Below are 72089 nucleotides of genomic sequence, written 5' to 3'. Positions count from 1 at the left end.
CTCTGGACCTGGGGATGGTTGCCTTGGGAACCAAGTGATTTCCTTGCTGTCTGCTCTGAAGACAGGCACTCTAAGAAAGTTGCCAGAGACGGGCTTCTCGTGGATTATCTGGTGCCTGGGCTGTTGGATTTGGTGGTCTAAGATACCTGCTGCTTGGGAAGAAACCAGGAGGTATGGAGTGGAAGAAAGAACTCATAGAAATTTGAATAGAGACCAAAACTGAAGTCAGGAAGACCATCCAACTGAACCCTGAATCTGAAGGGTTCCTAGACAGAAAAGAAGAGGAGGGAATACACAGAGACCAGAAAGAAGAAGTGCCAAAGTATGGGGTAGAACCCAGAGAAACTCCTATTACTCCGAAAATGGCAGTGCCAAGGCTCTTCGAGGAAGGTGGGGATGCTGGGTACGGGCAGAAGGAGCCACCATGATACTGAACCTACCCAAATGGGCAGGTTCAATCCACCCTTGCCTTTTGTCTCATGACCCCGAGGGAAGGAACTTCAGGATGGGTCAGTTTTGTTTGTTTTTTATAGACATTATTTTTTTATGGCAGTTTTATGTTCATGGTACAATCAAGTGAGAAATACAGGGTTCCCATACATGTACAGCCTCTCCCCCATCAACATCCCCCACCGATTTATTACAACCAATGAACCTTCACTGACACATCATTATCACTCAGAGTCCATGGTTTACCTTAGGGTTCATTCTTGGTGTTGCGCATTCTATGCATTTGGACAAATATAGTGATGTGTCTCCATTACTACACTATCATACATAATCATTGCTCTCTGTGCCCACTTAGTCATCCAATAGAACCACTGCTCTTTTTACTGTCTCCATGTTTTTGCCTTTTCTTAAGTATCATATGGCTGGGATTATACAGCATGTAGCCTTTTCAGCCTTTCCTCTCACTTAGTAACATGTTTTTAAGATTCCTCCACGTCTTTTCATGGCTTAATAGCTCACTTCTTTTTAGCACCAAAAAATATTCCATTATCTGGATGAGTCATAATTTACTTCTCTCTTCACCAAGGACATCTTGGTTGCTCCCAAGCTTCAGCAATTACAAATAAAGCTGCTATAAACATCTCTGTGTAGGTTTTTGTGTGGACAGTAGTAAATACCAAGTAATGCAGTCACTGAGTCACATGGTAAGGGTATGTTTAGTTTTGTTTAAAAAAAAACTGCCAGAAATAAGTCAATTTTGATGGTAAGAGTTGTTCAGACATGAGAGAGCTCCTCAAAAGACGGTTCCTGGTGTCTAGACAAAGAGTAGGGTAGGGGGACAATGGCGGAACCGGAGATGCAAAGGAAGGGCAACTAGAAGGCAAAGATGGCGAAGACTGATGCACCTGCTTCATGATTGCCAAGGCTAAGGCTAGTCAGAGACCTCATCTTTGCCTGACCTTCATTCAGCCTTCACTGAGCCAGAGCTGCCAACTGGAGTCACACTTGCCCTTAGGAAATTCAGGGCGCCTGGGTGGCTCAGTCTGTTAAGCGTCCGACTTCAGCTCAGGTCATGGTCTCGCGGTCCGTGGGTTCAAGCCCCACATTGGGCTCTGTGCTGACAGCTCAGAGCCTGAAGCCTGTTTCAGATCCTGTCTCTCTCTCTCTCTCTCTGCCCCTCCCCAGCTCGTGCTCTGTCTCTCTCTCTGTCTTAAAAAGAAATAAAACGTTTAAAAAAAAAAAAAGGAAATTCACCAGCTGTTTGTAAGAATCACAAGTCATTAATCCAATTCACTGATTACCCAATTGGCTTCCTCTACAAAGAAAAATATTTCTCATGTTTCCCATTTCACAGTGAACAAAGAGCCCCATTCATGCTCAGGAATATTGGCTGTGGGTAATACTACAATGAGCCAAATTATGCTAAAGCCCTCCTATCATCCACACCAAAACCCCTGGACTTTTCATTACTTTAAAGGGGTCCTCCTGTCAAGGTACGTGTGAACTGGAGACTGGAACTATAAATTACTCATTTGCTTCCTTCCAGGCTATAACCAGCTGACAGTAGACACAAGAGCCAAATGGGAACCAGAGACTCAGTTTTATCAACAGCAGCAATGCCTTCTACCACACAACCCCCTGCCCCTCCCCTGCCTGGAAGGTAATGGGCCAGCAGAGCAAGATGAACTTATTAACCAATCCACCACTTTGCTTTTTGGTTTTAGGTTCTGCTAAGGAAGATGGAGAATGATGAAATCATGAGGCTCACCATGCCTGGGCACAGATCCAACAAGAAACAAGAGCCCTGCCATGAATGAGCAGTGACTGGAACACATTCACCTTGCCCAGCAGAGCAGTGGGCTGCTGAGTCAGCCTCTCACTGGCTCTGCAGTGGATGAGTCAGTGCTCTTCCTTTCTGCTACTGGGTTGGGAGAGAGAAACCCATCATCCCTGCTTGCCTGGGACTGAAGCGTTGCTGGGATGTGGGATTTTTAATGCTAAAACCAGGAAGTCTCTGGCAAATTGGGACAAGTGGGTCACCTTATGTCCTCCTCAAGCCTTAGCAAATGTGTTCTTTCTAGTGATGGACAACAATGTGGAGAGAGGAAGAGAAGGGTTTTTCCCTACAGTGGCTCCAGCGGCACCCGGAGGCTGATGAGAACTGGGGTCACTAGGAGATTGGTATGGGTGTGGGGATAACATTTGGGATGTAATACCAATTACATCTGGTATTACTCTCTCTGTGGTGAGACTATGGGTGATTTCTTCTTTATACTTTTCTATTTTTTCCCCAAACTTTCTGTAATAAACATTGGTAGCATGGTAATCAGAAAAAGGAACTAAATTATAACTAAGCAATAGGAATAAAAAAAAGAAAGCCAGTAATTTAAATAATAAACCCATTTTAAAAATGTGATCTTTTAATCATTTTCTCCTGTACCCAGATGGGGTATGTTCTGAGAGGCAAAGTTACATTGATCAACTGGTACAGAAAAATGAGTAAGGAAAATGAGAAATGTGTTCCAAATTTTTCCTGGATGACCTTAGATTATCCAGTGGTCGTACTGCAATTTTTAAGAAGTATCTGTTCTCTTACTCTTCCCTCCCCAGTCATAATCGACTATAAGTACTTATCTGGATTCTCTCAAAATACAAACTATATTATTCTATTCTTCCCTAAATACTTTCTCTGAATTGAAGCTGTGATTTAATATTATGCCTTCCATTTAAGTAGCATTTCCCATCTTTTGAGCAAGGATGGCTGAAGATAATAAATTTGTTCTATTACCTGTCTAACTGAGAGGAAAATCTGAAGAGATGGATTTTTGGTCTCAATTCAGCTTCTTAAATCTATGGCCTTCCATGTTACCAAGACTCAGCCTCTTCATCCAAAGACTGGAGCTGGGAGGCACTTTTCTCCCAAGTTTGAGTGGCTCTGAGGGACTCCATCAAAATCAGTGAGCGTAGAGCTCACTATACGCTGCAGAGTTCATAACTCCATTGATATGGGACTGGCCTTTTTGCCTTAGGGACAAGGAAACATAGAAACAAATTCAGATGGAAAATAAAACCATTCATCCATTCATTCATCCATTTATTTATCCAAAAACCTTTACTAATCACCTCTGTGCTTAAAGCTGGAGACCCAAAGATGAATAAGGTCATCTCTAACCCAGGACCACATCTGTGAGGTATATTATACAGTGGAATTGCAGGCTCCCAGACCACTTTCCGCCCATGCCTCTTAGTTCTGGGCTCTGGGACCATAATGAGACCATAATGGGACCATAAAGAGACAAATCCTATTGAAAAGCAAAGCTTTCAAACACTTCTCCCCTGGTGACTACTAGAAACTCGCATTCTCTTTCCTTTTATCCAAAGAGAAAAACAAGCACTTTAAAAATGATGAAAGCCCTTCAGTCAGGAAACTAGACTCAGACCTAGAAAAACCAGACAGTAAACACTTGAATTAGTAGAGAGAAAAGATCTTCTCTAAAGAGCTTCCGTGGGGCATCCAGTGGAGAGGCTGAAAATAAACCCTTCAAAAAACAGAACAGGTGGGTCTCAGCCCCTTCCTAACAGTTTATTGCATACTTTATTTTAAGCTCTATCTTGGAGCAACGAAGTAATTAAACACACAAAGGCAGACACACTCAGACAGAGGAACACCCACTCACAGAGTTGGCTTGTTTTCTCCTGGACCAGATCTGCTTCACAGGTAGGCAACACTCCATGTAACATGGCAGCTGCTGGAAGCCACCCAGCTCTGCAAATACCCTGTCCCACTCCAACCTGCCTTATGGGTGTCTGAAACTCAACCCCGCTGTAACTGCATTCCTTTAGGTTAAGAGAGGCTCCCTGTTACATAAACCACACCAGGTGTCGGTAAGAGTGGGCAAAATCAGACAAATCAAGTTCCATGTATTTGCAGGAAGGAAGGTGGCAGTGGACAAGCTTTCTGCAGGATGTCTATCTGGAAAATGCTCAAGCCTGGGGCTTCTCAAACTTCAGTGTGCCTCAGAACCACCTGGAAAGCTTGTTAAAACAGATTGCTTCCCCTCCCCCCCATGTATCCTTAGCTAGATAAAGAATTCCAAGTTCAAAAGCACATATCCTTAACACTTTGAGGCTGACCCTCTCTTGTCTGTTGGCATCTGATGTGGCTAAGATCTCTCTATCTTATTGGAGTATGTGGTTACATAATTTAACTTTTTTATTTTTATTAATTTATTTTTTATTTTATTTTATGTGACTGTGACTATTTTTCAAGTAGTTTTTTATTATTATCTCTATGTCTTTTGAAATGAGGGCATTTTTCCCCCCATGCTCAATCTATCATCTCGAGTGAGAAGTCTGAGCACGTATTCTCAATGCTTTTCAATTCCAGGAATCCAGCCTTGGGATATCTCCAAAAGCCCAGAGATCAATTTATAAAACTCACATTGCTCATGTTGAGAGAAATCCCACAGTAACCATTGCTTTCATGTCTCTGTATTCAAGAAGCATAGTGTATATATGGTTTGTCTAGATGTTCCTTATTCCCTTGGTTCAATTTAATATTTAAAGAAGAAAAGAAAGGGAAACACAGCCATGTGTTCAGGTTCTGATCTGAGGTGAAAAATAGCATATATTTCTTACTTCTCAACCCTACTGTGGCATATTTATCCCAGGAAAGTCAAATCCATAGCTTACCAACTAGCCTTTTCCATGGAAGCAAGTTGTCAATGTCATTCACAACTATAAACCTTGTACTTAGCACAGTGCCTGATATGTAGGGCTACGTACAATCTGCTTATTAACTCAATGAATAACTGTAAGGTGTAAGTAGGATGTATTTGACTAAAGCTGTATCTTGTTTGAGGAAACCAGAGCCAAAGTCACATCCAGTCACCAGAGGTAGAACTAGAACCCTGAATTTCTGGCACTGGCCCCATTCAAAATACCCCAGAAGAAACAACACAACTTTGCTGATGATTCACTGACTAAACATTTCTCCAAAATGTGTCTTATTCATCTATGTGCTTTTATGAACACATATAATATACTCAATAAGGTATTTGTTAGAATATTACGGTAAAATGAATTAATAAGATTAAATTAACTATTCATTTCTTCCTTAATATTTTTTCACTCATGGAACATCCTAGAATTGAATAACACCAGGAAGAACCCTCTCCTCAGAAAAGTGCACATCTGTATACATGCACACAAACACATAAAATTTTGCATCAATTTCAAAAGGTTCCCAGAGCTCCTAAAGCTGAGTTAAACCTTAAAAATCCCTTTCAAAGTCTTGAAATATTAAGGCTTAGAAGGGGCCTCACTGATGATTGATTTTAATGTCCTCACTTCTCTTTATATATATATATTTTTTTTTAATTTGTTTTCTTAAATAGTTTATTCTCAAATATAGAACTGAAAACTAAAAACAGAGAGTTACCAGTAGATTGACTTTAGAGTGCCTGGAAAAAAGGCATGGGGTGTCTTCTTTGTGGATGTCCCCCTGGGAGTTAGCTGGGGAAAGAGAGACACCACCTCTCTCACCTTCCTGGCCTTTCTGGAGGCAGAAGTGACCTACCCCAAACTTCATAGCTATTTAGGAGAAGCCCTGAGACCAGAATTTCCAGCCCATTGCCCTTTCCAGGACCAGTGTGGTCCCACAGAGTCTTTTCTTGTTTTTTCCCCTTCTTTTTCTTTTAATTGAGGTATAATTGACATACAACATTATATTAGTTTCAGGTGTATAATAGAATGATTCAGTATTTGTACAGACTGCGGAGTGACCACCATGAAGTCCAGCTCACATCTGTCACCATATATTAGAGTTTCCACGCGCCTTCCCCACCCCCACCCCCGTGATGAGAACATACAAGATGCATTCTCTGAGCAACAGTTAAGACCCTTCAAATTTCTCCCTTCACCCTCCCAGCCAGCTGCTCCTTTCCAATCCTTCCCTCTGGGCTCCATATCCATTGACTGCTTCCCCATATTACATTCTTTTTTTTTTTTTAATTATAAAGGAATCACAATTTCAGCCTATAAAAGTGATAAATAGTTAGATTAGGATGATTGAAACCAAAAAAAATTACTTGTGTATGTCCAGTGTGGATCTCCCCAAGCAAACTCTTTAAAACACAATTAACTAATCAATCAATTATGATTGTCACTCCTTCCAACACTGGGAAAACAACAACATAAATATAACGAGCTGATTAGACAAGATAAAAGGTGACATTTAAAATCATGCCCTGAAATGCCGTGAGAGGCTTGAGTAAATCTTTATTATGATAAAATAAATATAGATGAAAATAAATGGAAAAAAAGTATCTGTGGATAGAGATGGAAGGCATCTGTGGAAAGTTCTGAGCAGAACTGAGTTTTGCTGTTGATACTATACTGTGATTAAAGCAAAGGAACTTACCCTTTCAGATAATAAAAATTGTTAACTGCTTCAGAAATTTAATTACATAATGACTGATGAAACAGAATTGGAAAAAAAGATCAGACAAATGACAACAATAAAAACTCTTGTCAGGGTTAACCCCTCCAAGGCTCCCCAAAATATATATTTAAAAAACAGGGTTGTTTTATTTTGGAAATACGAAGCAAAACCACACTGAGACACCACCTCACGCCAGTNTGGGCATGGAGGAGAGCACTTGTGGGGATGAGCACTGGGTGTTATATGGAAACCAACTTGACAATAAAGTATGAAAGAAAAAAAACAGGTATTTTTGAGTGTTTGGTCAGTGGTGGAACACTGATCTCAGGGCAGGGCAATAACTTACCAAATTATACAGCAGTAAGTTATACAGGCTAGATTTCCAGATAAGGCACAATGTCTCTGACTTGTTTTTCCTGTAAATATTAATGGTGAGTTTTGGTTTCAACAATGACTGACTGGGTTGTGTTGGACCAGCCATCCTGTTGAGGACCATAAGAAAAGCCAGACAAAATATAAAGAATGCCTGTTCGAAGGCATCAGGAAGCTACCAAGGCACAGAGAATTTAGGGCCAAGGTCTGGCCAAACCAAAGGAAGTGAGGTCAGGAAACAGAGCTCCTTTACTACTCAGTTCATCTGTTGATTTTCAAAAATAAGAGCTGAGCCTAAGAGGTTGAATAGAGCTTTTGGGATTCTCATGGGACTACAGGGAAATAAAAATGGTGTTCACAGTGCTTCAAAAAAGAGGGGCTTTGCAAAACATGTAATAGTTTTCTTTGGGGGCGCCTGGGTGGCTCAGTTGGTTAAGTGTCTGACTTCGACTCAGGTCATGATCTCGCGGTTCGTGGGTTGGAGCCTCCGACGGGCTCTGTGCTGACAGCCAGCTCAGAGCCTGGAGCCTGCTTTGGATTCTGGATTCTGTGTCTCCCTTTCCCTCTGATCCTCCCCTGCTCACGCTGCCTCTCTCTCTCTCTCTCTCTCTCTCTCTCTCTCTCTCTCAAATAAATAAAACATTAAAAAACTTTTAAAATAAAAAAATCTTTTTCTTTGGACAATAGGAAGGGCTGTGTCCTAGGAATAACAGTAAATGGGAAATAGAATATCCCTAGGATTGAGGCTTCTAATAATCTCAATCCCTGATTTGATAAGGTGATCTGCCCTTAGTTTAGCTCAGTTTAGGAAAGCTCTAACTGAGGAACAAAACACAAATGTGACAAGGAAAAAACAAATAGCAAGATGTCAGACTAAAGCCCAGCCATATAAATAATTCTATTCAATAAAAATAGACTGAACTCTGCAATTAAAAGGCAGGTATAGTCAAACTGGATTGAAAAGCATGATCCAACTTATGCTGTCTATAAGAGATGTAGTTTAAATACAAAGGCACAGATAAGTTAAAGCAAAACAATAGAAAAAATACATCATAAGAAAACTAAACCTAAGAGAGCTGGTGTGGTTATAACATCAAAGTAGATGTCAAGATAAAGAACATTGCCAGAGATAAAAAGAGAGCACATCTAAATAATGAAAGTATTAATTCATTAAGACATAACAATTCTAAATGAGTAGAGTACTTAATCAAAAAGGTTTAAGATACTTGAAGCAAAAACTGATCAAAACTAAAAAAAAAAGAGAGAGAGAGAAACCCACAATTGCAGTTGGCAATTTTAACACAATTTCAATTATTTTAATTCAGTAGTTGATAAAATTACCAACTACTATTAGCATTATCAACCACCTTGAAATAATTGACATTTATAGAATTTGAACCTAGCTGAAAATAACAAAATACATATTCTTTTCAAATGTGCAAGGGATATGCATCAAAGTAGTCCATATTCTTTTCTATAATGTCTTAATACATATTAAAAGATTAAGATCTTATATAGTATGTTTTTGGCCAGATTGAAATCAAAATTGAAATTGGTAAAAACGATTTCTAGAAAATCTAGAAATCTTTTAGAAAATCACCCAAGTTCTTCACAATAAGAACACATTTGTTTGTTTGTTTGTTTGTTTGTTTTAATGTTTATCTTTGAGACAGAGACAGAGACAGACTGTGAGCAGGAGAGGGGCAGAGAGAGGGAGACACAGAATCCTAAGCAGGCTCCAGCCTCTGAGCTGTCAGCACAGAGCCCATCATGGTGTGGCTCGAAGTCATGAACCGTGAGATCGTGACCTAAGCCAAAGTCAGATGCTTAACTGACTGAGCCACCCAGGCACCCAAGAACACACTTTTTTGAAAACAAAGTGTGCTACATTTTTTAAAAATGTGAATGTGTATGGAAACTAATTTGACAATAAACTATTAAAAAAAATGTGAATGTGTGATGTAATCACAAGTTTACAAATACTTCTAGAAGTCTGTAATTACTGACACTTCAATTGACCAGTTGATATCTTTCTCAAAAGTAAAGTTAACATTAATTCTTTCAAAGTGTAACAATAGGCTTCTCAGAGGGGAGGAATCATAACAGGAGCTCTAGAATTGACATTTCAGCTTTGGATTATATATATATAGCATATTATACATATACATATATATGATAAGGATGATATTTATGATGTAGATATATAAGATATCTATGATACAGATAATAGATATCATATATGTCAAATTAGGATCTCTTTTTACTTTTATTTATTTATTTTTTTAATGTTTTATTTATTTCTAGGAGAGAGAGAGAGACAGCGTGAGCAAGGGAGGGTCAGAGAGAGAGGGAGTCACAGATTGAAACAGGCAGCACAGAGCCCGACGCAGGGCTCGAACCCACGAACCACGAGATCATGACCTAAGTGAACGTCGGACGCTTAACCGACTAAGCCACCCAGGCGCCCCTCTTTTTACTTTTAAAATGTGTATGTCAAAGTTGAAATTTTATACATATAAATTATATAGGTATANTTTTTTAATTCAAGTATAATTAACATACAGTGTTATATTGGTTTCAAGTGTATATTATAATGATTCAATAATTCTATACATTATTCAGTATAATAAGAACCCACTTACATATGATAAAAAAAATACAGCATATCAAAATGTGTGAGATGAAGCTAAAACGGTATCTAGGAGGAAATATACAGCTTTAAACACTTGTATTAGGAACAAGGAGAAGAAACTTACTTAAGATGGATTATACATGTAAGCCTAAGACCTGATACATAAAAATCCTAAAAGAAAACACAGGGAAGAAGCTCCTTTACATCAGTCTTGGCAATGATTTTTTTGGATGTGATACCAAAAGCACAAACAATAGAAGCAAAAATCAACAAGGGGGACTACATCAAGCTAAAAACCTTCTGCACAGCAAAAGAAATTTTCCACAAAATGAAAAAGCAATCTATGAAATGGAAGAAAATATTTGAAAATATAAACTGGATATGGGGCTGATATCTAAATATATAAGGACCTCATGCAACTCCATAACAACAACAAAACACACAACTGTAAGTAAATCTACAAGCATCACAAAATAAATTAAAAATTTTAATGTTTATTTATTTTTGAGAAAGAAAGCGAAAGAGACAGAGTGTGAGCAGAAGGCACAGAGAGAGAGGGAGACACACACAGATTCTGAAGCAGGCTCCAGGCTCCAAGCTGTCATCACAGATCCTGATGTGAGCTCAAACCCACAAACCATGAGATCATGACCTGAACTGAAGTCGGATGCTTAACCTACTGAGCCACCGAGGCACCCCAAAATAAATTCTAATTTAAAAAATTAAAAAATCTGATTAAAAAATGGGCAGAAGAACAAATTTTTCCAAAAATAAAAAACATTCAAATAGCCAACAGGTATGTGAAAAGATGATCAACATCACACATCGTCAGGAAAATGTAAATCAAAACTGCAAAGCGGAATCACCTAGCACCTGTTAGAATGACTATGGTTAAGTAGACAAGAGACAAGTGTTGATAAGGATGTGGAAAAGAGGGACCCCAGTACACTGCTGGTGGAAATGTACCTTGGTTCTGCCACTATGGGAAACGATATGGAAGGTCCTCAAAAAATTAAAAATAGAACTATGAAATGATCCAGCAAAGTCCCACTTTTAGGTATCCAAAGGACATATACAAGATGAAAACAAAATATTAAAAAGATGTCTGCATTCTTGTGTTTATTGCAGCATTATTAGTAATAGCCAAGATATTGATACTACCTAAGTGTCCATCGATAGATAGATAGATGGTAGAGATAGAGATGAGCTAGAGATAGAGATAGAGGCATGCTACAGGATATTATTTAACCATGAGGAAAAGAACTCCTGCGGCTTTTGACAACAATAAGTCCCTTGAGGGCCTTATTCTAAGTGAACTAAGTCAGACAGAGAAAGACAAATACTGTATGGTATTACTTATAGGTAGAATATAAAAAATCCAAAGTTGTAAAAACAATCACAATGGTGGTTACCAGGGGCTGGAGGGATGAGAGAATCAGAGAGATGTTTAAGAGTACAAGCTTGCAACTAGTAGATAAATAAGTCTTGGAGACCTTATTCACAATAACTGTATTATAATAACTTCAAAGTTGCTGAGAGTCTAGACCTTAATTATTCACATAAAAACGATAATTATGTAATGTAGTAGAAGTGTTAGCTAATGCTGTGGTGGTAATCACATTGCAATATATACGTGTATCAAATCAAAACTTACAACGTGTTCTTTGTCAATTATATCTCAATTTTAGAAAGAAGGGTTTAAAATAAGTCATCCTCAGCTCAGAGCCTAGAGGCTGCTTCGAATTCAATGACTCTCCTTTTCTCCTTCCCCTGCTCGTGTGCTCTCTCTCTCAAAAATAAATAATAAAAAATTTAAAATAAGTCATCCCAATTCCACTTTAAAAAGTAAAAGAAAAAAAAGCAATTAAACCCAATGGACAAGGAAAAAAATAAATATCAGGAGTCAATGAAATAGTTAATAAGGAAAACAAATGATAGAAAAGTTAACAAAGCCAAAAATAGTAAAGAAAAAAACAGGGAAAACAAAATTGCTAATATTAGGAAATAAAAGAAAGGACATAACTCTATATCCTACAGACATTAGGTGGGTTATAAGGAAATATCATAAACAACTTTGCCAATAACTTTGGCAACTGGACAAATTCTTTGGGCAACACACTGCTGGAAACTAACAAGAAGAAATGAAGGACTCAAATACTGCTACATCTATTTTTAAAAATTGAATTCATCATAAAAATTGTCTCCACAGAGCCAGATGGAGCCACTGGTAAATTCCATCAGACGCTTACGTAAGAAACAGCAGCAGAGTGTGTCAACCACTGAAGAGTCTCAGTAGTAGATCACGGGTCTTCATTGCTGGTGCTACCATGCACGTGAATCCCAGTCTCCATCTCCTCCTTCCAAATTCCAAATTCTAGGGAAGAAATTTAATTACCTTGGCTTGGGTCAGGTAGATAATTCTAGGAAACTCGATTCATTCATGGCCAGTAGGGTAAGGAGCATGAGCACTTACACAGTACTGACCCAGGTGCCGGGACCAACTCTAAGGTCTGACATTCTCCTGAAGAAGACGGGGTCACCCCAGGCAATCACTCCAGAACACCTACATACTGCACCTGCTGGAGCCTCGCCTGAGAAACACCCACTGCCTGCAACTGGATGTACATTGTCTCAGAAAGAACAACTAGCATCCAAACTGCCTACACTGGTGCAGTCTTGTCATCTGAAAACCGGCCCCGGTCACGATGAGGTTTCAGGTACAGCAAAAAAGATAGCGTTGATCTAGTAACCTGTGAGAAGATCAACCAGCGAACAAGCCCAGGGAGTACAACCCATAAGAGAACCCATCAGGTTTTCTTAACCAGTCTCCAAGCTTACAGAACCTAAGAGAAGCAAACACTCTCCCTTCCCCAACCCCACCACCACCAAAAATAAAAACAAAACCAAAAACCACACACACACACACACACACACTAATCCTTTGAGATCACTACAGCAGGTTCTGTATTATAATCCCCATTTTCCAGATGGAAAAGGTCACAGTTAGAAAGGGGCAAAGAAGCTTGACCCATCTCACTCTAGGATCCTTATATCTTATATCTTACGATTCCTGCCTCCATAGTGTCACTCCTTAAAAGGTAATTTTGGGTCCTCTTTGATTTCTGTTCGTCTAACCTGGGTACCACCTGGATGAGAGAGCAGTGAGGTGCAGCCAGTGGCAAAAAGGGTTCCTGCTTTTTTCTGTGCTCTTGCATTTCCAGATCCCTCAAACCTTCCTGTTTTGCCTACCTTCCCATTTTGTTGAGATTTGTTGTGTCTACCAAGGTTGAAACGAGAACAAAGATCATAAACTAGAACTGCCATTTGGTTCGCAAAAGGTGACAGAAAAGGGCAGAAATACATATTTAAAGAGGCTCACATTTTAAAAAGCTGAGTGATTATTTCCTCTCAGAATAAAATTATGTAAAATCTTTCTCTGCAAGGAGGGGGAAAGATGGCCTTTGGAGGATGAAGCTAAACTAATTTTAGCCCAATTTGCATTTCTAGTACATTAACAACTTCAATTTGGAGTGTGGAGGGGTGGAGAGAGGCTGACCCAATTATGCATCTTAAGAGGGGGCAGGACAGAGACGAGCTCTGCCTGCAAATGCTTACTAGGGCCAGACAGGTATGCTTTGGTCACACAGCCTGTAGGCAGGTGACGTTCCTCCCTCCTCTTCACCCCTCAACTCTGGAGCCCGCCAACCTTCCTCCTGAATGCCGAGAAGACTCCCAGGGGCAGCACGATTCAGTGGACAGAGGGTGGGTTCCTTGCCTTGGGCAAGTCACAGCCTCTTTGCTTCCTGTTCTTTTCTGTGAAATGGGAACAATTCGTGGTTCCCATGAGGATTCCAGGTAATCGTGTATGTAAAGCAACTGGCACAAGAAGGGAGTATGAGATAATAGAAAATACGTATTGATCTCTGCCCCCGGTTCGCAGAGAGATGCCATCAATGGGAAATTGTGTGAAACAGATTACAGGTATACCCTGAAGCTCTGGAAGTCGATGGCTTCCTGAAAATCTTTTTTACTTCCATGTTGTGTAAATCGAAAAAAATGCAAAATGCACCTGGTACGCCCTCCATTTGTAAGCAGATACATAAAGAAAACCGTAAAGCAAAGACTGAGCTCTTCATACCTCTGATTTATAAGTAGATTTTCACGTAGAATAATAGACCCTCAAGATGGAAAGGGACCCAGGGCTCTTTGCTCTACTGGGAGACTTTGGATGCAGAGGAAAAAATATACCCATTATGTGGTTTCATGCAGATTGAAATGAAACAAATAAATATCCCTAGCTTTAAAAAAAAAACCACACTTCTGCCTTTTTAATAGTAAAGCTTTCAAAGTGATTTAAAGGTATACACAATATCAAAAATCAATTATCAGGGGAAACTTTTCCTTCTTAAAAATCTATTTCTTCCTTATTTTACAACTTTAGCATTTTTCCTCTCTGCATATAATAACCAAAAATATGGTATAATGTAGACTCAAAAGATGGGGAAATCGGAATCTGATTTTCAGATCCACTATTTAACGTCTGGATATTTTCCTATCTACATAGGTTCCTATCAGGGGGACTTAATCCCACACAGTTGGTGGTGCTATCGGGGTAACTGGTGTGCTAAGCAAGCATGACGTGCATTATGATCAAAACACACCTGGTTATTCTTACACCCTTTGAACTTGATTCCCAAGGGTAGGGACGGGAAGAGGGGGAGGGGGTGGTTTCCCAAGGCTGTGAGTGACAAATCCCACAGGCCCAGGCCTATTTTATTCACACTTAGTTGGCATCTAGAGGCTACAAATACAGCTGCAATTCAGCAATGACACAGTCCAGTTCTTTTTAATGATCCAGAACTCTGAATGGGACCTAGCTTCTTATCTTCCCTTTCCAAGCTCAGGCCTGCTTCCATGAACAGTGGGGAGGGAGAGGCTATCCGTCTGTTCTTCGTTCTCTCTCAGGTCACCTTCTGCTCAGGAGTTGCTCTTTTGGATCTGCTTGTCAGTTTCAGAGATGAGGAGGTAGGACCGAGGAAAGAGTAGAGGATCATTTCTCACTTAGGGAGTGACTTTGCACTCTGGCCCTGAAGGTGGGGAAGGACATCAGAGAAACCATTCCAAAGGCCTGAGGGTCCTTCCAAGCCCTCTTCACTAAGCCTAAGGCTAGAAGGTGATACTCCACTCTCTTTATGAATCTTCTCCCAATCTTTCATAATTTCAAATCAGATAAGGATAGACAAAAGCAGTTCTCCTTCATTCCCATTGTAAACCCTGCATGTGGGAAGGTGTCTCTCACACGGGCTCACAACCAACATATTGATACCTTTGAAAACTGGATCTAAAGAATTTCCTTTTAGCGTCCTGTCATGTAAATATAAGAAATAATACATCTCACATGTTTGGCTTACAGTAGGTGCTCAATAAATGATTGATAAATTGTAATCCTTATTAATTAATTGTTTCTTCCATCTGGCAGATGAGAGGGGACTTTATGGGAAAATCCCAACAGGTGCCTGTTTAAATGCACCAGAATGCTTTTCTAAAAATGCTCTGTAGTCAACCGATTTAGATTTCCCAAAGCCAAATTCTGGTTAATTATTCAACATTTTAATATATGCCACAAGTAAAACCACATGCTTTAGAATTAAAAACTCTGTTCAAAAACATCCTGGGGTTGGCATATCCAATGGTTGTTGGTGATGTTCCAGAATCAGAATTAAAACAAAAGATTCCACTGTGGGTTTGAGGTTCCTTAAAAAAAAGGTGTCACTTTCTCAAGCGTGAAACTATTTATTCTGCAGATCCCGATGAAAGTCTAGAATACAAATTTAAATAACGGTTCAGAAATCTCACTGAAAATCTGCCTCCATCAGCTCTTCAGAAAATACAGATTTAAATCTGGTTCTGTCACCTCTGAGCTTGGCAGAGAATGAGCTGGACTGTTTTCCAGGCAAGCAAATCAATCAAAACGCACGAACCTTCCAGGAAACCTGAGACTTCTAAGTACCCAGACCCTGTGTTTGTGCACATACCACGTGCGCGTGGTCTGTTTGTGTCCCGCCCTCTGTGAGCCGTGGGCATCAAGGTTGTCCTGCTGAGAAAGCAGAATGTTTTGTTTTTCTCCTGGCAACATCATGGAGTCACAACAGCTCAAAACGCACTGAAATCTGGCTGACGCCCATGGAAAACCAGCACCCCTTCCAAAGCTGGAGGCAGCTTCCATAGCCAGAGGGAACTGAGATGAAAGGCCTTCTTCTCTGAGCAGGACCCTTTTGCACAGCCACCGAGGACTTGGGTAATTCCCTTCAGTTATTTGGCTCTGAAACCCACCTTCCTTTGTCAGTTCAGCTTCAATCTCCCATGCCCCCACCCATGCCCCCTGCAGGGGTGCCCATTGCTTCTTGTCTCAGAGTTGGCTGCCTTGCTGGCCTCTGCCTGTCCTCAGTGCTCTCTCTGGCACCGCCCCATCGCGCCACCTATACCAGCTACTTCCTAAATGACTGAAGCTCCTATTCCCCACCCCCACCAAGCGGCCCATCGCTGCTCAAGTAGAGACTGGGTAACCACTTAAAGGGAATGTCACACAGGCAGGATGTTACTTAAAGCATCACGGAGAATCTGTGCATTGGGTGATGGATGTCTGCTCCCTGAGACTCAGAGAGGTGAGTGAATTTGCCCCACGCACACTGTGGGGACAAAGCCCTCAAACCCAGCTTTTCTGCCTTGGGCACAATGCTCTTCATTCTGTGCCTCACCAAATCTAGGAATTGGGAGGGTCTCCTTCACACTGGTAGCTTCTCCCTCAAACAGTTCGTCTCTGGCCACATGCATCCATCACTACCATACTTAAGGGGACCTTCTAGATTGGACTGGCTGCTCCCAAATCCTTCCATCAGAACTCACTCTGAAGAAGACCTGCATGGAAGGATGCTTAGTAATGTTGGGTGAAGAGATATGAGGAGGGTGCAGAAAAATATGTGTGGAGTTCTCCTAGGCTAGTGCATCCCAGAGAGTGCACACTGGATCATTACTATTACTCTTCAGGAGTAGTGCTATGAAATGTAGAGGAGGGAGTTTAACTCTTACTTTGTGCAGTTCTGTTATTTAATGTTTTAAAATTTAGTGGTTACCCTAGACTTTGCAAAAATACATTTATAACTAATCTAAGTCTATCTTCAAATTACACAATACTGCTATCGATACCCTATTACAAAGTATTGCCAATACCTTCCACTAATCCCTCATAATATTGATGTCATTCATTTCTTACCCATATGCTATTGTTGCTATCATTACATTAAACAAGCAATGATCTCTAGCTCAGTTAAGAAGAAGGATAACAAAATATTTTCTTTTAATCTTCATTTATTCCTTCTCTGATGCTTTTCCTTTCTTTACATAGATCCGATTTTCTGACCTACATAATTTGCCTTCTCCCTGAAGGATTTCTTTCAACATTTCTTACAGGGGCATTCTGCTCGGGATTACTTCCCCCAGATTTTTGTATGTGTGAGAAAGTCTTTATTTTTCTTTCACTTTTGAAGGATAATCTCGCTGAGTGTACCATTCTAGGTTGGTGGAGTCTTTCTTTCAAGACTTTAGATATTTCAGTCCATTCTCTTTTTGCCTGCATGATTTCTGATGAGAAGTCTGCTGTAATTTTTATCCTTGTCCCTTATAGGTAAGATATGCCCCTCTCCCGGCTTGTTTCAAGAATTTGTCTTTGGTTTTTTTAAAGTTTAACTAGGATAATGTAAATAATATAGAGTTTTTGGTATTATTCTGCCTGGTGTTCTCTCAGCTTCCTGGATCTGTGTTTGCGGTGTGTTATCAATTTTGGGAAGTTCTTGGCCATTGTTCAATGATTTCTTCTGCTATATTATTTGTTTCTTCTCCTGGTATTCCGATTATGTGTTATCCACATATCCAATTAGGTTATATCTTTTGCTATCCCACAGTTCTTAGGTGCTCTGTTTTGGCTTTTTTCCTCTTTCTATTATTTTTCTCTTTGCATTTCAGTTTGAGAAGTTTTATTGACCTATTTTAAGTTCATTGATTCTTCCCTCAGCCATGTCTAGTTGGCTAATGCAGTCATCAGAGCCATTCTTCATTACTGTTACATAGTTGGGTTTTTTCTTCTTATATTTCATTTGATTATTTCTTAGGATTTCCAACTCTCTGCTTACATTACCCATCTGTCCTTTTACATTGTCTACCTTTTCCATTACAGCCTTTAACATATTAATCATCGTTATTTTCTATCATAGTTACTTTAAACCGCTGCTCTGATAGTTCTAACTTCTGTAACATATCTGAGCCTGGTTTTGATGCTTACTTTGTGTCTTCAGACTGTGTTTTCTTCTTGAATTTTGTCATATCTTATAATTTTCTTTCTCAAAAGCTGGACATATGGTATTGAGTAATACAGGAACTGAGGAAAATAGGCCTTTAGTGTGATATTTTATGTCTAGGAATTGGCCTCTGTTTAATATTTGCTGTAGTGGTAGATGCCAGAACTTCCAACTCTTCCAGGGACTGTGTTTGTCGTTAGGTTTTCCTAAGAACTCCTCCTTCAATAGAGTCTGCATCTGGCAGCTCTTTCAGCTCTATATCATCGTCATTACTCTGGCGTCTTGTTGATAAGGTAGCAAGATGTGGTAAGGATGTGTGGTAAGATATGGTAAGGAGGGGAAGCATTCTAATCTTATTATTAAATTTCAGTCCTTTCGTGAGCCTGTGTCCCTGGACTGTGACCTTGACCTTTACAAGTGCTTCTTTGTCTCTTCCCATCTTCCCTCCCCACCTTGAATGACAGGGGAAGGCTACAGCAAGGTGAAGTCCAATAAATGTCCTTAGTGGACTAAGGGTCTGATGAAGTCTTTTCCTTTTCTGGGTAGGCCTTTCTTATGCAGAATGCTTTGGAGTATTTCCACATGGTTCCTTTTCTCCTCCCACTTCCAGAACCACGAGGGGATAATGCTTGGATTTTCACTGCAAGAAGCTGGTGGGGTTACTAGAGGTGAACCCCATGAAGATGTGACGCTCCGCCCAAACCGTGGCCACCAGGAGTTTCTCACTCCAGAGAAAATTGTTCTATACTCAGTCTTCAGAAATTCATCAAAATTACCATTTAAGTATTCCCATTAGTTTTTAGCTCCAGGGTGTTTCTGCTTCAGGTGAGCAGATCTTGGCTCTGACTCTGAATTCGCCTGTTTCTCTACATTTCAGAGTGGCTGTTTGCCTTGTGATCTCAGTTTTCTGGTGGGTCCAAGAAAAGTCACTGATTTTCAGGTTGTTTAGCTTTTCTCTTATTATAGGGATGGGAGTTCTTTACATGTTGGAGCTGGAACTGGAAATCCGTTATTTAATTTTAACAATGGGTTTCATTGTTTAATTAAAGAAAAACTTTTGAAGAATGAAACATCTTTTATAGGGGTCTATCTTTGGCCTGTAGTTGTCTATCTATAGAGTGAGTAATCCTATTCTTACTTTAGCAAGGAGTTATACCTGCAAACCAAGAGAAATTACCAAGAGAATCGTTGTCTCCCATACGGAGTAATGATTATCCTCCTTGCTAAGCCCTGAAGCAGCCATATCTTGCCTTAGACAATAGCTTCCTGCACCCACCTGGCAGCTTGTTTCCTGGACCCAGGACAACATAAGTGCAAGAGATTCTAGAAAGTCAAGAAATACCTCCCAGTCTCCCCTTCTCCCAATAAATTCCAGTCCCTGTAATGGGGGACGTGATCCTTCTTCATAGAAGGATAGCTATTGTTTCATTTCCAGAGACCCACGGATGAAAGGACTCAGTGACAAGTCTGTACTGAGGTGTAAATAATTTATAGTAGATATCTTCCTAAAAGCAGTCTCTTGTGAAACAGAAGAGCTATGTGAGCATGCAGGCCCATAAAGAAAGGTGAGACAAAAGCTGCAGGGCCTTCCCTTACCTGCATCCTGCCGCCAGCTCTGAGGATTTCCCTCCTCACTCTCACTGAGCTAAACCTGGCCAAGGCCAGCAAAACAGCACAGGCTTTACTGTAGTACACTGAGAAGGGCCATAGAGCAGCACAGGACTATAACAGCTGCCAGATAGATAGATAGATACATAGATAGATACATAGATAGAGATAGAGGTATATAAAGATATGAATATAGATATAAATAAAACATATGTGTGTATATATGTGTGATATATATATATATATATATATATATATATTTCTAACTTGGGAAACCCTTTGATGATTCTGAGTATGGCATCCTGGTGGGGGTACTGGGTGCCTCAATACAACTGAATGAGTGGGGAAGTCTAAGCATCTCACTTGACCTTGCTGATGGGGATAGGTCTGCAGTTTCCTCTGTGCTGTTTAGCCAGGGTAGAGAAGTTACCTTCTGAAAGTTTTCTGTCTTCCTAAGCTTCCGGTGCTCCGGTGATGAGAGAATATTCGTCTTTCTTGGGGCTTTTGATGTCTATGCCCAGTGATGTTTCCAGGTTGCTGATTTCATCAGCTCAAGTCTGGGATACATGAGGCAGACAAAGCAAAACCCCAAGGGACTCACCACCAGGTCATTCCTTGGGGCCTGAGGTCTCTAGCCAGTCTGCCTTCTCTCCACCTTTCAGAGTCTTCCTAGTCTTGCTTATACATCACACCCAGGGCTTTTAACTGCATGTAGTGGGAGGCATAAGAAAAGTGTATCTATTCCATCCTCCCAGAAACAGGACTCTGCCCTCTTTGTTTTATTACCTGCTTTCAGTGCAACACCTCTTCATGCAAATAAATTTATTTCATATTATTATTTTAGTGGCTCTGTATTATTCCACTACATGGATTCACATTGCTTCAATTAAGTCAGTTATCTGTGGTTGGATGTGCATGGCTTCTTCTCCTCCAACACGTTTCTTCTATTATGAATAACACTGAAGTGAATGTCCAAGTAGCTAAACATTTATCCTATTCTTAATTATTCCCTTAGGCTAAATTTCTGGCACTGGTAATCTAAAGGGTATGTGCCTCTGCTAGGAATTTACCCAAGGGATACAGAAATGCTGATGCATAGGAGCACATGGACCCCAATGTTCATAGCAGCACTCTCAACAATAGCCAAAACATGGAAAGAGCCTAAGTGTCCATCAACGGACAAATGGATCAAGAAGATGTGGTTTATCTATACCATGGAATACTACATGGCATTGAGAAAGAATGATATCTGGCCATGTGTAGCAACATGGATGGACCTTGAGGGTGTTATGCTGAGCTAAATAAGTCAGGCAGAGAAGGACAAATATCATACGTTTGCACGTATAGGAGGATTAGGAGGAACTTAACGGAGGACCATGGGGGAGAAGAAGCGGGGAAATGGTGGGGGAAAGGGAGGAGGCAAACCATGAAAGACTCTTGAATGCTGAGAGCAAACTGAGGACTGATGGATGTGGTGGGGAGGGGAGATGGGCATGGAGGAGGGCACTTGTGGGGATGAGCACCGGGTGTTATATGGAAACCAATTTGACAATAAACGATTTGTAAAAAAAATTAAAAAAATAAATAAATAGATAGATAGATAAATAAATAAATAAATAAATAAATAAATAAATAAAGGGTATGTGCCTGTTAGCACTTCTAAAAAGTGAGGCCGGTTGCTCTCCAGAGAGATGGTAGCAAATTAGGCACTGTTTGTACCCTATATGTATACGCAGCCTTCTGTATCTTCAATATCACTGTGGATTATTTTTTTAGTTGCCAATCCAGTAAATTAAAAATGGTATGTCCCAATTCTAAAATTGTCTTTATTTAGTTACTTGTGAGACCCGAGAGCAATACAGGTGTCTATTAGTATCACATCTCTAGGCAGTAAGAGGAGAGATGGGAAAAACCGAGATTGAAAGTTCGTCTGCCAGGTAGACTAGAGTCCCCGCAGCCTGTGTTACACCATGAGCTGTAGCAGCCAGTGGCCAGGACCTGGTCACCAGGCGGACTGAGACAGGCAAAGGATAGGGAATCAGGAGGGCAGCTCTCATCTGATGGACAACAGATCTCCTCTGTCATTCAAGAGGTCATTTAATTTCTCTGGAATTCTTGGGCCTGTTTCCTAAAGAAGCATCTGTCGACCACCCAGAAATGGGTAGTTGTCATCACAGTGAATGGATCGAAAGCTTGATTTAATTGTTTTATAACACTGGCTTATTATTTATAAATAAATACAAGCATACACACACACACACACACACACACACACACACACACACACAGCCCTTGCCTGTTTTAATCCTGGTCTTCTGATCCATGCCGCACTTAGTCACTATCAGACTATAATTAGCATATGTTTCAGTCCAGCTGTCTTGACAGTCACGTAGGAAGAGTGCAAGATGATAGGGGTTGAGCCTGAGAGAGAAAGAGCGAGCTTTCTTCCTAGCAGTCCTCAGCAACTGCTTGGGTTTCACCGCTGACCATTCTGCTGCTCATTAAGTGAACATGAACAATAGTGACTTGCATTTGTTCGCAAGGGATTTTAAAAAATTTTTTGATGTTTTTATTTAGTATTAAGAGACTGAGAGAGGGGCGCCTGGGTGGCTTAGTCGGTTAAGTGCCCGACTTTCGCTTAGGTCATGATCTCGCGGTTCGTGGGTTCGAGCCCCGCGTCGGGCTCTGTGCTGACTGCCAGCTCAGAGCCTGGAGCCTGTTTCAGAGTCTGTGACTCCCTCTCTCTCTGTTAAAAAAAAAAAAAAAAACAGACAGAGAAAGAGCATAAGCAGGGGAGGGGGGGAGAGAGAGACACACACACACACAGAATCCGAAGGAGGCTCCAGGCTCTGAGCTGTTAGCCCAGAGCCTAACGTGGGGCTCGAACTCGCAAAATGCAAGATCTTGACCTGAGCCGAAGTTGGACGCTCAACCGACTGAGCCACCCAGGCGTTCCTGAAAGGGATTTTTTAACTGCAAGTTCTTAAAAGCAGGAACTCCCCAGGTGCCCCACTCCTCCAAAATGTGAACTAATGGCCACCACATGTCATTGTTCCATTTCAGTTTGCTGAATCAGAATACACTGAGCTGTATTTCACTCGATTGATGTGTGTAGACTCTGGCATGTATATGATGGGGATGGCAGGCCCGGTGCTGGGGATGGCGGGCATCCCAGGAAAACTGGTACCCTATGCTTTAAAAGTACACTTGCTTCTTCAGACTGTTTCATCTGGAGCCATTAGATTTCATCAGAATGGGCATGTCTGATGAGCTCAGGGGCCATCCGATACTTTGGAATGTGTGAGACTTCACATAAACATGCACTTCGTGCCTCAAATTACTGTTACAGAATTGGATCCCACCAATACAGACATTTTTATAAATCCATTTTGTTCCATTTCAATCAATAAAAAAAAAAGGTGCATTTATAATCATATCCGTTACATCATATAACTTATTCCTAAGCACTTCCATTTCGGCCAGGCATTCATGAAAACAGAGTACGCCAGGTACAATTACACCTTTGATGACTGGAATAACTGTACACAGAGTAGCTTCTAGTAGCTTCTGGGCCCATTTCAAACTTTGCTGCTCCTCGACCACTCGCGTACCTCCAGTGCCGAGCACAAGAAGATGTGTTCCTCTAATGATACAACCTCTAACTCTGCCTCTCCATGCCCCTGCCACTGAGGCTGGCACTGTGGCCGGCTCACGGATTCCTGAAGCCATGACACCCTGCTGTCCAAAGCTGGCACCTTGGTGCAGGGGGAGCTCACCCATTTCCTGATTCCTGCCCAAACAAGGCCAGCTGTGGTCCAGCTGTTTCCTCTGTGACTGGTGCATCCTGAGGTTGCCGAGCCCTGGGTCCCAGCATATCCGTTCTGCAAGCAAGGTGTGCAGTACACTGAGGTATGCATGCTTAGGTATGCAGCCCCACCGCATTCTTCATCCTAGAAGTTACCGGGGAGAGTGTCGCCCTTGACTTTATGGATCACGGCTCAGCTGCCCTTTCCAAAGCTGGCTGTGAATCCCTAATCTGGCTCCTTGGACTGCATTTCAATGGTTAGAACCCAGAGGCCTCTGGGAAGTGGATTCTTTGTCCCACGCCCTCCACCCTCACCAGGTGTTGATTGTTTTACGGATGTGGACACGAAGCTCAGCGGGATCTGTCTCAGAATGGCACAGCCTGTGAATGTACGGGGAGGGGACTATGAGTAGGTACTTGTCACTGTGGATCCCCAGCTCCTTTGTCTGCCCTTTGGTAATTTTTCACTGTATGAGCCCTGCCATTCCCAAACTTCTCACATTCCTACACTGCTTGGTAGCTTACTGCATACATGGGACTCAGGCCCCACCAACTGGATGCATATAAGCCTGGATTCAGCAGTGCACACACTGAGAAGTCCTCGTGCTGGGGAGGCCGGTGCGGGAACAGAGATGTGCACCCTCAAAAGCACTGCAGTGGTGGACATTCTGGGGTCTCGTCCCAAGCGAGGGTGGCCGTGGTGGTGGTGCTGTCACTGAGACAGCTCCCGTGGCACCGATCGGGGCCACGTAGCTTCAAAGCTTACCGAGCCTTCCCAGATTCTGGGACCCACTTAATACCTTTAAATAAATACCTTTCCTTACTTAAAATAGCAAGAGCTTATTTTGTTGTTAGCAACAAAAAATCCTGACCAACATTAACTGAAAGCCCAAATTTCTGATTCCCAAAGTCAGAGCATATTTTTTTCTCAGTCCACAATCAGGTCTTAGCTTTAAACTCACATCTTATCAACCCTCTCCCTTTCTCCAGATAAATAATGGAAAATAAAGAACTGAGAGCACCTGGAAAGAGCAGCTTGGACCCTGGAACTGTCAGAAGGAACAGCAATGGGTGGGAGATAGGAAAATTAAGGGGGAAGCAGGAGAGGAGGAAAGCAAAACAGGATCCGGAGGGGCAATGTAGACAAGACAACATAATCAGACAAGAAAACACATTTATTGAGCAACGACTTTGTGCCAAGATGTATTATAAACCACAGCAAAACCAAAAAGTAAGTATCAAAGACAGGTGTTCACAGCAATTCTCATCTCCCACTTTCTAAAGAGGGTTCTTTTAGAGCTCTTTAGCTCCTAAGTTCTTTTTTGTAGAAACAGTTCTAATGAATCAGCACAAGAAACGCCTCGGAGTTATGCACAGAAGAAAGAAGAGGTATAGAAAGGGGGAGAAGGGATGACAGGCTGGCATTAAGAGGGAGGGTAACAGAAACGAGAAATGGAAGAAAGAGGTACCACCATGAGGGAGACTCTGAGGAAGGCAATATTTTGGGACAGTTGGGGAAGATGTGCTGGCAATGCCTGGGGTAACACCCTTTCCCTTGTCTCCTCTTTCAAGAGCCTTCCTAAAGGCTCACATTACCTTCAAGAGTTTTAATACGTATTTGTTATCCTTTTGGAAGTATCACCATCTTGGAACCAGTCTTAAGAAGGAACAAATGGATTATCTCATTTGGCCTTTATTATAAGCTTGTGAGATGAGCACTATTATGACTTCACTTCTCAGCTTAAGCACCTGAGGATCAGAGAGGTTTTATGGCTTACCCAAAGTCACACAGCTCTCCAAGGGGTGAGATTGGGATTTGAATCCAGACCGAAGAGATTCCAACAGCCTTGCATGGAGGAAGGTGGAAGTGACATGTGTTGACCTCCTTCACATCACAATCTGCCCATTTGCTTCCCGGGGCTGATCACATGGATCCGGGAATTCCAGAGCGGATGTAGGAATCTGCCAATGACTTAGATACATAACTTAAAGAAAGAAAGAAAACACTTTGCAGTCCCACATGACAACTATGCCCACAGCCTAAGGACAGAACCTGTCTGGAGGTTACTATCTGTCTGGAGCTACAATCTGTTTGGAGCTACAATCAGGAGCTAAGCTGGGTTAAGTTATTCAGAAAATAAAAAGGAATTAGACTACAGGGATAAAATAGGTGTGTAATACCCCTTGGTCTGCTCCACTCATTTCTCAAGGTGATTAAGTTTCTATGCACTTTTTAAATGTTTAAATGCAATGACCTCGTGGTTGTTTATATCCATACAGACCAGAGAGTGATGACCCAGGAAAGCCACCATTGTGTAATAATTTTAGGCTAAGGAGCTAGTCTGGGAGACACAATCACTCTGAACTGTGTAAGAGCATCACAGAGGGTTTCTTTTCTCCCCGCCACACCCCTAAGAGGTTAATACCATTAGTTCACAGCTTATAAATGATTCACTGGGGCTGCAAAAGCTTCAGCGATCTGCTCAGTCACTCAGCTTCTGGTTTTCATGAGGAGGCCATACGTCCTGGCATAAAGATGGTCCCAGTTTATACCTGTTATTTCAGGGCAATTAAAGAGGCTCCTTTGTTCTCATGATTTTCCCCTTTTAGATGACAATTTGTAGGGTCACCCTAGTCATTAGTGACAACACTGAGGTAAACCCAGCTCAGACTGACTTGATAGCTGTGGTCACTGGGGTCTACAGGCTTGTACAGGGTACATTTTCATGAAGTAGGGCCTGACCCTAGAGGCTTTTATTTCATGAGTCTGGAGCGGGCCCAGAAGTCCATTTTCACAAAGACCCCCTCAGGTGATTCAGTTGCTGATGGTTGGAGGGCTGTGTTTTGTGAGACGCTCTCCTTTTACCTCATACTTGAGCTTGCGAGGGCCCCCATAACAAGGTATCACACACTGGTTGGCTTAAACGACAGGGGCTTATTTTCTCACAGACTTGGAGGCTGCAAGTCCAATATCAAGGTGTTGGCATAGTTGGTTTCTTCTGAGGCTTCTCTCCTTGGCTTGCAGATGGCGGCCTTCTCACCGGGTCCTTACACGGCCTCTTCTCTGTGCACACACATAGCTGGTGTCCCTCTGGGTGTCCAAATCTCCTCTTCTTATGAGGATACCAGACCAATTGGATTAGGGCTCCACCCCAAAGGCCTCATTTTAATTTCATGACTTCTTTATTTTATTTTATTTTATTTTTTACAAATAGTTTATTGTCAAATTGGTTTTCACATAACACTCAGTGCTCATCCCCACAAGTGTCCTCCTCCATGCCCATCCCCCCCTCCCCCCCACATCCATCAGTCCTCAGTTTTTGTCAGCATTCAAGAGTCTCACTTCATGACTTCTTTAAAATCCCCATCTCCAGGGGCACCTGGGTGGCTCAGTCAGTTAAGTGTCCGACTTTGGCTCAGGTTATGATCTCACGGTTCATGGGTTTGAACCCCATACTGGTCTCTGTGCTGGCACCTAGGAGCCTGGACCCTGCTGTAGATGCTGTGTCTCCCTCTCTCTCTCTCTGCCCCTCCCCCCCTTGTGCTCTGTGTCTCTCTCTCTCTCTCTCAAAAATAAACATTAAAAAAAAACATCCAGAACAAACAAAAACAAAGTCCCCATCTCCAAATTCAGTTACATTCTGAAGTATCAGGAATTAGGACTTCAATATATAAATTTGGAAAGGGAGATGGGGACACAGTTCAGCCCACAATGCCTTACTAGGTACAGAAAGTGGTCATGGAGGGAAGTTGTAAAATCTTCTTTTCAGAGGATCTTTAGAAGTAAAACAAAGGCACGCCCGTGAGAAACTGGTGTGAGCCGGGGTAAGACTTTGTTAATTCCTTCTTTGCCACTGGTTTGGAACTGTACTTCAGACTGTGGACGTGTCTTGGCCCACTAGTGTGAGTTCCAGAGGCTTCTGGGAAGAGATGCTTTTCGGCCACCACCACCATCATCCAGCCCTCCCCCATCCCCAAAACTGGGTAAAACAGACCAGTGAAATCAACTTCCGCTACTAGAAGGTGTGAAGGAGGCACGTCAGATGCAATTTGAATTAACCTGCATGGTAGACAATGTTATTTTTGTACCCTAATGACATTCCTACTCTTCCTTCCTGACAGAGGTTACCAGAACGACGAAGGCAGGAGACCTCTTGAGCAGCTGGTGCGTGGGCATGCACCTCAACTCTGGTCAAGAGGATCCAAGGGGAGACCTCTTAGTTGGTTTCTGGAAAAGAATCTTCCTCTGGTTAAGATAGAGTATTCAACAGAAGCCTCATGGCTCCTGCTTAGGACACGATTATCTGTAGACGCAGATAATGCTATCTGTGACCTCGGGGAGAAAAAGCGCCCTTAAGAGGGTGACCTGGAGCTTCACCTGTGAACCAACTCTGAAAACACCCACCTCCAGACTTACTACGTGAAGCAATGAATATCCTAGTTGTTGAGCATCCTTAAGTAGGGTTTCCCTTAGTTTTAAGCAAAACCCTCCTACCTGATATAAGGAAAAGGGCTCCAGGCTTTATTTTTTAAGTGTCATGGTTGTTTAAAAATTAGCATATATTCCATGTTTGTTATAAAAACCACAAGCAAAAATAAAAATGTATATAGAAATCAATCTTAAAGAGTATACTCCATACAATTACTTTTAATAATCCAGTTTATGCCCTAGTTTATAACTTTTATCCAGATATATACATCTATTTATTCTACAAAAATGGCATCATACTCTGTCCCTCGTTTTATAATCGGTTTTGTGTCTGTGCCTAATTGTGATGTTCTTTTCACAGTTTTGATAGTGGAAACATTCCATTGTGTATATATACCAAAATTTAAATGATCATATATTGATGTCATTTGCAGTTTTTAACCAATATAACTGCTATTATAAATATGATGATAAACATCTTATGTATATAAATTTGCTCATTTGACAGAATACTTCCATAGGATAAATTCAGAAAATGCTACCTGCATCAAAAGATACCAGATATGCCTGTAAGGATTTGGGTCTGAATTGCAAAAGTGCTCTCCAGGAAGTCTGTGGCACTGTATTCTCCCACAAGCAGTACATAAGACACCTGTTTCTCCATACCTTCCCCCAATGCTGGCTATTCTTTTTTTTTTTAATAGTTTATTGTCAAGTTGATTTCCATATAACACCCAGTGCTCATCCCCACAAGTGCTCTCCTCCATGTCCATCACCTCCCTTCCCCTTCCCCCACCTCCATCAGACCTCAGTTTGTTCTCTGCATTCAAGAGTCTCTCATGGTTTGCCTCCCTCCCTCTCCCCAACTATTTTTCCCCTTCTCCTCCCCCATGGTCCTCCGTTAAGTTCCTCCTAATCCTCCTATACATGCAAACATGGTATCTGTCTTTCTCTGCCTGACTTATTTCGCTCAGCATAGCACCCTCAAGTTCCATCCATGTTGCTACAAATGGCCAGATTTCATTCTTTCTCATTGCCATGTAGTATTCCATTGTATTGACACTTATTAAAAATGTTTTTAATGTTTATTTATTTTTGAGAGAGAATGAGAGTACGAGTGGGGGAGGGGCAGACACACACACACACACACACACACACACACACACACACACAGAACCTGAAGCAGGCTCCAGGCTCTGAGGTGTCAGCACAGAGCCCAGCGTGGGACTCGAACCCACAGGCTGTGAGATCATGACCTGAGCGGAAGTCAGACGCTCAACCAACTGAGCCACCCAGGCACCCCTGGATATTATTCTTAAGCATTGCCAATCAGATAGACCACAAAAGAAAATTTATCTGAAAAATTTTCGTAAGCTTTTGATTACCAAATAAGGGTAGACATCAGTTTGCCTTCCTGTTGAATGCCTGGCTAGCTCAGAGCACATGAAATTTCTTTCCTATTTCACTCAAACACAGGCCTGAGAGGCCACTGAGCACCAGGCATGGCCGGCTGCCCTTACTCAGTCTCCCCTGTTGATTACAGGACTCACTGTGTCTGGCAGAGTGAATTCTCCTAGCCTGTCTGGGTGACAGCCCATTACTCAAGCAGCGCACCCCCCACCCCCCACCCCTGCCCGGGGGCTGCCCTACCCCGGCCTCTTTTAAATGTAGCAACTTGTCTCAGTTGGCCAGTTTCAACCCTGGCTGCACATCAGAATTATCTAGGCAGGATTTTTTCTTTAATATAAATTTTATTGTCCTTTTTGGGTAGGTAATATATGACTCACAACAACAAAAAATCAAAGTTTATAAAAAATTCAGTTTATAAAAATCTCCCTCCATGGCCGGAACTACTCCATTATCTTCCCCAAAAGCAACAGATGTCATGAATGTCTTATGGATCCTTCCAGAGATACGAGTAGATTTATTTTTTTTTAATTTTTTAATGTTTTATTTATTTCTGAGAGAGAGACACACACACACAGCATGAGCAGGGGAGGGTCAGAAAGAGCGGGAGACAAAGAATCTGAAGCAGGTTCCAGGCTCTGAGCTAGCTGTCAGCACAGAGCCCGACGCGGGGCTCAAACCCACGAACCATGAGATCATGGCCTGAGCCAAAGTCGGGCACTTAACCGACTGAGCCACCCAGATGCCCCTATACGAGTATATTTAAAGAAGTGCCCCTTCTGGAATCCCACACCAGACTCTGTATCAGCATTTTCAGGATCTGAAAACTTGAATTTTTCTTTTTCTTTTTGTTTTTAACTTTTTAAATGTTTATTTATTTTTGAAAGAGAGAAAGAGAAAGAGAGAGAGAGAACATGAGCAGAGGAGGGGCAGAGAGAGAGGGAGACATAGAGTCTGAGGTAGGCTCCAGGCTCCAAGCTGTTAGCACAGAGCCCGATGTGAGGCTCAAACCCATGAACCGTGAGATCATGACATGAGCCAAATTCGATGCCCAACCGAATGAGTCACCCAGCGATCCCAAATTTTTCTTTTTAAAGCCCACAATGTTGTTGAGTTATAGTCAGTGTTTTAAAAACTACTTTAATATGTCATTCATTCATTCATTCAACACATATTTACAGAGCATGTACTTTTATTGCCAGACACTATGCTTGGTGCCCAGGCTTGGCGGGGGGGGAGCCGTGAACCAAACAAAGTTGTTACTCTCATGGAGCCTAGATAGTAATGTGAGAGAAAAACAGAAAATCAACTGTAATTATCAGAAAGTGAGACATTGCATGGGGTGCCTGGGTGGCTCAGTTGGTTGAACGACTGACTTGATTTCAGCTCAGGTCATGATATAATGGTTCATGAGATCAAGCCCCGTGTGGGGCTCCTAGGCTTTGTGGTTCTTCCCCTCCCTCTATCTCTACTCTCCCCCTGCTTGCACTCCCTCTCTCTCTCAAATTAAATACATAAACTTAAAAAAAATAAAAAGAAGGTGAGACATTCAAGGATGAAAACTAGCCTTCTAATTGCTTGTATCTCAACTGAAGACTCCTTCCTCTCCTTGATTTTCTTCGTCCCCGCACTGGAAGGTAGGGGAAGATGGATAGAAAGAAGCATGATGTGTCAGGCAATTAGATTGCTCCCAGAGACCAAATTCAGGATGAGCTTGAAGCTCATGCCCAAAGTCATTCCCGTGTTATGTTCATTTCTCCTTATTAGCACAGGGCAGTGAATTCTTCATAAAGGCTTAGAGATAATTCGAGAAATGTCAATTAGCTCCTTAGTCCAAAATAAAAAGTCTGATTCCTTCTTTTTTCCTGCAGTCCACTAAGGCCCACACTAAAGCATTGCAGGGCCGCTGCGCCGCCAGCCAACCCCTGAGAACTGACAGCCTCACTCGGAGCTGGAGTAACACCACGTGTCTCTCAAAGAGAAAGGTGTTTGGGGGTCTTTCTGACACAGACACTCACAACCTTCAGTTCAGTTCAAGAAAATACTGTTATTGACATGTGTCATGTACTGTTGGAGTGTTATTACCCTCCTTAAATATTGAGGAAGAAACTCAGGCTCAGAGAAGTTAGGTAACTTACCCAAGTCACCCTGAATTCAGATGTAGGTGTGCTGACATCAGAGTTTGGGAGCTCCCCCAAAGGTTTACTTCAAAAGTCGAATGAGATGATCTAGGGGCACTTGGCTGGCTCGGTCAAGAGAGCATGCGACTATAGATTTGGCGGTCATGAGTTGGAGCCCCATGTAGGGAATAGAGTTTACCTAAAAAAATCCCAAAGTCTCATTCCAAATCTCTACCACCCCACAGTGTCTACACCCAAAAGGGATTTTAAATAAATAAATCTTTTAAAAGCACAGTTGAGGGGCACCTGGGTGGCTCAGTTGGTTAAGTGTCCAACTCCGGCCCACGTCATGATCCTGCACTTCATTGGCTCGAGCCCCCGTCGGGCTCTGTACTGGCATCTCAGAGCCTGGAGCCTGGTTCAGGTTCTGTGTCTCCTTCTCTCTCTGCCCCTCCCGGGCTTGCACACTATCTCTCTGTCTCCCAAAAATAAACATTTAAAAAAAAAACTTAAAAAAAAAAAAAACAGTTGAATAAGATGATCTCCGATCATCTATCCAGCTTCCTCTTCTCCAGGGTTGGATCCAACCCTCATGTCTTCAGTGCTAGTCATTTTGCATTTCCCCCACCGGATGCTGTCCTGGACCCTTTAGGCATATTTTTGTCCCTATTCTCACACCAGTCATTGGGGGAGGAACTATTAGCTCCACTTTTACACCTGCAAAAAGTGAAACTCATGGCACGTAAGTGGTGGTCACACTGCTCTGAAGCGGCGGGGGTAGCTCTGGCATTGCCCCTCTTCTTAACCCACGCTGTCCATTCTTTCCCTCAGACTGCATAAAACAAGCACAGACTGAGCAGGGCCATGTAAGCCTCGGCACACAGGAGGGTCATGATCCATGGGGCCCTTGTCCTTATGGGGTTTATAGTCCTGTGGGGAATGGACAGTAGTGATGGGTTAAAATGCAGGACGCTGAGTGCTCAGTGCAAGAAGAAACACGGGAGACTGAGGATGTGTACCCACCTCACTGGTGGATCATAAGGCTTCCAGAGGAAGTGGCGTCCAGGCAGAGCCCTGAAGGAAGCTCCAGGAGTTACCAAGATGGAAAGAGGAAAGGGTGTTCCCAGCAGAGGGAACAGTATATGCAAAAGGCCAGCGAGAAAGAACAGGTGTCGGGAATTGCATGGAGCTCTGCTGGGGTGAAGGACGTAAGCAACACAGCTTCCGAATAATTGGGGCCAGATTGTCAAGGGCCCTGGAGACCAGGATATTTGAAGATTGGGGGCTCAATTTATAGAGAAGCCCCACTTAAAGTGGGAGAAGGGTGATGTGATTTGATTTGCATTTTCAAAAGATCACTCTGGATACTGTGTAGACAGTGAACGAGAGGGGAGCCAGGGTGGGTGCTTGAGAGGGCTTTGTACATGCACGCGGGGGGCGGGAGGGAGATGGTGGACTGCATTAAGGTAACAGCAGAACAGCATGGGATGAAGAATGGATGGATTTCAGAGGACCTACGGCCTGGGTGTAGGGGACAAAGGCAGAAGTAGAAGGAGATCCCAACACTCCTCTCCCAATCTCTGCCTGTGCTTCACGGCAAGGTGTCTGCGGTCCAGAGCATTCTGCAAAATGGTGGCAGCTAGTGGCGTAAGGCACAGCGGTGCTCCTGCTGGGCTGGTGCAAGACCGTGCGAGCAACTCCAGTTAAAACCAGAACACCCTGGGGCGCCTGGGTGGCTTAGTCGGTTAAGCGTCCGACTTTCGCTTAGGTCATGATCTCGCGGTTCGTGGGTTCGAGCCCCGCGTTGGGCTCTGTGCTGACTGCCAGCTCGGAGCCTGGAGCCTGTTTCAGTCTGTGACTCCCTCTCTCTCTGACCCTCCCCTGCTCACGCTGTCTCTCTCTCCTAGAAATAAATAAAAAACATTAAGAAAAAAAAAATTAAAAAAAAAAAAACCCGAACACCCTAGATGTCTGAGGTTCCCAGTAGGGTAACAGTGTGCTAATGATAACGGTCGCTATGCCAACAGTATGCGCTGCCTCTTCTCCTGGGCTTGTCTCCGTAGAATCACCAGGGGAGCTTTGAAAATCCTAAATGTCAGGCTACATGCCAGACCAATTGCTCTAAACTTTCTGGAGTCGGACCCAGGCACAAGCATTTTGACAATGCTTCTCAAACTTTACAGTGCATTTGAATTACCAGGGAAACTTGTAAAGATTCTGAGATTCTGCATTGCTAACAAACGTCCAGATCATACCCATACTTCTGATCTAAGGACCCGAATTTGGGTAGCAAAGCCTTAGGCTGTTCCTCCTCCCATCCCTCCTGCCCATCAAAATCAATGCCTGATCCTCATTGGTCTATTTTCCTCAAGGATGTAACATCAGAAATGCAGGCTTTCTTCCCATTAGTTTCTTTTCTTCTGGGAGCTGGTCTGAGGAAAGGGAACTAATTATTATTGATTCACCTACATTACCGTGTTTGAAGGAGAAGATACTTAGAAAAGTGGGAATTTAAAACATTCTTGCAGTCAGGTCTTTCTGACCAATGCAATATGGTCTTCTTCACCCTTCCTGCCATGAATTTTTCAGTTTTGAACAGGTTCACATGGCTCCTCTTCGCCTCCACCTCCCAGTTCTAACAATATTCTTTAAGATCGTGCACACACGGAGTGGGGCAAATGGCCCAACTGTTCACTTAGGGCCAATGGGCCTGGGTTTGTATTCTGGCCTCGCCACCTAATGACTTTGTGACCTGGGACAATTTGTTTAGCTACTCTGTGCCTCAGTTCTCCCACCTGTAAGTTGGGAATTATCATACATAAATTAAAACATGTATAAATAAAGGCTTAATCTTGTCATTAGAACCATATATAAATTTACCTTGAGTCCCTACAATGGGACCAATCATCCCATTTTGTGGATGGGTTGAGTACCTGGTTTGTGGTCACACAGCTGGAAGTCAGTGTCAGGGGCAGGATGTGAGCCCAGGTAGACTGGATCCATGGTCATTCTCTCAACCACCACAGTGGACTACCTCTCGCCCACACGTGCTAGAACTCTGACTGAGGATGGAGGTCTGTTGACCCCAGTCATGGCTCTCGGGTAGGGCCATGCTGCTAATGTTTGCCAGAGTCGGCCGCAGCTCTCAGTCCCACAATCTCTCTGCAGCCTCCCATGCTATACAGGCCCTGATGCCCGTGCACACATGTTTCCGAAACCATGGACCTCCGCATCAGCCTTGAGGCCAGCAACTGAAACACTGCAGGCAAGCTCTTCTGCATTGATCAATCCAACAAATCATGCACATAGTCCTTCACTTCTGGAGCGCCTTCTGAGCTCTGAGTCAGGCTCCTGTGTTAAGCTCTGGGGATGTCCAGGTTAATAAGAGCCATCCCTGCTCTAAGAGAGCTCATGTGGGGCCTCACAGAGGGGGCAGACTGGTGAGAGATGATTTGTGATAACTCACAAGAAATGATCAGAAAGGGAGAATAAGCAAAGTGGAAAGTTCTGCCTAGAGACATCAGGGAAGGCTTCTAAGAGGAGGTGGCATTTCAGCTCAGAAATGAATCAAGAAAATTAATGAATTAATCAGTTCACTGGCAATACTGTGCTGAGTACTAAAGATGAGAGAGTGTCCTGGGTAATTTCCGTTTCCTCCTGCAAATTCCCTGGCCACCTTCTCCTGCCTGCTCTGTGCTCCAGGAGGCTGAACCATAGGACTGTGTCAACGGGCTGCTTTATCCCCTGGCCTCTGGTTGGGTTTGCAAGTAAGAGGTACCAACAGGAGATTAGCAGGTGGAAGAAGAATGAGGTCAGGCATGTATTTGCTAGAGCTTGGCTGTTTCAGTCAGTTCTGCCTTCTATAACAAAATACTGTAGACTGGGTGGCTTATAAACTATAGATATTTATTTTCTTATAGTTCTGGAGGCTGGAAGTGTGGGATCAGGGTGCCAGCATGGTGGGCTTCTGGTGAAGTCCCCCTTCCAGGTTGTAAGTTGCCACCTTCTCATTGTCCTCACATAGTGGGACAACAGAATGGAAGCAAGCTCGCTTGACTCTTACAAGGGCACATGTGAGGCTCCACACTCATGACCCCATCTGACCCTAACCACTTCCCAAAGGCTCACCTAACACCATCAAATTAGTGGTCAAGATTTCAATATATGAATTTTGGGGGGACACAAACATCAGCCGATACAATGTTCTTATGGGGTTGCCTCTGATTGATTGGATCCCTCCACCAAAGGCCATGGCTCCTGCCAGGTGGTCCCCTGCACATGGCTCTCTCTCTGAGTTCCAGATACCTTCACCTGTCCTTTGAGGCCCAGTGGGGTAGACCTTGCCCATGCCTTGCAAATAGTCCCTTTATTAAACTCACCTCAAGCTATTTGATTTGAGTATGCCATCTGTTCCTGCCAGAACACTGACCAATACACAGGATAAGCAAGAAAGATGTGGTCTCGGCTGTCAGGGAGCTTAGGTATGTTGAAGAAGGCGGGGGGATATTTGGGGTAGGGGAAATGCATCTTAGCACATATTAAGGGTCTCTGGGGTTCTGAGAATGGTGGGACCTTCAGTGTGGACAGAGCACAGGGTGTGGGGATGAGAATAGCAGCAGAAGAGGCAGAGAAAGTTCTCACCAAGGTACTGACTGGGCACCCACTTGGTGAGAAGCACAATGCTACCTGCTGGGTGAACCCAGAAATAAGCAAGGCTGGTCCCTGTCTGTAAGGACCGACTATAGAAGTAACAGGATGTCCCTCATGAAATAAGAATTTCCTCAGTTTGAATAAGAAAGAAAACCATTACTTATTTCTTCAGTCAATGCATATGTACTGAACGTCAGCTACCGGGTGTTGGCTCCACAACATGTCAGAGATCAGACTCGTTGGAATGAAACCTTGGACTTGGAAGCTTTGATGGTGGGAAACCAGGGCAGGAATAAGTCAGTGACAGAATGTCATCAAAATAAAAAACCAAACCCAACCAAACCCAACAAAACAAAACAAAAAACCAACGGGTGCATGATAATCTGTTGTTTATCCACAGCTCATCCTTCTTCCTTCTTCTGGTTATATTGTCCTTTCCCACTTGAATAAATTCTCTGCACTCTGCACCCCACACCTACACCATTCCCAAAGGGATGGACAAGTGACTCAGGCCCATCTAATCAGAAGACAGCACTCTCCAGACCACTGGGATTGGTCAGGGTGGTCTGTGCCTCATTCAAGACCAAATAGAGTCCTTCCACGAGATTTGATCAAGGGGTACCAGGAGAGGGAGGTCTCTTTCTCTGAGATCACTCAGAGCAGTAATAACCAATTAAACTCTGACTAGCTAGAGTCTGTTTTCACCAGGAGGGGAGAGTTTGTCTGAGAATGAAACAAAGCTGGGATCAAGAAAGGAGTGATGTTGGAAAGAGAGAGGTGGAATTGTGGGACACCTGGATCCAGCCATACCTCAAGCCACAGCATCCTTTGGACTCCCTAATTATGAGCTAATAAATTCTTCTTTTGCTTGAACTAGGGTTTCTAACCTTTATAACATGAGGAATTTTACACAGAGGCCACCAGATAGCACCTGGATAGCAGTGAGGAGTGGTTTCTGAAATAAGAAAGGGCGTAGAAAACAGGAAACGAGGAAGACCGACTCCCTACCCTTGCTAGGGTTGCCTTGGCAACCAAACAAAAGAGCATTTTCTTTAATCTATCAAATAAGGCTGGAGCTCAATGGGCCCAAGCTCTACCTTCTACTTTGTCACTTACTCTGTGACCTCAGGTAAGTCACTGTCCTATTTTGAGCCTCAGTGTCCTCATTTACAAAATAAATAGACAAAAGTCAAACTCTTTTGGATCAAACTCCAACCCAGGTGGCTACCATGATTGTTTTCCAATCTTATTATTGATAGGGTTTCATGCTCCCCCATCAGTTCTTGATTCCCCCCCTGCCTTCCCACAGGCTGCTAGTTTCCTGCGGGATGTTTCAGAGCCCCAGCTGCCCAGTTCAGCTGGAACATTCTACTAGTTTCCTGTTGCCACTATAACAAATTACCACAAACTCAGTGGTTTAAGACAACAAAAATTTATCCTTTCATAGTTCGGAAGACCAGAATTCCAAAATGAGTCTTTCTAGGATGAAATTAAGATGTTGGTAGGGTTGGTTCTTTCTTGAGATTCCAGGAGAGAACCTGCTCTTCACCAACTTTAGCTCCTGGCAGCTGCCTGCATCCTGTGGCTTGTGGTGGCACCTTCCCGATCTCTGCTTCGGTCACCACATTGCCTTCTCCTCTTCTGTAGCCAAATCTCTCTCTACTTCCTGGTGATAGGCACCCATGTGATTGCAGTTAGGGCCCATCCAGGTATCCAGGATCATCTCCCAGCTCAAGATCCTTCCTCGATCTGCAAAGCCCTTTTCTGCCATATAAGGTAACATTCACGGATTCCAGGAATTAGGACACAGATATCTTTGCATTAAAACATAATACATCCTCACAGTAGAAATAAGTGAAAACAGATACAAGCAGAAAGAAGAAAGATCATCCATAGTGCCAATGATAATCACTATTAACATTTCATTTTTTAAAATTGCAGTTGTGACCATACCACTGGCATATTATTTTTCAGTCAAACTAATACATGCATATTACTTAAAACGGTGGTTTTTTTTGAGAGAGAGAGAGAGATGAGAGAAGCAGAGATTTTTGTCTCTGAAGCAGGGAGACGAGGTCAAGGCCTTTGAAACTCCAGGCAGCAGGGGGAGGATGGGGTGTGTGTGGCATGGCAGTGATGTCCTGACAATGACCTCATCTTGGATTGAGGGGCCCTCGGATGACACAAAGAGCTGGTTGATAGATCTCTGGCCAAAGAGTCAGAAACCTTGAGCCCCGTTTTACGAACTCTGTTCAAGTGCCCCAGAGCGGGATGCTCTGGGAGGGAGGGAGCAGGGAGAGACTCAGGAACAAGCAGTTTGGGGTAAAGCCACCACTCTCCTGATGCTCCTGTTGTGCTGTGGCTGTTGACAGCCCACAACATCTCGATGGGACAGAAAGTTGAGGAACAACAGGAACCTATCAAAATGACACAGAAGGTAGCTTGAAGGGGCCACTGCTGGCCAAACCGGGGACACTTGGAGCACTACCATAAGCAGTGGTAGTAATGTATTATTAAACCACAGAATAAAATAAGAATCCACAGGTCCATACTGATATAAATTTTAAAAATTGGGAGAGTAGGGGAATGTCCTTCTTAAATTAGAAAGCCAGCTAGTGCGTGTAGAAGGAATGCCGGAAATAGAAATGCGCCGTTGGGCAAGTGTCATCATAATTTCGGATTCAGGCATCTATCGATATGGATGTTGAATCTGGTGGGGGGAGATTTTAAGAAGAGCCTCCCCTAAAGATAATTATTCATAATTCATCACAAAGGCAAAAAAGAGTAACCTTATAATGGACAAAACGACACCACCTTCACCCAGTTAATGTCACCAGTAATGGGAGAAATAGACATCGTGTGTCTCTTGAGACCATTCACTAAACAGAGCGCAATGTACTTTCGTATATTCCCACCACGTATATTTTGTAAGTCTAGAACCTGAATCCAAGTTTGAGAAAACATCAGATAAACCCACCCAACAATGAGAGGTTTAGACTAAATGACCCATACTATTCAAAAACATCGATGTCCTGATGTTTGTCCCATGATTATTGGGACGGCTGGTGAAAATAAGATAGTTAGCTGGCCAGCTAAATGAATAAGAGCTATACATTAAATAATAATATTGTATCATTTTAAAATTTCAGATATTGATCATTTTTACTGTGATTCTGCAAGAGAATAATTCTTGTTTTCAGGAACTATATACCGAAATATGTAGAAGTAAAGGGCATCGTGTCTTCAGCTTGCTCTCGAACAACTTGAAAATGAAGTGCTGTGTGTGTGCACCCACACACAGCTCATGTAGTGACAGAGAGAGAGAGCCAAGGCACTCCCCTCCCTCCCCTGGGCAGCTCCTTCCCATCTGTTAGGCTTTCATTGTAAGTCAATAATTTTCTCTACCATTTTCCCCTTTATTTTTCAAAACCCTACCATAACCTATAATCATATGTGATTGTGTGCTTAATCCTGTAAGCCACCTGAAGGCAAGGATAGTTTTCACCTTGACTGCCTTCCTACCCCAGTGCTTAGCAGCACGTGCTGCATAGAGGTCACTTATTAGCTCTGTGACCCTGAGCAACTTATTTCACCTCCCCCTCTTTTTCACCATAAAAATGGGTTTACCTCACAGGTTATTTTGAGAATTAAGTGAGACCATTTGCCCAACCCTCACATTGACTGCCATTCCCTTCCCTTTCTTCCCGGGAGGGCACATATATTAGTCAGGCCCCCCTATTGTAAGTGACAGAAACTGAATTGGAGCTGGTTACAGCGAAAAAGGGAGACTCTCAGCTGGTATTTCTAAACCAGTGGAGAAGTAGGGCAGGAGGCAAAACCAGGGACTCCAGTGCCCTCAGCTGCCCACTTCTCCTTCTCCTTCTCAACCTCCTTCTGTGTGTGCATGTGCAAGTGCGTGCATATGTGTGCATGTGTGTATATGCGCGCATGTGTGCATGTGTGTATATGTGTGCGAGTGCGTGCATATGTGTGCATGTGTGTGTGTGCAAGTGCGTGCATGTGTGCATGTGTGTATATGTGTGCGTGTGTGTGTGCGTGTGCACCTGTCATACCTGTGCTTCTCCCCTCCCTGTGTCACTTTTACTCTCTCAACTGCCTCCCTTTCTTGGGAAACTCATCTCTGCAGCTGTGGCTCCCATTGTAACTTACTTCCGGAGAGAAAGGGTGCATCTGTTCCCCCAGCTCCAAGTAGAGCAATCGTACGGAAGGGCTCTGACTTCCCTCACTTGAATCACATGACATCCCCCTGACTACTAGGGTCAGGGAGGTCGAGACATAGGGCTCTCATTCAGATTAGGATAGGCTGGGGACAATACCCCCAAAAGAATGGGATGCATTTCCAAGGAGGAGCGGCAGAGTTCCCGGCAGAAAAAACAGTGATGTGTTTCCATGAGAAACACAAGATAATACAAAGCGGGGTATGCATGGCATGGTGATAATTACAACTATCTCTGTAAGCTACTTATATGTCTTTGTCCTTGGTTAAATTTCTGGCAATCTAGAAACAGAGACAATGCCTTAATCATGATTCTCTCCCCTATATCTAGTATGGTCATATGTCCACGGGCAAGGATTAAGTGCTGCCTAAATAAAGGAATGAACGGTGTAAGCACCAACGCTTTCTTCCATCCCTCTTGCTGCTTGTGATCCTAGTCTGGGGAACCAGTTACATAATGCCTTCAAAAAGTCCCCAAGAAATTTGGCTTCTCTCTCGTTTGTTATTTACGTCTTAGAATGGTCTCACTGAGACTTGCCCATTCTCCTTTGCCTTGCTTGGCTTCTTCCGTGAGTTTCCATGTTCCTATTTATAAATCTCACTTGAGCCCAGGTCTCTGGGCCTCCTTCTCTCCTCACTCCCTGCCTTCCTCCTACGGGCAGAATGCTTTGGTTAACCTGAAATGGCTCTCAGAGGAGGTACAGCTGTTCATACCAATGTCTTGTGGCTCCATCCAGTTCCCTGCCAGAGAGGCAGCAGCCTTTCCAGATTGCCTGGTTAGCTCCTGCCTCAAGGACAGAGGGGTCACTTAGCAGCTTCCCTGTTTCATGTATGGAAAAGTCCAGAGGCTGTGAGAGGAGGTAATGAGGCTGGAGTCCCGGAGTTCCAGAATAACTCAGTTCCGGGCTTTGCAAGTTACAGTCTCTAGCCATGGCTAAGCCTTGGACACCTCTTCTCAACCCTTAGGAAACAAACCATATAAGACTCTTAAAAATAGAGAACAAACTGAGGACTGATGAAGGGAGGTGGGTGGGAGATGGACGAGATGGGTGATGGGTATTAAGGAGGGCACCTACTGTGATGAGCACTGGGCGCTGTATGTTAAGTGATGAGTCACAGCACATTCTACTCCTGAACCCAATACCACACTGTATGTTAACCAGCTAGAATTTAAGTAAAAATTTGAAAAGAAAAAAAAAACACCTAGAGATAAAGTCAGCCACCCTGGGCCGGGCACCCAGGTGGGGTGCTGGGTGCTGGGGTGATGCAGACCAGCTCCTGTCCTTGCTCACGGCCCCGGCAGGTAGCTGGGAAGGAAAACCATTAGTACAATGGAGTGTGACATACCAAGGTTTCAGGCCACAAGTTGCACAACGTAGGAGAGATTAGAATGCTCTGCACCTGGAAAGACCTTGGTCTGACTCCAGAAAATCCTCCAGGGCTCATTTACTGAGTACCACTCATAGAAATAACTAAAGGAAATCCTTTAAAGTTATTATTTATAGTCACAGCAATTTTTTTTTTTTACAAATAGTTTATTGTCAAATTAGTTTCCACATAACACTCAGTGCTCATCCCCATAAGTGTCCTCCTCCATGCCCATCCCCCCCTCCCCCCTACATCCATCAGTCCTCAGTGTTTGTCAGCATTCAAGAGTCTCTCATGGTTTGCCTCTCTCCCTTTCCCCCACCATTTCCGCCCTTCTTCTCCCCCTTGGTCCTCTGTTAAGTTCCGCCTAATCCTCCTATACGTGCAAACATATGATATTTGTCCTTCTCTGCCTGACTTATTTCGCTCAGCATAACACCCTCAAGGTCCATCCATGTTGCTACACATGGCCAGATTTCATTGTTTCTCATTGCCATGGAGTATTCCATGGTATAGATAAACCACATCTTCTTGATCCATTCATCTGTTGATGGACACTTAGGCTCTTTCCATGTTTTAGCTATTAGTCACAGCAATTTTTAAGCTGGAGAATCTTGAAGATAATCTGATCCCAGACCCTGAGGTCACAAGGGAACAAACCAGACCTACAATTACACAATTAAACCACTGCTTTTGTGTGCAAACTGCCCCCGAGGATGTCATCTTAATAATGAATATCATTTTCTGTTGGAAAAAGGAAAGAAATTAAACATTTATGCATAAGGCCTTGAGCTACATACACTGTGTCATATTTAACTCTCCCAATAAGGACATGAATGTTTTTATCCCATTGACAGAGGAGGAAAGCGAAGCACAGAGACGGTAAGTGACAGCCCAAGGTCACACAGCTGATAGATGATGGGCTGGGGACTTGAACTCAGGCTTGCTCATTTCCAAAGTCCGTTCCTGTGAGAATGGGAATGTATTGAATTACTATCAAAATACCTGGTTCCTCTTCTTAGATCTGCCACTAACAAGTTATGTGAACTGGGGAAGTTCCTTTCATTTTATTAGGACTGAGTTTCCTGTTCCATAGATAGGATTGAGCAGGGTCAGCGAGGACAATATATGACCCACCGATGGCCACCCTCCCATCCTATGCCCAAGACAGACATGACTATATGATCAAAGCTCCATTTCTCCCAGAGCTCAAATTGGGCTCCTAATGCAAAGAGTCATGCAATCAGTAGCAATTTATACAAAATAAAACTTATTTGCCTCCCTCTGGCTCGATGAGCTCTCAGATCTTTGCCAGTTCTGTTTCGTCTGTGCACCCTGGCCCTGGATTTTGTTACTTCTCTGCAGTGCCGGAAGAAAAATGGGAACAGCTTATCTGCCATTCTGCAGAAAGGATCCTGCCAGACGCAGAGCCCTCCTCTTCCAGCTGACGGCAGAGCTGTGCGTGGACTCCAGAGGGGAGGGTCTGCTATAAATGTGAGGGGTTACACCTCGGCTCCACAGGATGGAAATCTCTTGTGCCTGACATTTACTGGGACATCACATTGTTCTCTGGTGAAATGAGTCTCTATTGCTGAAGTGGCTTAATACTAACAATAAGGCAGCCAGAGAGGTATGTGGAAAAACACCATAGTCCTCATATGCTGACTGGCACGCCAGCCAGAGGGATGGGGTGGGGAGGTGACGGGGGACAGTTAGTCAGAGTTATCTCTATGGAAGATATCCAGAAGTGCCCTGTTATGTCAGGTGGTTGAGCCCGGGACAAGAGGTGACATGGGAATGGAACATCAGAACAACATTGACATCTGATGCTGAGCTGACAGGTGCCATCAAATGCCATGCACAGGGGACGACAGGCAGTGTGCAGGTCTGAGGGAGCAGAGCACCTGGCCAAGTCACCAGGCTGTCCAGGCCTCGGCATGCAGGTCATCCCAACCTGCCAACAGCTGTCATGAAAACAGAAGTGGTCCATTCTTCAAGGTGTCTATTTGAGTGCAGTGTCAAATGACCCCAGGGTGCCAGTGAGTACCCATGGCCCAGGCTCTGCTCTGGGAGGTGAGTTAGCCCAACTCTGGCCCTGGAGGGGTATCGTGCTACCAGTGAGGTGAGGGGGCAGGGATAGCCCTGAAGCTGTGTAGACAAGAAACCCACTTCCTAAGTGGGCCCCAGGTCCTCTGCCCTGCTACACCCCAGACTGGGATCTGTCTCAGGGGCTATCTCAGACCCCGTTCTCAATCTTGGCTACTCAACAGTGGTAGTTACTAGCAGAGCCCATAGAGACTCCTTACGTGACTCAGAGAAAACAAACCACTTTCTCCAAGAAAGAGAAATCCACCAGAAGGATCCAAATCTGTCCCCTCCCCCAACTTCTCTAACTCAGCAGTTCTCTGAGTGTAACCCTCCAATCAGTAGAATTGACATTTATTGCCATCACACCACGGCGATAATGTTAACTTAATATACTTCCATTGTTGCAAGAGTCCACATAGCTTAGTGAGAAGACCTAAAGCCCAGGAGCTTGGTAGAAAAGTGAATTCTCTGCCTCCACTCCAGACCTCTTGAATCAGTGATGCTGGAGTGGGACCCAGCCTTCCAGGTGGCTCTGATGCCTGCTGAAGTTTGAGAATCACTTTTCTGGCTAAACAAGCTGACCTTCCAGAGTACAGGGAATTCGCCCTTCCCTCCCTCGACCCAACTCCACTGCATTAGGAAACCCCCACTCTGGTCTCGGCCCCTGCGGCAGGTGGGAAAGGGTCTGGCCTCAGGACGGGGCTGTGCTTGGTACTGGAAGATGGTCATTGTGGCCTGGGTGTACTTGCGGGCTTAAAATGATAATATAAAACTGGTAGTTGAAAGGGACTGAAGTGAAAGGAAAAATAAGCCTCCCCTTCATCCCCTTAATGTTCAGCCATTATAATCCCATAATTACAGCCAATAACAGCTACTGTTTATCTGGATGTGGTCACGAGCCACGCACTGTGGGGAGCACTTTACACTTTTAATCTTTCAGCAAGTTTTGAGGGATGTGGCTTTATCCCAAAAGAAGAAACTGAGGCACAGTGAGTTAGGCATCTCATTGGAGGGCATTCAGCCCTTCCTAAGTGTCAGAGTTGGGACCTAGCCCCACATCTGTCTGACTCTAAGTCTCGGCCACATTGCCTCAATCCGATTGCCAGTGTCCCTTACTGCCCCCACCCCCACAACACTTCATCGTTGTTGATGTGGAGCCAGAGGAAGACCAGGAATGGGAACTTCCTTGCACACAGTAGGTGCTTAATTCATGGTAGTGTTTTCCACTAGTCTTTTGGAATACTCATCCTCTGCTGCCCAGTCCTCGTGAGGGCACCCCTGTCTCACATCGATTCCCTTTGTGGTTGCAGGAGCACACTCCCATCTCTCCAAGGAGAGACCAGGGTTTTGCCCAAACTGGCTCTGTTGCAAGTCACAGTATGACAACATCGCAGGGGGATGTTTCTGCTAACAGAGACTCTAGGGCCCTGAGGCACGCCCCTTCTCCAGCCTCCCATGATCACCGCAACACCTCTGCACCCTCACCTCCTTCTCCTGAAGGAGACTAAGACCCTGCGTGGTTGCCCAACCTGCCCGTGGATGCCGGGGAAACAACAGAGCGAGAGCCAGACTCCAGGTTTCTGGGTTCCCAGCCATTCTCTCACACAGCCTTGTTGCTCTGGGAAGGGAGCCAGGAGTCCTGCGTCTGGCTGCCCAGTGGGGGGCACAGCTAAAGGTCAGGATTGTCTCTTGCCAGCCAGGGATGCTCACAGGCTACCAAGTATTGTTCTGGCTGCTTCCTAGAGAAAAACAGTGACTGGTTATGGTGGTTGGACACAGCGAACCTAGAACCAGGCAGCCTTGGCTCAAATCCCAGATAGCAGTGTATCTTCGGCTGAGTTACTTAACCTCTATTTAGGCCTCAGTTTCCTCACCTGTAAAATGGGGGTAACACCTTGATGAGGTTGTTATGAGCATTATCTGTGTTATACTCGGCCCTTTACATGTGTTTTCTCATTGGATCTTACAAAAACACTTTGAAGTAGGTATTATTATCCCTATTCACATGAGAAGAAACAGACACAGAGCTAAGAAATATCCTGTCCCAGGTCCCATACATGGCAGTGATTTTAGTAATCCTTACTTTGGGTCAGACATAACAAAATGGGGCAGCTACACGTGTCCTTAACTTAACAAAAAGTAAGAGCTGAGGCACAGGGAGACTAACCTGTCAAGATCATAAAGCTAGTAAATGGCAGAGCCACGGTATCACCCAGGCAGCGTGGCTTGAGAATCAGTGCTCCTGATGGCCGCTGTCACCCCATTTCTCTGTCCACTCCACCATGCTACCTAGTAGTGAGCTGCAGAATCAGCCATTTCAGGGGGAAAAAGCTCTGCTTTACCTTTAACGGCTTTGGTCACCCGAGGAAGAGTTCCAAGCCACAATCATCATCAAATAGAGGTAGTTCTAACAGTCTGAACAAGAGCTGATTGCCCAATTAGAGCTGGTGGCTCAATGGGGCACTGCTGGCATTGTGCTTGAGACAATTTTTTGATGTCATGTGGTGAGCGAGCTGCTGGTGCCTTGCAGCACAATCAGCATCCCCCCCATGGAATGCCAGGGACTCCCCCAAGCCACTGTAATACCTCAAAATGCCCCCCATGACTTTCACAGGTTTTCTGGGTACAGGGAAGGATCCTGCCCCAGGTGAGAACCAATGAAATGGAGGATTACCTACCTCTCTCTCCTCTTTTCAAGAATTCAGTTCTCTGAGGAATTAGGAGAGAGCAGAATCAAACTGGGGACAGCCACCCATAGGAGTGAGAGTAACTAAGAACCAAATGGAGTGTGGGCAAGCCGAGGTTCACGGTCAGGGCTGTTCTATGGCAACTACCTCCACTCCTTGGAGATCAGGGCAGAGGAGGAGGCGAAGTGGAGAAGGGGAGTCACATAAGCGACATCCTTCTCTGTTCAGTGGCTGGAGAAGGCTACATAGGACATTGGCTGGGCACAGGTGGAAAGGCTCCAGGAGTGGAAGTCAGGATCCCAGACCCTGGTAGGCTGTGTCACCATGGTCAAGTCCCTACCCTCCAGTCCTCAATTTCCCCAGCTGTCTACTGATGGTGGCCTCCCTCCCCATGTCTCAGAGTTGCAGGCTCAAGGGACATCAGGAATGTGAGGGCACCCGGAACAGTGAGTATCTCTCTCTGGTAGTTTCCTTTGTGTCCAAGGTAAGTCGCTGGGCACGAGTGCCGTTTCCTTTTGAATATTTGTCACCATTCATAGAAGAATGAACTGTTTGCCAGGCCCACGCTCAGTGATTCATCTGTCCCCCCAGGGACACCAAAAGAGCATTTCCTTCCCAGGATGATCACTGCCAAGCTCCAAAAACCTCAAGGGCGGTGTGGGTGGGGTGTCCAAAGAGCAGGGAAGGAGCATGTGACCCAGGCACCACGCAGGCATTCAGCCTTTGCTACCCCTCCATTGTGAATGCAGGGTCGGGGGCGCCTTGCTGGCTCAGTCGGTAGAACTTGCAACTCTTGATCATCCGAGTTCAAGGCCCACATTGGGGGTAGAGACTACTTAAGAAACGAAACAAAACATAGAAAGTATGCCAGGATGTAGCCATAAGAAGCATTTTAGGGCACTTTGGTTCAGGATACAATACAGGCTCTGGAGTTCTACAGAAGTCTAGAGTGTATGTGTTTATTTTTGACAAAGGAAAGAGAACACTACAGGCTGAGCATTTATTATGCACTAGACACTGTGCTAAGGGCCTGAGGCACGTTTGTCTCCTTTAATCCTTGCAGCCCGACAGGTAGGGGAACTGAGAATTAAAGAGTTAAGTGACTTGCCTAAAGCAGCACACCTTATCGGTGGGCATGGCACACACAATTATGCCCCCCAACCACATCCATGCCACGACGCCCAGAACCTATGACAATGTTGGGTTCCCTGGCAAAAGGGGATTCAGATTGCCGATGGGATGAATGTCAAATCAGCTGACTTTAAAATCAGGAGATTATCCAAGTAATCTGGGTGGGCCCAGTGTACTCACAAGGGTCCTTAAAAGTGGAAAGGGAGGCAGAGGAGGAGACGTAGAGAGAGGGGATGGGAGGGACTAAAGGGAAAGCAAAAATAAGCTTCCCCGTACCTCCTAACAATGTTAGGAGAGAGAATCTCTAGAATCCCATAATGACAGCTAATAATAGCTACCATTTATCTAGAAGTTGTTATGAGCCAGGTGCCATGGTAAGTACATATATCAACTCCCAAAATTTCAGAGATGTGGCCTTGTTTTACAAAAAAAGAAACTGAGGCACAGTCAGGTTAGACACCCTGTGGATCAAAAGTCAGACCACCGGGGGAGCACGCTGCTCACTGTGATGGCACAGCCACTGCCTGTGGGGGCTGAGGGGAGCCAAGGGACCGCTTCCCCCAAATCCTCAATGCACACAAGGCCATCCAGCTACAGTGCCGTCTGCATCACCCCGGTCTTCACAAATCCCAACTGGACCATTTTTCAGTGATACTGATTCTTCCTTCACTACACAAGGTTTGGCGAAAGGAGTTTCTTTCTGATTCTCTCAGAAAATACGTTTAGGGAATAGTTCCGTATTTTTTATGTAATAATTGTACTCCAACATTTTTCTATGTCTACGATTCTAATTTCTTTCTCTAAATTATACCAAGAGACTTCTGGCATCTGAACCTCATTTCACACAAGCCACCTCTGAGATAGAGTTCAGTCAACCAACTAACCAGCCAATTAGAATCCATCATTCAAGCTAGCATATTGAACCATGGATTGCTGCCCATGCTTCTTCTTTCCACCTCAGGCCCCAGAGTGGGACCTACGGAATCATTCTCAAGTGGAATATGAGTAGTGGTTTTTTCCCACAGTTAAGCAGAGGAGTTGAGCTCCTCTCTCTCAAAAAGCCAATTCTTCTCTGACTTTCTAAGCTCAGTGTTTCTGAATCATTCACTGCCATCTGCCTTCAGAGCCTCCAGGAAACAAGAAACAGGAAAGGGGAGAACAGTGGAATCCATGGAAGGTGGGCTGTCCCCTCAGCTCTGCCTCGAGGGGTCTCAGGACAGTTACTCAGTCTCTTTGGTTTCAATCTCCTTTACTTTACTATTGGGCCGGATTAGATGGTCTCTAAGGTCCCCTGCAAGACAGACCTACCCTAATTCTCCTGGGTGTCAAGCCCTAATACTTAATCTTTGCTCCTTCTATCCACCATTTATTTAGAATCTAGTGATTCCTTCCCAGTCCTAGTAGCTCAGCTAACTAGCCACCACCCATCACATTGCACAGGTGTATAAGTATAGTTGTCTAGTATATTTACAGATACATCCAAACCTCATTTTTTTTCTTAAGTAGTTTATTGTCAAGTTGGTTTCCATATAACACCCAGTGCTCATCCCAACAAGTGCCCTCCCCCATGCCCATCACCCCCTTCCCCTTTCCCCCACTCCCATCAGCCCTCAGTTTGTTCTCAGCATTCAAGAGTCTCTCATGGTTTGCCTCCCTTCCTCTCCCCAACTATTTTTCCCCTTCTTCTCCCCCATGGTCTTCTGTTAAGTTCCTCCTAATCCACCTATACGTGCAAACATATGGTAGTTGTCCTTCTCTGCCTGACTTATTTCACTCAGCATAACACCCTCAAGGTCCATCCATGTTGCTACACATGGCCAGATTTCATTCTTTCTCATTGCCATGTAGTATTCCATGGCATAGATAAACCACATCTTCTTGATCCATTCGTCCGTTGATGGACACTTAGGCTCTTTCCATGTTTTGGCTATTGTGGAGAGTGCTGCTATGAACATTGGGGTACATGTGCTCCTATGCATCAGCATTTCTGTATCCCTTGGGTAAATTCCTAGCAGTGCTATTGCTGGGTCATAGGGGAGTTCTACTGCTAATTTTTTGAGGAACCTCCACAGTGTTTTCCAGAGGGGCTGCACCAGTTTACGTTCCCACCAACAGTGTAGGAGGGTGCCCGTGTCTCCACATCCTTGCCAGCATCTATAGTCTCCTGATTTGTTCATTTTAGCCGCTCTGACCAGCGTGAGGTGGTATCTCAGTGTGGTTTTGATTTGTATTTCCCTGATGATGGGGGACACGAAGCATCGTTTCATGTGTCTGTTGGCCATCTGGATGTCCTCTTTGGAGAAGTGTCTGTTCATGTCTTCTGCCCATTTCTTCACTGGATTATTTGTTTTTCAGGTGTGGAGTTTGGTGAGTTCCTTATAGATTTTGGATACTAGCCCTTTATCTGATATGTCATTTGCAATTATCTTTTCCCATTCCATCAGTTGCCCATTAGTTTTATTGATTTTCTTTCGCTTTGCAGAAGCTTTTTATCTTGATGAGGTCCCAATAGTTCATTTTGTTCTTGATTCCCAAACCTCATTTTTGCCTGAGGAGTCAAAAATACCCCAAAATATAGTGACTTTTCATCAGAAAGAGAAAAGAAATTCAAGTAAACAGTCACTAAGAATCTATACACTAGTCTTCTTTATCTGTGGTTTTACTTATAGTTACCCAAAGTCAACCATGGTTTGGAAGCAGATGGTTCTCCTCTGACATGCCATCAGAGGGTCAATAGTGGGCTCTCACTACATCACAATGTCTACGTCATTTACCTCACGTCATTTCATCACTCAGGCATTGTATCATCTCGCACCATCACAGGAAGAAGAGTGAGTACAATAAGATAATTTGAGAGAGAGAGACAACAATCACGTAACTTTTATTACAGTATATTGTTATAATTCTTCTATTTTATTATTATTGTTAATCTCTTACTGTGTCTAATTTATAAATTAAACTGCATCACAGGTATATATGTATAGGAAAAAACAGGGTATATATAGGGTTCAATACTATCCATGGTTTCAGGCATCCCCTGGGGATCTTGGAACATATCCCTTGTGGATAAGCGGAGATACTGTACTAACATTTTCTATCGTTTGCTGAGCACCAACTATGTGCTAGATCTGTAGACACTGAACATACTCCATCTCATTTATTTCTCACTAAGACTGTGGAGATAATGATTTCCCCCATTTCAAGGATGGGCAAACTGAGTCTTGGAGAGCTTAGGCTGACTTACCTGAGGTGGAAACATTAGTGGGTGGGATAGGTGAGATTCCTAACATAGTCTATTTGGCCCCAAACTTAGTGTTGTTTACAGTGCACTATAGATCAAAGTGTTGGCTTCTTTCTCCACCTCCAGAACCCTTTGTTTACACCAACTATTCAAGGTTTGACCACACCCACCATTTTCTCCAGATCAGCCTCACCCAGTGGTCCATTGGTCCTACAACTGACTTTTTCCCAGGCACTTCCCACATCCTACTTATCTCTCCATTCCCTACCCCACCCTCAGACCTAGCTCCCAGCAGGTGTACAATGTATGCTCCCCGGCATGCATCAGTAATTCAAAAACGTTCTCTGCAATGAATACCATGCTGATGAATTTTGATGAAAGAAACCTTTTTTAAACATCATTTTAAGATAGAAAAATGGGCATTTGTCACACTGTTCATTATAAACATCATCAGCTAAGCCTCTTTTTTCTTTTTCCTGCCCCAATTTTAAAAGTTAAGTTTGATCCATTGGGCTGGCCCATACATTTTGAAGTGATTACCATCTCTGTGATCAGATTACTCCTTGGGCATATATTCAAGCACAGGAAAGTGAAATGTGATTAGTACCCAGATTCGCTTCCATCCACCTGCTTGTCAGTGTCTAGTTCCATTGCGCTAATGAGCACAGTCACGACTGATTTGGTCCCTGAGGTTCATTGTATAGACTCTGGAGTCCTGCAGATTCAAATCTTGATTCCTTCGGATTCCTAGGGAGCTCTGGAATACTGAGAAAAACAAAGGACTGAACAGCAAAATGAATCCTTGGCTGTCACACACTTCCTTGCCCAGAGACCTGTTTCTCTGTCTTCTGGACACATTTCCTCGGTTAATATTACCATAGAATAATGATGGGGCTCAAGCAACGCATCTTATTGATTCACTGTCAGCCAAGAAGGCAGTCTCTGGGGTGAAGCGCAGGGCTGCTTCTTGGCTTTAAACTTGGACACTTTTCTGCCAATGTTTTTTTCTCTGACACAAGGGCTGTGTTGGATCAGAAAATGCCTGTAGACTCACATGCCAACAGCTACACTCCAGCTAGCACATAATCACAGTTGCATTGTTCTCCCAGCGGAAATTTTTGTAGTTAGGATGTTTTCTGTTTAACACTTTCAATAAAGCCCAGGTTCAGAGCTGAAGAGAGCTCCAACATTCCTACAATTAAGCTTTGTAGTACTTTCTTTTTCAGTTTATTTATTTATTTTTGAGAGAGAGAGAGAACAGGAGAGGGGAAGACACAGAGAGAGAGGGAAAGAGAGAATCCCAAGCAGGCTCCATGCTTTCAGGGCAGAGCCCAATGTGGAGCTCAAACCCACAAGCCATGACCTGAGCTGAAATCAAGAGTCTGACCCTCAACCAACTGAGCCATCCAGGCGCCCCAAGCTTTGTAGTATTTCATACAGTAGAACTCCCAAAACATCACTCATGCTAGCAGTCAGTCCAGCTTCCAGAACATAACCTGAATCCTCCCTCTTGTCCTCACTGCTCGCACTCCTATCCCAGTCCAGGCCACCATCATCTCTCACCTGGACCACGCCACTGCCTCCTAAGTGGTATTTCAGCATCGCCCCCTGACACATCAGCCAGAATGTTCTTTGTAAGAGATGAACCAGATTGCTTCACTCCTTTGTTTAAACCTTCTAGTGGATTCCCACTGCATTTCATTTCTTTTATGCTTCAATTTTTTTAGAAACTTTATTTTCTATCAACTTTGTTTCCATTTTGTTTGTCCTTGTGGAGAGCAGCCTAGGACCACTCAGTGGTTGTTCCTACCCATTCAGAGGGCACCTGCAAGCCTTCAGACCAGCCTGACTTCAGGTTGAGTAGCAGTGAATTCAGCAGCTGAAGCAGTCCATTCACCCTGAAATTCCTCCTTGGTCACAGCCTTTTCAGCAGTGGCCTGCTCTTCCTTTTCAATCCTTTCAGGATCTCTTCAGAGATGGGGCACCACCTCCCCTGTGTGTTCACCGGAAATGGCGCTACGCATGTGCAGAACCTCCCAGGATGGCATCCACCACACCAGATCCACGGAGCGAGCTCCCTCGTCGCAAGGGATGGCAATGTCCACATAGCACAGAGGAGAGTCTGTGTCACACAGAGCAATGGTAGGTAGGTTCACCTAAGACACTTCTGTGAGAGGCCGGTGGTCAGCCCTGGGATGAATAACCACACAGAAGCCTCGGCTCCCAGAAGGCTGCCTGGATCTGGTTAGTGAAGTTTCCAGGAGTAAAGTGGCCAACAATGGGAGTGGCTCCAGCAGCAGCAGCAGACGTCAGCCCAGCCCACTGGCCAGTATCCCAGATGACACAACACTCACATCGGCTGGGTTTTCAATGGCTGGTGCCACCCAAGTGGGTTCCTGCTGCAAGGGATTTGAGGACGTCTTCCTCCCTTCTTTTCAGGACATCAAGGGCTCCAAAGATGGTGAAAGTTTCCCTTTAAGTTACAACCAGAATGCAGAACAACGCCAGATGGACTCCTCCGTGGGTAGCACAGAAAGGGATTCCCACTGCATTTAAACTAAATTCTAATCTTGCCATGGCCAACAGAGCCATAGATGTCCAGCCCCTGTCTCCCTCTCTGACTTCTCTTCCCACTCTCCTCCTCACCCTCTGCCCCAGACTCACAGGCTTCTGACTGTCCCTGGAACACAGCGAATGTGTTCCCTACCAATAGCCTTCGCCCTTGTTCTTCCTCTGTCTGCAACCCACTTGTCCCTGTCCTTACAACAGCTGGCTTCTTCTCACCACGCATCATCCCCCTTGTGACTTCTCCCTGAGCAGTCCTCCTCACCCCCATCACACTCCATCACGGCACCCTGCTTCCCTTCCTTCAGAACGTCCCACTACCTGTGATGACTGTATTTATTGTTTGTTTCATTTTCTAATATCTCTTCCCTCTAGAATGTGGGGCCTTGGTCCTGTCAGGTGATGGACGCTTCTCCCGAAGCTAACACAGGATCTTGAGCATACTAGATGTTCAATAAAGTGGTGTTGAATGAATGAATGATCTGTACAGAGTACAATAAGAAGCTGTTAAATCTATCTGTGGTGTAGAAAGGTTTTCTGGAGGAGATGACCTTTGTCTGATTCTCGAAGCAGGATGGGGTCTCAGGCCAGGTGCACAGGGTGGAAGAGGATGTGGCGCAGGGAATAGATATGTAATTCATGCCACGCGGTGCCATAAGCCAGGCCTGTGCAGTGTTCACTGAGAGCATGGAAGAGGAAATGACTCAAGCAGGGCAGAGGGTGGTGGAAGGCTCCAACAAGGAAATGGAGCTTGAGTTGAGCTTCGAAGACTGAAGATAGAGCTCACAGACAAAGATAAGGAAGAGGCATTTTGGGCAGCATAAGCGACCTGGACAGGCAGAGTATGGAAGAGAATAGTGAGAAGGGGTTTTGCCTGTGAAGGATTCGGGATTTTTTCCTGAGAAGACTATAGAAAATAGAATGCTGTTTTCACCATACCATGGTAGGTTAAACAAATAAATACTATCGCTGAACAAGTAACAGGACTTTGGCAAAAACAACAAGGATAGTTAAGAAGGCTTGACTAGATCTGATTTAAGGATACATTCAAATAATTATATATGCATGTCCGAAACATACTGTTTTTGTGATTTTTGTTTGTTCGAAGGGCTTTATGCATGACCAGATGTGCATGCTCTAACAGGCTTCTCTAACTGCGGAGAAGGACCAGATATTTAAATTTCTTATCTATCGTACTCAACACTTTTGTAAAACACAGCAAAAATGGCATGAATGTCAAATTTCGATGAATCTTCCTGAACACGTACTCTCAGTTTCTGTGTTTCCTCCTGGCCTGGTCAGAAGCATGTGGTGAGCCAGCTCTGATCCATGGACCACACTACCAGTTAATACTTCCAGAAGTTGAGGAATGTTACTTTGGGCACATTTTAGCTTAGGATTCAGCACACACTCTCTGACCTACCAAAAATAACAAAAGGAATGTTTTGAATTTCTATATCCAGTTTTATGAATGTATGTGTTTCACTCAGACATGTTGATGTTCAAGTGCCCCTGATCCATCTTTGTTGTACATACATTATGCCATCTTACTGTTTACTTTGCACGGGATGGTGAAAGTGGCTGGGCGTATGGATACATGTTGAAATTCCAGCTTTATTAGTTCTATTTGACAAATACAGTAACAGAAATTCTATGGGCTTCAGTATCTTCCTCTGGGGGGAAAATGTGAGAAATAACACTTTCATTTCAGAGTCATTTTGAAGATTAACTAACATATGTGAAGCACCTGGCACATAGTAGGTGTTCAGTAAATGTTGGGCTCTTCACTTTATTTAGTCTCTTCCTTGCAGTACCTTTAACCATGGGCTGGAGGAAAAGACTGGAGCTGTCTCGACAGCCTTTAGTTTTAAGAATTGTTGGAGTCTGTCCTCAGACTGTTTCTGCTACACCCAATGCAACAAATCCTTAGTCCTAAACAATTATAAGCAAGCGCCTAGTTTCCAGCAGAGCCAACCCTATCTGCTCCCAATGCAGTTGGTGTGATGATAGCAAGTTCTGGAAACTCATCAAGCTATCCTGCTCAGGTTGTCCTTAAGCCACTTTGAATTGAGTTAGTTGTAGAAGAGAACTCTGTTTGGTTTTTTCCCTTCCTTTGAGCTTGTATTCATTACTCCTCGAGCTGAGTTTATAGACCAGAGCCAAATGTGTAAGATCTAAGGGAAACTGGGCCTCAGGGAAGGAAATGGAATTTGCCTCAAAGGCCTTCAGACAACACCAATGGCAATGACTTGAGAAGCAGGGCCTCACGGGGGCTTCTACAGCATCTGAGCAGACTCTCTTTGGATGGCCCGAGAGGACAGAGAGCTCACCAGACCAACACTGGCTGATAACATCCACCCTGCGTGAAATATGTGCTCCCTGGCTGCCTTACCAGCCTAGGTGGAAGGTACGGGAATTAAGGAACCACCACGAAAACAGTCAAGTCTTTGGCTCTGAACAGCAACCAAGAGCAGCTCTGAACCCCAGCACTCTTCCCCTTCTCCATACCCTGCCCTAGCAGGCTTGAGGGAGGCCCTGGCAGCTGCTAAAATGCCTCCTGGGGTTGCTGGGTCTCTCTCTGCTCCACGCTCGTGCCCCCTGCTCTGTTCTCTTTTCCCTGACTCTCCCCCTCGATGAAATGGGCTTTCTTTGTGGTACTTCTGGAGGTACGGATGATAGCCCACAAGAAAGAGTGCAACACGCCCTAGGTCTAATCTCAGCTCCTCTTCTTACTAGCCCTGTATCCCCAAGTCTCATCTTCCTCAGCTGCAAATTTGAGTGACAATGATGCCTGTCTCCTGAAGTTGTGCAACTGATCGATAATGTGTTAAAGTGCTTAGCACAGGCTAAGGAGATACTCTTATTGTTGTCGTTGTTATTGATATTACTAACAAGCAGTTGGCATGCTTGTTCCCAGATCATCAAAGGTATATTCATTTCCCAGGGCTGCTAGAACAAAGTACCATAAACTGGGTGGCTCAATAGCATAAACTGGATGCCTTAGTACTATAAAAAATGTATTCTAGAGACCAAAAATCTGAAATCAAGGTGTCAGCAGGGCCCCATTCCCTCTGAAAGCTCCAGGGAAGAATCTCTTCCTTGCCTCTTCTAGCTTTTCATGGCTGTTGGCATTCCTTAGTGTTCCCTAGCTTCTAGCCACATCATTCCAATCTCTGTCTTCGCACTGCCTCCTCTGTGTGTACCTATCCTGCTGGAGGCCAAGCTGGCTCCAGCAGGTCCAGGGATCCCTGAAGGATGGACGGTGTCAGCGAGAGAGAGAGTGAGAGAGCCCCGAGATTCTTTCTGATCACCAGGCAGGCATCTCTGTCCTGTCGGTTTTGGTGTCTTTATTTATAGGTTAAATGATAACATGACATCAGAAAAAGGAATTTTTACAATGGATAACTCTTCGTGATAAGATGCTTTGGAAAGTGTACAGAAGCAGGTTTTACAGAAATATTCTTGCAGAACTATTCCAATTAAAGCAAGGTTAAGTAAATCTTATAACTAAAGAATTAGCAGGGTATTCTTAGTAAAAGACAGGATACGTATTTGTTCTAAGTTAATAACGCTAAGGTTAGGTCATAGGTTAAATGTATAGATGGGCTAAGAGTCATTCTGTCTGGCTCTCAAATGAATGTTTTTGAGTTGGTTAATAAGTTGTTTGTGGAAACCTATTTGATGCTGAATGTGTGAACACCATGGAGGCCCTAAATGTGTCAGCCTTTTGTTTGTGGGTAATGCTTTAGCTACTCTTATCTACCCTCATCCCAGCCACCTGTAAGGGAGGGTGTTTGCAGAAAGTAGGCCTTGGGGAAGGGCCTGCCATACATCACCAATTAGGAGAAGGTGTTAAGTATTAACTTAAGTTCTGCCCTTATCTGTACCTTAACCCTAAATTAGGCTCTTTGTCTAGGAGCCAGGCTCAGTTGTAATTCTTGTGTTCTTAACCCCCTAAGTCTTGGATCTGCAAGGCCCTTAGGAAGAGCCTTTTGACAATCATCCATAGAGCTTTCATCTAAAATCTCTCTTGTAAAAGCAGGAATATGCTTTTCCTTATGAGGTATCTGTGTTCAGAATATTGGTCTGATATGGAATATCGTGAGGCCTGGTCAATACCAGCACAACACGAGCCAGTAGTAGCAGGAGATACCAGTTTTCATTTCTCATGGCAGGAGCTGTGCAAACACTGCCATGTCCTTGCTGTGACTGCCATCCAGAGAGGCGGGTGCGGCTCCCGGCACTATCCTCTTCTTTTCTCTCTCTTATTTCCCTTTACCACTTTCTTCTGAGGACACTTGTGAAGGTACTTAGAACCCACCCAGATAATCCCATCTCATATGTTATCATATCAGGTAATATGCATTCTTTTGCCATACAGGTAATATTCACAGGTTCTGGGGATTTGGACCTTTTTGGAGGTCCTATACCTTATTGGAAGCCACCATTAAAGCCACTACAGAAGACATTCCCTAGGAAAATGGGCTTGGGAAGGAAGGCTTCTACTTGCTTCATGTTCAAGAGTCTCAAATCCTCACAGCATTTGGTTATCATCTGCAAAACCCTCTTTGCTGTCTTTCTAGGAACCCATTCATGACCACACCAGATCCTAACAAGGTCATTAAGTCCATGGAACCATGATATATACACTGCCTGGGGGTGAGTTTGTGGGATGGTGGGATGAGACAGAATAGGCTATAGTGACTAGCAATATGTAACTGGAACAAAGGAACTCTTAAGAGATAAAGAACCTCAAATTTGGGCTCATGTTATACCTAACAGCGGGGATGTTGGAGATGGGCCAAGCCTAGGGTCATCTGGTCTTACCTTATGTATCTAGACATGAACTAAATCTTGATTAATCTTTACTCTTGATGTTAAGTGGCTTTGATGCCCTCTAGACTGTTGAAATAAAGTATTACTCTCAGTCCCTGATCACTGAGGAGGGGGAGACATCATGTTCAAGGGGACACCATGCATACTGCATTCTATGGATTTGGGGAATATGATGTCATCGGTACCTTGGATTTCTATGTATGGTAGAAACTCTAGGGGAGATGCAGGGGAGAAATGGCCCTGTCTGTGAGGTCAGGGGTCTCAGGTAGTTTCCAAACCAAGAAGTGGTGGAAGTGGGGGTAGAAAGCCTCACCGTACCTTCCTAGACCAGTCAGTCCCATGACTTCTGCATATTTTCACCTCTCATGGGACTCAGTGCTCTCATTGTAAAATGAGAGGATGTAGTGGGTTAAATAATGCCCCCTCCCCCAAGATATCCATGCCCTAATCCACATAACCTGGGAGTTTTACCTTATTTGGCAAAAGGGACTTAGCAGGCATTATTAAATCATGGATCTTGACACGGAGAATTTTCCTGGGTTATCTAGGTGGACCTAAACGTAATTGTATGTGTCCTTCTTAACAAGGAGGCAAGAGGGGGGTTTGACTACAGAAGAGAAGTCAGTGTGGTGACTGAAGCAGAGATCAGAGAGGTGCATCCACAATCTAAGGAACAACTGGTCGCCAAGAAGTTGGAAGTGGTATGAAATAGACACTCCCTGGAGCACCTAGGTGGCTCAGTCGGTTAAGCAGCCAACTTCAGCTCAGGTCATGATCTCGTGGTTCATGAGTTCAAGCCTCGCGTCAGGCTCTGGGCTGACAGCTCAGAGCCTGGAGCCTTCTTCAGTTTCTGTGTCTCCCTCTTTCTCTGCCCTCCTCTGCTCACACTCTGTCTCTCAAAAATAAATAAATGTTTTAAAAAAATAAAAAAAAAGAAAAGGCAGGTGTTAATTAAAAATAGAAAAGTGATTTTAAAAAATGAAAAAGAAATAGCTACTCCTGAGGAGCCTCCAGAAGAAACCAGTTCTGCCAACACCTTGATTTTGGTGCTATAAGACCTACTGCAGACTTCTGACCTCCAGAACCATAAGAAAATACATTTCTGCTGTTTGATGCCATTAAGTTTATGGCAATTTGATCCAACAGTGATAGGAAACTAATGCAAGGAGTTAGGCTGTATACCAGTAATAATGATAATTAAACAACAAGGTTCAAGGGCTCAGCTTGGCCCAAGCATCCTGTAACAATTTTCACTTTATTTCCAACTACTCACCTGAAGTGGTACGTATCATTAGTCTCAGAGAACCAAGAATTAGAGAGGTTAGTTAAAATGAAACAAGTAAATGGAGGGCCGGGATCTAACCTCAGGCCCAGCTGCTTACTAAGGATCCATGAAACACTGCCTGCTTTCATAGGAGCAATTTCTTGACATTTTTTACTTTGTACTTTTAAGAGAAAAAAATTCATGACTTACATAAGCCATTCAATTTTGACCTCCCAGCTGAACTTGAAATATCAGTGTGTGTATGTGCAAAATGAGATCTTTTTCTCAGGACGTGACACCACCATCCCTCGGATTGTAAGTTAAAATTACTTGTAGCCTATGAAAATCCAGTTTTAGTAAATAAGAACTCACTCAATGAGAAACGAATGTCTAGCCCTTAGGTTAGATAAAAGTAAAAGCGTTAATAAAAATTATCCCAAACTTGAAAATACGGTAATAATGGCCTGTCTTTATCATGTCTTACTGCAGCATTCTTGAACAGACCCACCTAAGGGTGGCTTCATTCTTTTGGCTAGTGGTTCTCAAACTTTCTGGTCTCAAACTATTTGAAAACTTTTTACTACATGGGTTATACTTATTGATATTTACCATCTCAGGGGTTAAAAATTAAAACATTAAAAAATGTGTATTAATTCATTTAAACAAGCCATTACATATTAATTACAAGTCATATTTTTATGAAAAAAATATGTTTCCCCCCTCAAAATAATTTAAGGAGAAGGGTGAGACTGTTTTGTAGTTTTGCAAATTTCTTTAGCGGCTGGCCTAGAGAAGACCTCTGGATTCTCATCTGTGCCTCTGCATTCAGTCCGGTGTGATATGCTGGAATGGCTGGTGTCTGGGGAGAAAATTCTGCCTCACGGATATACACAGTTTGAAAAGGGAGAGCAGGGGTGAGGCAGAATTTAATAGCCTTTCCAGATAACTATGGGTGTTCTCCTCTGATACCGTACCCAACCTGGTTAGTGATAGATTCTTAAAGATTAATGACAATATGGAACCTGAGGTATCAATGAGCTTTTTGAACTCAGTTCCACTAACGTCCATTAAGTTAACTCACACTTTAAATGAATGTTTTACCCACGTATGGATTTTGTGCCATGTGCATTGATCTTTTGGAAAATGTTGGTTCACTGAGCTGTGCAAATGTTCCCAATGTTAATCTGGCTCATGGCACCAGGGCAAAGAGTTTCAAAATTCTGATTTTCACTTAGAAATGTGAATTTTGTCACTGCCACAAATTCTGCCAGAAAGTTTTTTCGAAGTGCCAGATTTGCTTCATTCATTTTTGAGAAACAATTTGCTTAATACCCAAGGCTGAGTAACCATCATTTGTCAGTCAGTAATTGCTATTATTTTTTTTTTAAGCAAAAATGGTGTTTCTTGAAAACAGTGGCAAGTTCAGGTCCTCACTCAAACAACAGCCTGATTGCTTTCCCCTGGATAACCATGCACTTTGGGGTGGAGGAGAAGCATTTTACAAGAGCTATGCTTTCCATTTCACTGCATGGAATGTTCAAAAGAGATGTACTCAAAGTCAAGGTTTAATACAATTAATGCTTTTTTACTGCTTCATCGTGGACATTCTTAAGTGAAACAGATGATTTTTGCAGCCAGTACATGAGGTAAAGGATGCACCGACCCCCAGAGCAGTTTGGGCCCAAGACCTTGGTTTGCATCAAGGTGCCACATTTTCACCCACATTGCTTTTACCAGTACAAATGTCAACACCATAAAAATTAACAAATAAAAATGGCAGAAGGACAAATGGCATCTTAGTGTTATTGTGAAAGCAAGTTTGACATCACGTATTCCCTGAAAGGGTTTCAAGTTTCCCATGGGTCCATGTACCACACTTTGAGAAGCTCCCTTCTAAGACACGTTCTAGTTCTGGGAATCCACGACCCTTACCCAACACCAAATTTCCTAGATGACTTTATCTACACCTGTCATCACAGTTGGTGCCACAAGAGAGAAGAGTAACCCCTCTATTCCTGTTACCCTTCATTCCACTTAGATTCTGAATCAAGAGATGTGAGTGGGCTGGGGGTGGGCAGGAAGCTGTAATTCCCACGTGAGCATCCAGTTGAGTCCACCGGACAGCATCCCTGTGTCCCCCTGGGTGACAGAATATGAAGGAAGTAGTCTGTGTCAGGGTTCCGTAGAGTGTCTAAGACCCTTCAAGTCCTTCCTGGGCATAGTGTTCAAGAAAGCTCCTCCTAACTTAACGGAGGACCATGGGTGAGAAGAAGGGGAAAAATAGTGGGGGAGAGGGAGGGAGGCAAACCATGAGAGACTCTGGAATGCCGAGAACAAACTGAGGGCAGATGGGGTGGTGGGGGGGAAGGGGGGTGATGGGCATGGAGGGGGGCACTTGTGGGGATGAGCACTGGGTGTTATATGGAAACCAACTTGACAATAAACTATTAAAAAAAAAAAAAGAAAGCTCCTCCTTTCTGCAAAGCTGTTTATCTCTTTCCCCAATTCATTCCTCCTGACATCTAACATTAGACATTAAGCAGTGATTTCTGGTCTAGGTCAGCCACTCCATAACTATTTATAATCCTGCAGGAAATAATTACTCTTTGCATTTCAAGATGATTGATTGAAAAAAAATAATTACGGAAGATCATGGAAACAGAATTTCAAAGGGTGGTTTGGGGACAGAGTGACCTGGTAAATAATTATTTTCTCTTGTACCTAGCTCTCTAACCGCACAGAAGCCTTTATCACTGTCTTCCTGATGAGTGGCTTTTAGGAATTAGCTGGGATCAGAGAATTACAGAAGCAGGACAGTGATGAGATTTGCATCAAGGCACAAGGTTTTCAGGATGTTAATAAATCTAAATGTGTCCTATGAGAACAGAAATGTGGCTGCAGAGCACAGGGAGACATCTGCAAGTCTGCAAAGAATCTCTGAAATAAACGTCAGCGTAGAGACTGGGGTTTGGTAGCAGGGTGAAATTGATGAGATTTCAGCACAGTAAATACAATTGATCTCAGCCCTCTGCCTCTGAAGCCGTCAGGGGGCATTCTCTGTGACCTTGAGGATTTTGTCAAATCGGTACAAAAGAGGTAAAAAGGTCTCTCAAAGAAAACTGTGTAACAAGTCACTGTGCTGACTGAGAATTTCTATGTCCCCATTCTCCCTGTCAATTAGCCTCTTCTCTAGTCAACAAATATTATTGTTTTCACATCTACCCTCTGCCTAACTCTGAGCAGGGCACTGGGGAGAATATGAAAATTATTAACATTAAACCCTTTATTTCAAGGTTTCTAATTTTTTAAGGAGATAAGAATTGTGCACAAAATAATTATAAAAACAATACATGCAGTAATGAAAAGTGTGGCTCTTCTGCTTCCTAAGTGACAAGCTGTGTAAGCTTTCCAAAGTTCAGTTTTCTTGTCTGTAATGTGGGGATAATCCTAATACAACCTGCACGGGGCTGTTTTGGACATTAAATGAAATAACATGTGTAAACAGCCTTGTACAGAGCCCATACTTAGCATTCCAAATATTTGAGTCAATTATAAGAAGTATCATTTTTGAGTGACTTTCCCTCCTAACAATAATCAGAGAGCATTATTCCCTTTACAAATTACAGAACCTAAAGCTCAGGAAAATAAAATAACTCACCATACCATCATACCCTTCAGATGAAAATCATTTCAAAAGAGAAGAAGAAGGGACAGGCATTAAAAAGATATGGGTCATTAATAGTTGTGGTAGCTGGTCCCAAAATGGCCCCTTAGGGAACCACAGTATTTGTGTCCTGTGTAATCCCCTCACTCAGTGAATAAATGTGGCATAAGTGATGCTACATGACATCAGAGGTGGGTTAAAGGAGCCCAGCAACTTCCACTTGGCTCCTTTGGGATGTTTGCTTGCTCTGAAGATGCTCCATCTTAGAACTCAACTGCCATGTTGCTTAGTGCCTAAGCCCAAGTGGCTGCCCCAGCCACACTCACAGCCAACAACCCACACCAACTTATAGTCATGTGCACGCACCACTTTGAATTTTATCCAAAATCAAGCCTCAAGAAGACTACAGCCCAGATGATATTTAACTACAACTGCCTTTGAGAAAACCAAGTGAGAAATGCCCAGCTAATGGGGCGGCGGGGGGGCGGCGGGGGAGCGCATTTCACCTAGTATGTAAAAAGATACAAGGGAATATTCCTCAACTTAACAATAAGGAATAACTAGATGATCTGAACAATCGTAAGTTTTCTGGAGCACGTTAAAGCGCTAAAGTTACAAGGCGACTGGGTTAACTCAACTCCAAAGGTCGACAAGCCCCTGCAAGAAGGGATGTCATCTATAAAGGACCTACTACAAACCAGGAACTTCGAATATATTTTAACATTATTTATCTCCAATTCATACAAAACTAAAAGTTAGATATCACTGCCCCATTTTGCACATGGGAAAGCCAAGGTCAAGTACAGACTAGTGGTTACATCATAGGCTCTACAGCCAGATTACTTGGGTTTGATTCCCAAGTCTGTTACTTACTCTGTGACTGTGGGTAAATCTTCTCTGTGCCTCAGTCATTCCTTCTATAAGATGGGGATAATAATGGTACTTTTAATAAACGAGAGAGTGAAAGTATGACATTTGGCAATGTGCATGGCATAGAATAAGCCCTTATTGAATATGACCCGTATTTATTAAGTTACTTTACCCAAACCACACAGTGAGAATGCCTGACTCCAAAGTTGCGTTCTTTCCAAAGAAATATTATTTGTGATTGTGAAAATTATTTTTGTGAAATATCAACAAATTTAAATAACATAAGTTCAACAGAACTAGTACCAAGTCAGATAGACTTCCCTCACTTGCCATGATCCCCTTCAGGCAGCATAGCCTGGGATGACCAGATGTTTGCTGAATGTCTTTCTTAAGATCCCCACCCCCTCCCCTTTTTTGTAGCCCCAGTTCATTGAGATTTCCTCTTTGATGAATCTCATTACCTTATGTTAAATTTTGGTAACTAAGGATCTTCAAAATATAATATATATTGTATTTGCTGCGTGAATTTAAGACTATCAAAGCAAAACAGGGGCGCCTGGGTGGCTTAGTCGGTTAAGCGTCCGACTTTCGCTTAGGTCATGATCTCGCGGTTCGTGGGTTCGGGCCCCGCGTCGGGCTCTGTGCTGACTGTCAGTTCAGAGCCTGGAGCCTGTTTCAGTCTGTGACTCCCTCTCTCTCTGACCCTCCCCTGCTCACGCTGTCTCTCTCTCTCTCTCCTAGAAATAAATAAAACATTAAAAAAAAAAAAAGCAAAACAAGTTTTCTGGATACGTTTATAAATCAATTTCTCTTTGGACTCTTTGTGTAATATAGGTTATCAAAGAGATAAAAAGATACCAATAGATGAATGGATAAGTAAAATGTGGGTGTATATACAATAGAATAGTATTCATTCTTAAAAAGGAAGGAAATTCTGGCCCATGTTACAACAAGGATGAACCTTGAAGACAGTATGCTAAGTGAAATAAGCCAATCACTAAAGGACAAATGTTGTATGATTTCCCTTAATGAGGTACTTAGAATTGTCAGACTCATAGAGACAGACAATAGAGTGGTGAGTGTCAAAGGGCTGGAGGAGAGCAAGGGAAGTTAGTGTTTAATAGGTACACACGTTCAGTTGTGCAGGATAGAAAGAGTTATGGGAATGGACAGTTGTGGAGGTACTTAATGCCACTGAAAGTTGTACTTCATTATAGTTTAAAAGGTAAATTTTGTGTTCTGCATATTTTATCACAGTGAAAACATGTTTTCAAAGAAGGAAAATATATGAAATTTGGACAAGACTCAAGACATTTTAACAATAATGTAGCATAAAATATTTGTGAGTTTCTTGTTCTGAGTCATGCTTGGAATGAATCCAACACCCTGGTGGATGCTAAGAGAACAATAAAATCTAAATTCAGGACACCTGGGTGGCTCAGTTTGTTGAGCATCTGACTCTTGATTTCAGCTCAGGTCATGATCTCACAGTTCTTGAGTTCAAGTTCCACATCAGACTCTGTGCTGACAGTGAGGAGTCTGCTTGTGATTCTCCCTCTTTCTCTTCCCCTCCCTTGCTCGCACTCTGCCTCTCTCTCAAAATAAATAAACTTAAAAAAATAAAATAAAATCTAAATTCCTCAGGCTTCATTTCTCTCAATGCTATGAGGCCATAGCTACTGGGGGATGGACTCCAGGTATTATAACACCTGTCACTGAGGGCTAGAAAAGAAACAAGACAATCAGCTGTCAAGAATATTATAGAGGGAGTAATTTCTAAGGGAGAAAATCTAAGCTTCTTAAACAGAGGAGGCAAACGGAGAGCAGTCAGCTGCAATTGAAGCTCATTGGAGGTTTCTCTGTGGCCAGCACTGAAACAGGCACTGCTGGGAAACACAGACTATAAGGTTCTTTACTGAAGGAGCTACGATCAACTCAGAAGACATGACCAGTATCAAGTAGTCAGAACCCATTCAATGCCAAGTTGTGTGGACTTAGCATACACTTCACAAGAGATCAGGATGTGTGGAGGTCTTGTATTGTACCAACTTGGCTACACTGAAACTGTCTTTCCCAGAATTTCTTTCCCTGCATAGTTCTGTGTTAGCACTGGTGACAGGAAGAGTCTGCAATATTTGAAAGCAGTTATTACGCTCTGAAGGTCCTAGTGGACCAGTACTGCATGCTGATGCCTCTAAAGAACGCAGCTGACCTGCAGGCTCTCATTGTTGGTGGGGGTGGCAGCCGGGCCACAGCTCTTCAGGCCCCACCAGATCACCTCCTCTGGCATCTCTGAGTGTGGAACACAAGCATGGGTAGCTCTGTAACACAGAGCACCAGCTTCTGGAGGTCGCCCTCATCAACCAAATTAGAGGCAGCAAGAGAAAGATGGGGGTTCCAACCTGTCCTTGTGGGTTCCAATTTGCCTTTATAGGTTCTGGTTTGTTGCTATGTGCCTCAAACAATCCTCACTCTTCTCCACTTCACATGCATCTTTTCTTTCTTTCTTTTTTTTTTTTTAATTTTTTTTATTTATTTCTAGCACAGCGTGAACAGGGGAGGGTCAGAGAGAGAGGGAGATACAGACTCCGAAATAGGCTCCAGGCTCTGAGCTGGCTGTCAGCACAGAGCCCGACGAGGGGCTCGAACCCACAAACCGCAAGATCATGACCTAAGCGAAAGTCGGACGCTTAACTGACTAAGCCACCCAGGCGCCCCATGCATCTTTTCTTTCTAACTGCTGGCCTGGCTGACCTAGAGAAACTCCAAGCCCAGCACCAGCAGTAGAAGCAAGTCTTAGGTAGTTTTCTTCACCACCTCCCACAACTGCCCAAGATCTAATGTCTCTGGGCCTCCCTTACTCCGTATGACCCATGGTGGCTCTGCTAGCCTAGAAGAACCATCACTGCTAAGGGCATGGAACAGAACAATCAGGCAAGAGAAGGTTTGTGAGCTCAGCCTTAAAAGCTTCGATTTTTAAATCATTAACATGCCAGCCACTTTCTAATGCTACTTTCCAAACATCACTCATTCATGCCTCAGGTGTTCTTCCATCACAGGCCTGTGTGATTTCCAGCTCAGCACATACCAACCCCTAAGTTACACTCCTGAACTAGCCTCAGGTAACCTCTTCATCAGTCTGCCTGATGCTCATAGCTTTATGATTGATAAACCAGCAAAGGCTATAAAACCCAAGAGAAAAGCAGGGGAAGGTTTGAAGGAATTACATTCACATAGTTTAATACAATTGTCAGGATGATATTTGGGCTTTGGAGTTGAGAACTGAGAATGCATTCTGGCTCCACACTTTCTAATCATTGGGCTTTAGCCAAGTTGCTTAACTTTTCTGAGCCTCAGTTTCTTCGTCTGTAAAGTAAGAGGATAACCCCTTCATTAACAGTTTCCTATGAAGATAAAATAAAAACATGTATATAAAATAATTATTGCAGTGTTTTTAAGTGCTTAGTAGTGTACCAAATATGTGTATGTGTACACATGCATGCATGCATGCATGTGGGTGCACGAGCATGCGCACGCACACACACACACTCACTATCTGGATTGAAGGATTCCATTATTTTGGTCATTGTGCCTTATCTCCAGTAACTGGGATGCTTGCCTATAATGAATAAGTGTATGGATGGATGGATGGATGGATGGATGGATGGATGGATGGATGGTGATGTTTGCTTTGCTAAGGATCTCCAGAACAGAAGGGCGACCTGGAAAGAAATGGACCTGAACATTGTGACTTTGAAACAGATGTTAAGTCAAGGACATGCTTACAAGAGAAATCACTCAAGATTGTCACAGCATCAGGCTCCGCCAGATTTTTGTCCTTGCTTCCCCAGGGTCTGTTCTTCCAGCACCATGCTGTTCTATGTTTCTCTCACAGGCTCTTAGAGTCCTTAAATCCCTTTCATGACCATAATGTCATTAGATCTTTGCAATAGCCCGCTACGGCAGGAAACATGAATATTAGCATCTCCTTACCATCAACGGAAGGAGCTTTAGAGAGGCTGAGCTGCCTGTTCTGATATCTAATGAGGGGCTGGTTCCATCACGAGCCATGGCTGGACCAATGTCGCTGAGCAGAGATGCAAAGCAGAACCCCAGCTGCCAGGAGAACAGCTGCTTTTCTGTTATAGCAAAATTATGGAGAGTGTATCTTGGTCTTGCACAATGAATGCGACACTTCTACAGGAAGCCAGGGCTCTGGTTCTAGGCCTGCATTTACTAGCCTCCATTTGGCATGGAGATACTTGGCTCTCACAGTCAAAGAGATCAGAATTTGAATCCTAGCCCCACCACTGTCTGTAGAATTGTAGGCAAATTACTTAAACTCTTTTTTAAAAAAAATTTTTTTTAGCATTTATTCATTTTTGAGAGACGGGGTTGGGGGGCAGGGGGCAGAGAGAGGGAGACACAGAATCTGAAGCAGGCTCCAGGCTCCAAGATGTCAGCAGAGAGCCCAAAACAAGGCTCAAACTCACGAACTGCAAGATCACGACCTGAGCCAAAGTCGGGACTCAACCGATCGAACCACCCAGGTGCCCCTATTTAATCTCTTTGAGTGACAATTTTCAATCTAGAAAACTGAGATAATATCTAGTCTTGAGGCTTCACGGAGATAACCTAGTGAAGTAGCTGGAATCTAGCAGAGGTTCAATCAGTGATAATTCCCTATTCTCCCTTCTCTACACACCTCTACCACAGTGGAGTAAGAGAAACAGCACAGCAGGCAAAGCATGAACTATGGAGCCAGCCCGCCTGGGTTTAAATTCGAGCCCTGCCATCTATTGGCTGTTTGACCTTGGGAAAATTACTTAATCTCCCTGTGCCTCCTCTTCTGCAGAATGTAGACAATAATAGTACCTACCTCTTAGGGTTGTTATGAAGATTAAGATCATTAATATTTGTAAAGTGCTTAGACTATGTACTGGCATACATAGGTGCTACACGTTTTCTTTTTTAAATAAAAAATAATCATCTTTGTGAAACTTTTAGGGAAAGAACAGCTGTGAAGATATCTTTTTTAATTCAGAAGAATCAGACAAAGGGAGCGAAATGCTAAAACATCTCCCTGAAGCATCGAATGCATTGAGCCCTTACAACCTCACAGGCACTAGATAAGGCACAAAATCATGACATCAGAGTCGTTCAGTCAGTAAACACGTGTCGCATGCCAACTGGCATTTTGCTAAGCACTCTAGACACGACAGTGGACAACACAACCAGGCCCAATGCCTTCACAGAGTTACCACTGGAAGGAAGGGAAGTGGAAATTTTAAGGAAAAAAATCAATAAGTTAATTACAGTTCTTAATAAGGGCTTGAAGGAAAGATAGACCATGTACTGTGATCAAGGACATGGCAGGAAGGGGATACTTAGAGGGAGGGGAGTCAGGGAAGGCTTCTCCAAGGAGGTGTCATGTGAGCTGAGACAGAAGGGCTATAAAGGTTCTTCTCACAGAGTTCAGATCAAGTCAGTCTAAGGGGTCTGGGAGCACTTGGCAGGAGTATAAACAGAGAGATTCTCATGGCTCTACCTCACAGGATTGTTCTGAGGAACAAGTATAATGAACTGTGAGAAACACCAGGCACAGGTACACAGTCAGTGCTGAGCATCCTGACTGTCCCCTGGTAAGTGCATCACTTCAGAGGAGCAGGGCTTCTGCGTAGTCAGATGGAGTGCTCTTCTGGGCCCATCTCTGCCTCCCCAGGCAGCCTCCACTCAGGAATTAATTCTCTCAAATCAACACACACTTACTAAGTGAATTTATTTATGAGGCACATTCAAGGTACATTATGATAAAAGATACGAATACAATCCTACATCTGCTCTCCGGGGACTTACAGACCGAAAGAGGAAACAGATACCTACAAACTGGCAAGCAGGGAGCCCAGTGCCAGAGAGGGTAACATGGGCCCACTGCAGAGCACGTGGTGGGGTGGCCCACAGATCCTCACCAGAGAGGAAATGGAACAGAGGGTCAGGGCAAGTCTGGCTACCTGCGGAGGGGATCTCTAGGCATTCAGTGAGCTTTCGGTTTGCCAGCGTGCTGGATCAGTGAAGGCCTAGTGAACGTAACACCTGCCTGGCTTGTAACACCAGGCCCATGGGCAAGCTCCAGGGCAGGGGTGTGAGCTGAAGGAAGAGGAGCCCAGACACTCAAGACAGGCAACAGCCATGCCACAGGCTCTGGGGCACCGGGGCAGGAGGAAGGATAACGAAGACACCACCACTCTTGCTCTGCCCAGGAGGCAACCTCGGTCCAAAGGCACCAAATGCATTCTAGCCTCCAATCCTCTGCTGACCAGCCCATGCCTGGGGTTCCCACCTTGTTCCCCACTTCCAGATTCAGTGCCCCGCTCCAGCGTTCGGTTCGGTCTCCCTGCATGTTACAGCCCGTCGCCATCACCACCACCTGCTCCACAAATGGTCACAACGTGTGTCTTCAGGACTCAGCTCCTTCTTCAAACAGACCATGATGCGTTAAGCTCTCATTGCATACAGAACTCGGGGCTAAGAACTGGAAGTAGAATTTACACAGTATATAGGGGGCCAAGGAGACACAGGCGGACATGTCCCCCAACACCAGGTAGGTTGGAGCCGGCACTGAAAGAGATCCACACAAAGGGAACAGGATTTCACCCTTCTCACGCCTCCCACCTTCCCGCACTACATGGCAAAGTTCTTCATTCATTCCCGTGTTCATTGAGAGAAATATGTCCCAAGGGCACTATTCCAGGTGATTAAGATACTTGAGTGAACAAGACAGACAAAAATCCATCAGCGGGGGCATATTTTCATGAGGACAGGACAGAGGTAAGGAACAACTGTAGACGAATACAGCTCATAGCACGTGTTTGAAGGAACAATTCAATGCAAAGGCCCGGAGGTGAGTGTGCACCTGGGCCCCTGCGGAGGCCAGAATGGCTGGAGACAACCGAGCATGGGAAGCAGGAGAGACGAGAACTGAGGGCTAATAAGGGGCCATGAGAGAACATGAGCTTCGTTCTGGAAGAATTCGGGAGCCATGTTAATGCACATTTAGGAGGCCGTTGTGATACCACAGGAGAGAGATGGCGATGGTGTACTCAGGTGGGACGCAGAGAAATACCTTTAAATTCCATCTCCCTCCCTGGTGCTTAGGACCACCGGCTTGTGGGTGTGGGATAAAAAAAAAAAAAGTACTGATTGGATCGAAATTAAAAAAACTAAAGACCCATTCGGATCTGAGCTCCCACCAAGTGCCAGGTCTCACTGCACCACAGAGGACAGACATACTAAGTGAGGCCCTGCCACCTGCCCTTATCAGGCATGCTGGGACGGTGCTGACCCGGCTACAGTTTTCTCATGGAGAGCTCAAGGGCAAGCTCACGGACCGTGCGCCCGAGGACTCCTTGGCCAGAGCGGAGAGTTGCGCGAAAGAAACCGGTGTGCCGGGTAAAGCAGCAAGAAGGGAAATGTCCCTGTACTTCCATTATGTCACGGACTTTTAATGGATCAAAGTGACCTCAGAACTGAAAGAGCCTTCTGAAGGCCCGTCCGCCACCTTCTCAGTTTGCTGTCCTCGGAAGGCCTGCCCTGGATTTCAGTCCGGAAGCCTGGTAAAGAGAGGCTCACAGAACTTAAAAAGGCAAAAAGTGATGATTCAGGGACCAGGCCCAGATTGTCAGATCTGGTGTGCACTGGGTTGCAAAAGGGGAGTGATGTGAATGCATAGTGAGGGAGGGATCAATCTCCCATGGACTGAACCCCCTCCCTCTGCCTGAGCTCCACTACCCCAAACCCCGACATGCTACGGAGTCATCCAAACAAAGTGTCAGGTAATCTTTAAGATCATTCCAACTCTTCCCTGTGAGA

The 72089-nt window shown here is 43.9% G+C and overlaps 1 non-coding gene across 1 annotated transcript; it reads right to left on the bottom strand.

Moving 5' to 3' along the window:
* Positions 1 to 29305: 29305 nt before the first annotated feature.
* On the bottom strand, positions 29306 to 29390 carry TRNAG-UCC (transfer RNA glycine (anticodon UCC)). The gene has a single exon. It is a non-coding gene; the product is annotated as a tRNA-Gly (tRNA).
* Between the last annotated feature and the right edge of the window lie 42699 nt (positions 29391 to 72089).

This window comes from Crocuta crocuta, unplaced genomic scaffold (genome assembly GCF_008692635.1).
Source record: "Crocuta crocuta isolate KB4526 unplaced genomic scaffold, BGI_CrCroc_1.0 scaffold260, whole genome shotgun sequence".
In the NCBI taxonomy this organism is placed as follows: Eukaryota; Metazoa; Chordata; class Mammalia; order Carnivora; family Hyaenidae; genus Crocuta; species Crocuta crocuta.
The sequence above is the reverse complement of the archived record's forward strand: the minus strand, read 5'-3'. Positions and strand labels throughout refer to the sequence as shown.